This window comes from Pipistrellus hanaki, assembly GCF_964339955.1.
Source record: "Pipistrellus hanaki genome assembly, chromosome: 12".
Taxonomy (NCBI): domain Eukaryota; kingdom Metazoa; phylum Chordata; class Mammalia; order Chiroptera; family Vespertilionidae; genus Pipistrellus; species Pipistrellus hanaki.
This window is the reverse complement of record NC_140514.1, coordinates 47,895,778-47,960,587: the sequence shown is the minus strand read 5'-3', so window position 1 is coordinate 47,960,587 and position 64,810 is coordinate 47,895,778. Positions and strand designations below refer to the sequence as shown.

The 64,810-nt window shown below is 46.4% G+C and overlaps 2 pseudogenes across 2 annotated transcripts; both read left to right on the top strand.

The window, feature by feature from the left end:
* The first annotated feature begins 4,544 nt into the window (after positions 1-4,544).
* LOC311630836 (ubiquitin-conjugating enzyme E2 L3-like) lies at positions 4,545-9,292 on the top strand (annotated as a pseudogene). The gene is made up of 2 exons (XR_014797085.1): positions 4,545-5,409; positions 7,699-9,292. The product of XR_014797085.1 is annotated as a ubiquitin-conjugating enzyme E2 L3-like (transcript).
* Positions 9,293-9,790: 498 nt separating this feature from the next.
* LOC311631116 (large ribosomal subunit protein eL21-like) lies at positions 9,791-36,994 on the top strand (annotated as a pseudogene). Its single transcript has 4 exons — positions 9,791-9,948; positions 12,961-13,088; positions 13,363-13,769; positions 36,895-36,994. The product of its transcript is annotated as a large ribosomal subunit protein eL21-like (transcript).
* Positions 36,995-64,810: the final 27,816 nt, after the last annotated feature.

Here is a 64,810-nt window from a genome sequence, read left to right as displayed (position 1 = left end):
GAGAAACAGGCTTCAGACAAGGCTCGCTAACGTGACAGCATGCATCGCCGGCGCCAGCACCTTTCTAAGCTTTTTACAGTGTGGGTGTGTGTGGTCCTGGGTACCAAACACGAGTCTCAATGTCTCGGACTGTAAAAGTGAAGGTAACACCCAGTCTTGGGATGAGCAAATGATACTTGTAAATACGTTAAGTTACAGGCATTATTAATACCACAGGCAGATGTAAGGCTGAAGCAGGTGGGAGAACCAACAAAAGTACAGAACTCCAGGGAGCAATGAAAGTATAGTTTAGTTTGTTTTGGTTTTTGGGAGTTAGTTAATTCTGTTCGTGAGAGCCAATAGGTAAGGGTCTACATCTCAAGGAATATCAGGTCTTTGACAGTTATTTCATTGTTTCTGATCATGTAAAAATTAAGAAAATGAAAGTGACTGAAAAAATTTTTTTTTTCCTGTTTAAGAGTAAGCAGGAATATCATGACTGGAAGAAACATTTCCTCAATTCAGTCAAAGGTCGGGCCCTTCAACTTTCTAACAACCTGCTTGCTGTCCTGCCCTATAGGAGAGTTCATTTCCGAAAAAGGGATGAACTTAAATACTCATACGAATTGTTCATCAAATAATGCCTGTTCTCCAGGAATGTTTCCTTCAGTCCTCTCCTCTCCCTGCACCTCCTTGAGTTCTTCCATGACCTTGCTTCATCAGCCCAGCTTGCATATACGGCCCGATTATGTTCCTTAAAGTGAGCTGATGCATGTAAGCACTGGTGGAATCTGAAGTAGTTAGTATTGGAAGGAGCTGGAGCTTGTGTACATGGACCCTCTCTGCAACGTCCAATGAGTATAATTATTTCAAAGTAAAAATTAAAAACTGTTTGAACAGAAATCAGGCCAATCGTTGCCTGCAGCCAAAGGAGTGGAGGTTGAGGATTGGCCAAAGAGAACTTTTTGAGGTGATGAGAATATATTATGTCTTGATTGTGTCATTGTTTACTGTACGTATGTCATGACTTACAGAACTATACTACACCTAAAAAGGTAAAATATTTTCTGTGTAAATTAAACCTCAATGAACCTGGCAGAAAAGGGGAAAACAAGTTCCTTACCCCAGCCTCCTGCGGGTGAGATGTAACTTATCATCTGAGGCCCAACAACCTTTCCCCTCCTCTGGAAAAGGCTTCCTTCCTCTGCCAGTGTACCCTGGGCTTTCTTGTACCAGATTGATTTCTGCCGCTGGGCCTTTGCATAGTCTCTGGCAAGAAATACAGCCCAAATTCCAATTTCCTGGACTCTGTTCCACCTTCCTTGCCTCTCAGCAACTTCCTCCTGTGTTCACTTATGCTGTGCTGTCATTTTCATTAATTTTCATCTCTCCTCTTAACTAAATTCTTCCAGGACAGACAGCCATATGTTTTGTTTCTACCTCTGGGATAAAGTGGTGCTGAATGGATGAATGAATGAGTGCTTTAAAGCTGGAAGAAAACTTTAGAAAAAGTTCTCAAAGTGTGGTCCAGGGTCTTCCAGACCCTTTTAGAAGGTCAGTGAGGTGCTTGGATTTTCTTACATCCTTCAAACAGCACACCTCAGTATGCTGCATGTAGACGCTGAGAATCCAGCTGTCTTTAATTAAGCCAAACATTAAAGGTATTTGCACAATGTGTCACACTTTTATATATTTATTTTTTTTAAAAAGTTACGTTTCTTAAAAATACTTAGGTTACTAAGAAATAGTTTTAAGAGATTAAAAAATCAATAGGTAAACTACACATTTTTAAAAGTTCTTTGGCATCTTCAATCATTTTAAGCGTGTAAAGGTGTTCATAGGCCAAGACATTTGAGAATATCTGCTTTAGAGACTGTTACAGGCTCCCTCATTGTTCAAATGAGAAATGATGATGATGCTGAATTTAAGTGATGCTGCGGTCCATGTGGCAGGCTCTGTTCCAAGCACTTCAGGTGCAGGCGCTGTTACTTCTGATGGGTTAAAGGCACGTACTAAGAATGCTTACTAATTATTCACCTTACTAACTATAGATAAGAGGTTTTCTTTTTAAATATATTTTTATTTTTTAATATATTTTTTATTGATTTCAGAGAGGAGGGGAGAAATAACCTCAATGATGAGAATCACTGATAGGCTTACTCTACGCCCTCTACTGGGGATCAAGCCTGTAACCTGGGCATGTGCCTTGTCCAGGAATCGAACCGTGACTCCTGGTTCATAGGTAGATGCTCCACCACTGAGACATGCTGGCCAGGCAAGAGGTTTTCTTAAGACCCTGGGAAACTGGAGGATGAAACAAGGCTGGAAAAAGATAAAATGCCATGTCCTAGCCCCATGGTTGGCAAACTGCGGCTCACGAGCCACATGGCGGCTCTTTGACCCCTTAAGTGTGGCTCTTCCACAAAATATCACGGCCTGGGTGAGTCTATTTTGAAGAAGTGGCATTAGAAGAAGTTTAAGTTTAAAGAATTTGGCTCTCAAAAGAAATTTTAATTATACTGTTGATATTTGGCTCTGTTGACTAATGAGTTTACCAACCACTGTCCTAGCCGATTTTGCTCAGTGGATAGAGCCTGTGGACTGAAGGGTTGCGGGTTCAATTCAGGGCAAGAGCATGTGCCTCAATTTCAAACTCAGTCCTTGATATTGGTTGGGGCATGCACAGGAGGCAACCAGTCAAATGTGTCTCTTGCATGTTTGTCTCTTCCCCCTCCCTTCCATTCTCTCTAAAAAACAGTGGAGCCCGGCTAACATGGCTCAGTGGTTGTATATGGACCAATGAACCAGGAACTCACAGTTTGATTCCTAGTCAGCGCATATGCCCAGGTTGTGGGCTTGATTCTCAGAGGGGGCATGCAGGAAGCAGTCAATCAATGATTCTCATCATTAATGTTTCTATCTCTCCCTCTCTGAAATCAATAATAAAATAAAATATCAATGGAAAAAATATCCTAGGGTGAGGATTAACTACAACAACAAAAAGATAAGATGCCTCGGAGGGTCAGTTACTCAGAAGAGAAATTTATTTGGAGAACAGACCAAGCATAGGACATGCTTTGATTTGGTTGCTGTGCCCAGACCCTGCCCCTCTTTGGGAGTTTGCCTCAGGAATACTGACCATTCTCTGGTCCCAGAGATGGGCTGAGCTATTTGTAACATCACAGAAGATTAGCCACCTCGTTATCAGACTTTGAGCTCCTGAAGACAGGACTGCAGACCTTCCCCAGCCCTTCCCTCCCCTCTCCCTGTTTCCCTTGCAACCTGCAGCTGCATGCAGTTACCTTCTCACTCACTCACAACCAGCCAACTGGCAAGGGAGGTCAGCAGAATTTACGGGATGATTGACTGCTCTTCCATACTGCCAACAGTACTGGCATAAGTGCTCATACATGATTCAATCCTGTCTCCGCTTAATTTGGTTCAAGTAGTGATAGGTGGCCTCAGACCAGTTTAATGTCCAGTATTATATTCTAGAGTCACAGTGCATGAAATTCGTGCATGGGGGATGGGGGTGGTCTCAGCCTGGCCTGCATCCTCTAATCAGGGACCCCTTGGGGGTCCTGTCCGACTGCCAGTTTAGGCCTGATCTCAGTTCTCACAATCTGGGACCACTGGCTCCTAACTGCTTGCCTGCCTGCCTGGTCATCTCTCACTGCCCCCCACCCCCCGCAGGCCTGGTCACCCCACACAGCCTGTCCGGTCATCCGTTCGGTTGCAGTGGCTTTTATAGATATAGGTTTTACTTGTAAGACAGCGAGGCACGAAAGAGGCAACCTAGACACTAGGAGAGCCAGGATTTGACTGTTTTTCCAGCTTTCTTACTTTGTCACTAAATCTATTTTTTTACTTTTGGGTCCCAATCTCTTGATATTTCTACTTGACCTTTTATTTATTTATTTATTTATTTTTCTCTTTTAACTCCATTCTCTGCCTGACCCAGTGGGTACCCTATGATTAACTCAAACTTTTTTTTTTTTTAAGTCAATTTTTATTATCCCTCACATATTTCATAAAAAGGGGAATGTGGCAAACGGTTCGGGGTGGAATGGAAAGAAAATGCAGGTTTGAACACGCTCTATTTTCTGCTGGGAGCAGCTCTCCCCACATGCACATTGCCCACGCTCCTGCAGACAGGCTCCGGACGCAGCCCGCACAGCCCATGGGAGGTCATTTGCAGGCTTTGCATTGCAGGAGCCGGCACAGGTGCAGGATCCAGCAGTGAGACAGGAGCAGTTGGAGTCCATTTTGAGCAGAGGTGAGGCAAGAGGTCCAAAGCAGAGGCAGTCACTTGTGCCTTTGCAATGTGTGGTATCAAGCTATTCTCGTTCATAACACTCCATGCTTTAGAGCCCTTATTCTCAAGGTTTGCCTACTCTGCCAACTCCCAATCCTGAATCAATTGCATGACTTCATTTCCCACCTATGTCTTCTTGGGTTGCAGAACACTGTAAAAAAAACAACAAATAGGGAAGAGAGGGAGGGGGACAGTACGGAATGGAGAGGGTCATGGGGCAGGGGCGGAGGGGACATCTGTAATACTTTCAGAAAGATTAAAAAAAAAAAAAAAGATGGAATGTACAGATGATGGGGAGAGGGTGGTTATAAAATCTAGTTAAGTCAACAGTCCTGATCTTGGATCAGCAGCCTCTACCATTCTTCTCAGATTATTATAAACCTTTACTACTTTGCTTCAACTGCTTACTCATCCGCATCCCCAGTAGATAATCGCCTTCTAATGCACAGAAGTAGTAAAATTCCAAAAGCAAGAACTCCCCCTTCCCACTATGAGCCTCCAAAAGAGCCTGTATGTGTGGATCTTGCTGCCTCTGCCCCCAGTCCAAAGAGAACTGATGTCCTTTCTCTAGTGAAGTCCCACCTCTGCTTATGATCTCACTTTGTGACCATGCTCCTCAGCCGCCCCCTTAACATCTATACTTGCAACCACTGAGCCTCCACTGGTTCATTTCCCTTGGCTGAAACAACACTCCTTCAGCCCTACACTCTGTTACTGCCCTATTGTTTCTCTTTAGAGTCAAGCTTCTGGAAAGAATCGTCATTCCTCTTAGCTCTATAACCCGAGTCACCTGATTACTTGGCTTTTGGTGCTGTGGGCCACTCATTTTCTGTGATACTCCATTCACCTGCCCCCCCCCCCCCCCCCCCCCCCCCGTGTTTGTGCTCTTCCTGTGTCCCCTGTTGGGTTGAGAGGGGTCACTGTGAGCCAGTCACCCAAGATGGAACCCAACACTCATTTTAGACTTATCTCCCACTCAACCAGTCACTGGTGGATTTTACCCATAAAACATTGGTCAGGTTCTTGCCTTTCCATTTCCCTGTCCACCAAACCATTCTAGGGAGAGGGGCACCTGGGAAGGCCTCAGAATCCTTGAACACTTTCAGACTTACTGGGTCAGACTTTCTGAAGGGTGGGGCCCAAGGATCACCATCAATCATACTTCCTTTCGTTGTCCTTTGAACTGCTTTCCAGTTAGCCTTTTTGATTAAATTTTTTTTTTAATTTATTGATTTTTTACAGAGAGGAAGGGAGAAGGACAGAGAGCTAGAAATATCGATGAGAGAGAAACATTGATCAACTGCCTCCTGCAGTAAAATTAGTAAAAGTAGTAAAATTTTTACTACTGTGGATGTGCCCACAACCAAAGGTACATGCCCTCGACCCACACAGAACCCAGGACCGCCCAGTCCACAGGCCAATGCTCCATCCACTGAGCCAAACTGGTCAGGACTTGACTAAATTTCTTAAACCCAAATGTGATAAATGCACATTAGAGAAAATTTGAAAAATACAGAAAAGGATGAAGATATTAGAAATCACTCATAACCTTACCATCCAGAGATAAATATTATAATTTTGTTTTCTTGCTAGAGTTGTTCAGAATCATAAATCAGATCATATTCCACTGCTTAGAGTCCTTCAGTGGCTCACTTTCACTGCCGCCCCTCCCTTACAGACTTAACTCAAATTCCTGCCAGAGTCTGAAGTCCCGTGGGTCCGCCTCTACTCCCACGTGTCTCTTGCCCCCCACCGTGTGGCCAGTCTTAGGTGGCTGCCCTGGCTGCAGGGTGATCTCCTTTCCTGCCTCGGAGCCTCTGGAATGTTTATACCTGATTTGTCATGATATAATAATTTAAAATCATCTTGGAGAAGCCATTACTGAGCACTCTACCCAACATTATGGTGCTCTTCCCATTGGATGGATGGATGGATGGATGAATTGACTTTAGACACAGGGAAAGAGGGAGATGATTGATTTGTTGCTCCACTTATTTATACATTCATTTTTAATTCTTATATGTACCCTGATTAGGGATCTGAACCCTCAGCCTTGGTGTACAGGGATGATGCTCTAACCAACTGAGCTCTCCAGCCAGGGCCTGAGTTACTTCCTTTCTTTCTTTCTTTTTTTTTTTTTTTTCCCTCATCCCAGGATATGTTTTCATTGATTTTTTTTAGAGAGAGAGAAAAAAAAAATTGAATGGAGAAATAAAAATTGGTTGCCTCCTGTATGGCCAGGCCCCTCAAGGACTGAACCCACCACTTTTTGATGTATGGGATGTCACTCCAACTAACTTGCCCCCCCACACACACACACACTATATATAATATATATAGTATATTTATATTTTATAATGTAATATATTTTATTGATTTTTTTACAGAGAGAAAGAGAGAGGGAAGAGTTAGAAACAATCAATGAGAGAGAATCATTGATCAGCTGCCTCTTGCATACCCCCTACTGGGAATGTGCCCACAACCAAAGTACATGCCCTTGACCAGAATCAAACCTGGGATCTTTCAGTCTGCAGGCCAACGCTCTATCCACTGAGCCAAACCAGTTTCGGCCACACTATATTTTTTTAGTCCTGTTTTTTCTTAATTTATTCACGTAAATAATTACAACTATTTCAAAACAGGATTTCAAAAGCCATAGACTTGCCCATTCTTTGATACAGCAATCCAGCTTCAACTCATTTAGTCTTTTTAAATTATGATTGATAATACGCAAAGATTTTAGATACAGATGCTTACCACAATGTTCTTTTTAATATTTAAAATTGATGACAAATAAGTTATGGTTTGTTCAAACCCAAAGGAGCTAGAAATATATTTGTGGTATATTATCGAAAAAAAAAAAAAAAAAGCAAGTTTCAAACTTATACTGATCCTTTTCTAAGTGATATATAGCATCATGCCATTTTTAGTTTTTTGATAAAGCAAATACATAAAAGACTGGAGGATGGCAGACTCTTTTTTTGAAGGAGCTTAATCTATAGGGGCATTTTGCCAGGCTGGTGTGGCTCAGTGGTTGAGCATTGACCCATGAACCAGGAGGTCACTAGTTGAATTTTTGTCAGGGCATGTGCCTAAGTTGCTAGCTCAATCCCAGGCCCTGGTTGAGGCGCCTGCAGAGGCAACCAATTGATGTATCTCTTTCACCTTGATGCTTCTCTTGTCTCTCCCCCTCCCTTCCACTCTCTTTAAAAGTCTATGGAAAAAAATATTTTCTGGTGAGGTTACAAACAAGCAAACAAAGAACAAAAAATCAACAATAGGCCCCTGCCTTTGAGAACCATTTCCTGGCTCTTTCCTTGTCATGTGCTGGGGCCACTTCCAGTAGAATCACTTTTGTGGGGGGCTAGGGAGAGGGGCGCCTGCGAAGGCCTCAGACTTACTAGGTCAGACTTTTTGAAGGGTGGGGCCCAAGGATCTGTGTTTGAAAGACCACCCACGGGGATCCTGATGGTGCAATCATGTTGGAAAACCACCCCAGTAAGTGTCCCAATTCATTTTACAATTCTCCATTGTTGCAATTAAACTATTTCCTTTGCCCACCATGCTGCTCTTGGGAGGGAGAGTCTTCTCATTTACATACTCCCTGTGTTAGGTCTGGTCAAATAATTGAATCGATACCCCTCTCTTGGGAGCTGGCTTTTCAGGCCATTTCACAGTGGACATTCCCTTTGCTGAGACCCACAACTCACTTGCTCGGACCACACTCCATTCTCTCCCCTCCGGGTCTGCACAGAGAATTCTCCGCCCAGAAAGAAAAAGTCCTTTAAAAGCTGCCGACTCCCATCACTAGGGGCTGGACCATCTAGGTTCAGCCACCAGTGTGTAGATGGTTGAATTTCATAGTCCCTCACCATTCTGGCCTCCCTCTTTCTGCAACCTAACACCTTGCCCTTGGCTATCACAGTGGACTCAGGGTGCTCATTTGTGAAATGAGTGTTGTGCCCAAAAGAGGAGGGAGCCCAGGTGTTCTGATCCCCAGATCTACTGTTTTTGTTGTCACATGTTTATCTCCATAAGCCGCCTAATTCTTTTTATTTTATTTTATATATTTTATTGATTTTTACACAGAGAGGAATTGAGTTAGAAACGTCGATGAGAGAGAATCAGATCAGCTGCCTCCTGCACACCCCCACTGGGGATGTGCCTGCAACCAAGGTACGTGCCCTTGACTGGAATCGAACCCGGAACCTTTCAGTCCGCAGGCCAATGCTCTATCCACTGAGCCAAACCGGTTTCGGCAGCCGCATAATTCTTTGTGAAAGCATTTCCTGCTCCAACTATGCCTAAACATCACAAGCCAACTTAAAAAGCTCACAAATCAGAGCAGCACCAGATCCAAGATGGCGGCCAGCAGGAGGCTGAAGGAGCTTGAGGAAATCTGCAAATGTGGAGTTGAAAAACTTCCGTCACATCCAGGTTGATGAAGCTAACTTATTGACTTGGCAAGGGCTTATTGTTCCTGACAACCCTCCCTATGATAAGGGGCCTTCAGAATCGAAATCAGCTTTCCAGCAGAATACCCATTCAAACCACCGAAGATCACATTTAAAACAAAGATCTATCACCCCAACATCGATGAATAGGGGCAGGTCTGCCTGCCAGTAATTAGTGCTGAAAACTGGAAGCTAGCAACAAAAACCGACCAAGTAATCCAGTCTCTCATCGCACTGGTGGATGACCCCCAGCCTGAGCACCCGCTTCGGGCTGACCTAGCTGGAGAATACTCTAAGGACCGGAAAAAATTCTGTAAGAATGCGGAAGAGTTTACAAAGAAATATGGGGAAAAGTGACCCGTGGACTAGAATCTGCCACGATTGATTCCAGCAAATGTGAGCAGAGACCCCGAGCAGTGCCTTCAGACACCCCGCAAAGCAGGACTCTGCGGAAATGGACACGGGCCACCACCTGGCGTTTGCTTGTGGCAGTTACCAACTTTCTACAGTTTTCTTAATCAAAAGTGGTCTTAGGTAACCTGTAAAGAAAAGATTAAAAATTTAAGATGTTCTAAAAAAAATAAAATAAAAATAAAAAATAAAAACCTCACAAATCTCTCTTCCTCGGTGCTGCCTGTGGGCGTGGCAGCTGACTGGGCACCAAAGCTGCCCTCAGCTTGTCAAAAGAGAACCAAGAAGTTCATCAACACCAGCCAAACACAGATGTCAACATATCCAGAGGCATTGACAATAGAGCGTGCAGAAGGTTCAAGGCCAGGTCTTTTATATATATATATTTTTTTTTTTTTTTAATTTTTTTACAGAGAGGAAGGGAGAGGGACAGAGAGCCAGAAACATTGATGAGAGAGAAACATCAATCACGCCTCCTACACCTACCCTCCCCCCACTTACTGGGGATGTGCCCGAAACCAAGGCACATGCCCCTGACCAGATTCAAATCTGGGACCCTTCAGTCCGTAGGCTGACGCTCTATCCATTGAGTCAAACTGGTTTCGGCCAAGGCCAGGTCTTAATGCCCAATATGGGTTATGGGAGCAGCACAGAAACAAAGCACATGCTGCCCAGTGGCTTTCGGAAGTTCCTGGTCCACAGGGTCAAGGAGCTTGAAGTGCTGCTGATGTGCAACACATGTCACTGTGCTGAGATCGCTCACACGTCTCCTCAGAATCGCAAAGCCATGTGGGAAGGGCAGCCAGCTGGCCATCAGGTCACCAACCCCAGTGCCAGACTGCGCAGCGAAGGAGATGAATAGACTGTGTACACATTGTATTTGTGTTAATAAAACCGTAAAATTCTGCCAAAAAAGTAAACCAACAAAAAACAGCCCAAGTTCACGTGGCTCAGTGGTTGGGAGTTCATTTATGATCCAGGAGGTCATGGTTCCATTCCCGGTCAGGACACGTGCCTGGGTTGCAGGCTCAATGCCCCGTGTGGGGTTTGCAGGAGGCAGCCGATTAATGATTCTCTCTCATCATTGATGTTTCTATCTCTTTCCCTTCTTCTCTGAAATCAATAAAAATATATATTAAAAATAAAAAGAAACCCCCAAACCGCACAAATCCACATAGATTCTGGGAAGAATGGGGTTTTTGGAGGATTGATTGCTCTAAGGAAAATCAGAAAATGAGGCCTTCTGATAGTGAAGTGAATAGAATCACTACAAGACGGGGGAGCAAGCAAGCCCCTGCAGCCTGTATTGATTCTAAGTGTGTCATCCACGTCTCCCCCAAACCCAGCCAGGAGTTAAAACATCCTCTGGAAAAGAGCCCTGGGATGATACAACAAGGTGGGTGCTCGCAGGTAATGAGTCATGTAACAGAAGGCTTGCGTGTGGTTTGCCTGGAGAAATTACAGTGTATCTCTCACGCTATCCAAGGATAAAGATGCTCTGATGGTATTGGCTCATGCTACTAATTTAGAGAGAGCTAGTCCAAAAGACTGCCAGTACATCTTGGGAGAAAATAGGTATCTCTCACAAGAACAACTCCTCTTTTAACCACAGTCTTTATTGAGCATCTCCCATAGATCAAGGGCTGTACCAGCTGCCAGAGATGTGACAGTAGGCACAGCAGGTACAGTACCTGCCCTAAGGAGTCACATGTTCTCACTCACCCATGTAGCGTGGCATGCTTTGTGGATCCGCCTGGCAGATTTTGCCAGTGAGGCCTACTGTTCTCACACTAAGAACTTTCGAGTCTTGCCCTAACCGGTTTGGCTCAGTGGATAGAGCGTCCCAGGTTCCATTCTGGTTGAGGGCATATCCCCAGGAGGAGGTGTGCAGGAGACAGCTGATCGATGTTTCTCTCTCATCTATGTTTCAGATTATCTCTTTCCCTTCCTCTCTGTAAAAAATCAATAAAACATCACAAAAAAAAAAAACACACACAAAAAAAACCCACACACACACCTTTTTAGTCTTGAATCACTTATGACTTGGGTGAGTGTAAAACAGTTGTTAAACAAAATTCAACTGAATACATTTTTTTTAAGTGCAGGTTGGATCTCCCATACTTTATTTTATTATTTTAAAATGTTTTATTGATTTTTTTTTTTTTTTATAGAGAGGAAGGGAGAGGAATAGAGAGTTAGAAACATCGATGAGAGAAACATCCATCAGCCACCTCCTGCACACCCTACTGGGGATGTGCCCGAAACCAAGGTACATGCCCTTGACCGGAATTGAACCTGGGACCCTTCAGTCTGCAGACCTAAGCTCTATCCACTGAGCCAAACTGCTTAGGGCCAACTGAATATATTTTAAAGATCTTGTTGGCTTTATTCAACAATTCATGAATCAGTATCCAAACTAGCAGATAGAAAGGAGCTCCAAGGAGCTGTGGAAAATGAAATACTTTAATAGGGAGAAGGGAGAGGGAACGAGGAAGTTATACTAGACAAAAAAGTGACTGGTTCTTGCAAAGTCACTTTTTCCTTCAGAGGATGGCAGGAGTTGATCAGGCAGATCACCTACCTAGAGATGATTCGGTGGTTCTTGATCGATCGGTTTAAGATCCCATCTCTGGGAGAGCCCAAACGAATTAAGTTTCAATTTGTTGGTGAGGGGCTTAGCATAAAGACTCCATTTTGGGCCTGCTGTTTGTTTTTAACAGTCAAATTCTTCAGGGTTTGATTTTCTTTGGACAGATGGATAGAAAGCTTCCTACACGGGGAAGTCCTTTGACCACAAGTGACCTGCCTTCATTGCTCAGTTACAGCACTGCCTCAGTCCTACTTCTGGCCCCTTAAGATTGTGTGTGTCCTTTCCTGCCCACAGGGAGGTTGTTGAGAAGATTCTTGGAGCATTGAATCCCTGGGTGTCTTGGATTCTGGAACTTGAGGCAGCAGAAATCAAAGGCCTCAGAAGGCTTTGTTTCAGGAAACAAGGGACCCTGAAGCTTAAGCTTCAACGGTTTCACAGTAAATCCACCCCCCCCCCCCCAATTCGTTCAATGCTAGAGGGTAAAATATGGGTATATCTAATCCAAAAGATCAGAGGACTCTGGATGTTTAGAGGGAAGGAGAGGGATGAGAGCAACTTCAATGTTTTATTTCCTTGATCTTCTTCTTCTACTTCTTTTTTTTTTTTTTAAAGCAAAGATTGTGTTTAAATATATTTTTATTGATTTTTTACAGAGAGGAAGGGAGAGAGATAGAGAGCTAGAAACGTCGATGAGAGAGAAACATCGACCAGTTGCCTCTTGCACACCCCCTACTGGGGATGTGCCCGCAACCAATGTACATGCCCTTGACCGGAATCGAACCTGGGACCCTTCAGTCCGCAGACAGACGCTCTGCTGCTGAGCCAAACTGGTTTTGGTTCCTTGATCTTCTTAATAAATCATACTTCCTTTTCTTCATCGCCCCACATACAACAATAGGTTTAAATGCTAGACTCTGAGCTACTCAAGGACAAAAATCTTATCTCATTCATCTCTGAATCCCCTGTACTTCACACATAGTATAAGCAAAATATTCCTTGAATGAATGAATGGATGAGTGAATGATCTCAGGCACTGAGACTGACAACCCCTCTCTCTTCCTTCCTGCTTTCCGAGGTAGCATTAGAATAACAAAAGGACATGAGCTCCAGAATCAAACTGGAGCCTGAATCCCAACTTTGCCATACACCATCAGTATGACCCTGAGCAAGTTACTGACTATCTAGACCTCATTTCTTCTTTTTGGTATAAGAACATTTATTGCCTTCTGGCCGGAACTGCCATCTTCCAGTATTTCACCAAATGACAACACAAAGGAAAAGAGGAGAGGCCCCTGCTATATGTTTTCTAGGCCTTTTAGAAAACATGGAGCCCTAACAGGTTTGGCTCAGTGGATAGAGCGTCAGTCTGCGGACTCAAGGGTCCCGGGTTTGGTTCTGTTCAAGGGCATGTGCCTTGGTTGCAGGCACATACCACAGTGGCGAGTGTGCTGGGGGGGGGGCGGGGGTTTGAGGGGGGGTTGAGGGAGGGGGCAGCTGATCGATGTTTCTCTCTCATCGATGTTTCTGACTCTCTGTCCCTCTCCCTCTCTGTAAAAAATCAATAAAAATATATATTTAAAAAAAAAAAAGAGAGAGCAAGAAAAAACATGGAGTTGTTCCTTTGGCCACATGCATGCAAATCTACCAGGAAGGTGATATTGTGGGCATCAAGGGAATGGGCACTGCTCAAAAAGGAATGCCCCACACATGGTACCATGGCAGAACTGAAGAGTCTGAGCCACCCAGCATGCAGTGGGCATTGCTGTGAACAAACAAGGTAAGGGCAAGGTTCTTGCCAAGAGAGTTAATGTAGGTATTGAGCATATTAAGCTCTCTAAGAGCCGAGATAGCTTCCTGAAACATGTGAAGGAAAATGATCAGGAAAAGGAGGAAGCCAAGAGAAAGGTACCTGTGTTCAGCTGAAGTGCCAGCCTGCTCCACCCGGAGAAGCATGCTTTGTGAGAACCAATGGGAAGGAGCCTGAGCGGCCGGAACACATTCCCTATGAGTTCATGGCATGGTAAGTGTGTGGATGAAAGGGGCCACATGCTAACCTGACCAGCTCAGGGAAGGCCTGCATGGCGGTCTTGCAGACTCAAAGACCTAAAGTAACCACAAAGGATCGTCTGAAATTACACTTTAACTAAAAGCAGTGATGGTGGGTGGTCACATCCTGGGCCGGTATCTTCACTGCCAAGGTCAACCTTTACCTTAACTGAGCCTATCTGTCTTTTTGCATCTCTAATAGCATACCCTTGAAATGTCAGGGTAACTTATAACTTCCCTTTTTCTCTGGACCTCTCAGGGTACAACCAAATGCTCCTGGGTGCCCAGAATAGAGGCCATAAATTCCTTCATTGTTATTGTCATCATGTTAGTTGTTGACTGTTAACTATCCTGTACCCACCTAAGTAAAAGAAGTATGTGCCTATCAATTTACTTGTCAGCCAATCCCAGAGGTTTCCCCTGCTGTGCTTTCTTCTGACTTCTTAATCTATCATCAATGGATTTCAAAATAGTGTATAAAAATACCCTATTTTCCCATGTATTATATGCTATTTTTTTCTAAAAATCAGTAGACTGAAAATCGAGGGGCGCCTTATACATGGAAGCCAGGCAAGGAGGGAGCTGCCCATACTTGTCAAACAGGCTTCCTCCAATCACGAGCCTTATTGTTACTGAGGTCAGCTGATGCCATAATTGGAGGTGCAGGTGGAGAGTGTGCAGGGGCAACAGGGACCGGAGCATTCTGAGCCCATAAAGGTGTTAAAAAAAAAAAAAAAGAAGGTAAATACCGGTAAACAATTGTCTAACTGCAAAATTCAGCTGAATGTAATCAGCTATGCAAAAGAGCATAGATATAGAGCTGCAGAGAGACAATTTGGACCTCTTCCCACTGAGTATATGATCAGACAATAGAGAAAACAGGAGAAACAACTCCTTAAGATGCCAAAAAAGAAGAAGGCCTTAAGAGAAAAACATTTAAAATATTGATTTTTTAATTTTGGATTGGAAAAGTGTGGGGCGTCTTATACATGGAAAAATACGGTAGGTGAAAAACCACCATTCTCCGGACCATTATCCCAACTCATTGAGATTCTGCTTCCACGATTGTAGACAGTTTGGCTCAAATAAACTCACGAAAATTCTTTACAGGTTTGAATGTTTTTATGCTAACACTGTCTTTCCCTCTCTCTTCCACTCTTTCTAAAATCAATGGGAAAACGTACTTGGGTGAGGATTGTGAGAAATGCTCACCTGCCCAAGTTCAAATAACGGACTCAGAGACAGAAGGCTGGCAAAATACGAGAGTGTTAATACGTTCTCTCTCTCGAGAGCGGGTGTCCATTTGGTTGTGCAGGCACACCTGGGGCAGTGAACACAGCCCATTTATTCAGTTCCTTCTCTGGTTCCTCATTGGCTGAATACGATGGCATCACTGGTTTCCTCATAAGTCGCCTAGATCTTGCTGTCTCTCATTGGGCCATTTAAAAAAATTGGGCTGACTACCTGACTACAGTGGATAGAGCATTGGCCCGTGGACTGAAGGGTCCTGGGTTTGATTCCGGTCAAAGGCACATACCCAGGTTGTGGGCTCAATCTCCAGTGGGACCTGTGCAAGAGGCAGCCAATCAATGATTCTCTCTCATCATTGATGTTTCTATCTCTCTCTCCCTCTTCTTTTCTCTTTGAAATCAATAAGATAATATATAAAAATATTTTTAAAAAATAAAAAAATTGGGCTGAGGCCTTTTTTAGTTGTCTCTGCCTCCCACTGTCTAGCTGAGGCAGGCGCCTGGAGGGGGGGTGGGTTCCACCCTGATGCTGGCCCACGCCCACAGCTCCTTTTTACATCCTCTTCCCTCCTCCTTACATCCTGTTTGCCCTGAGGAAATTCGGCAAGGATTCCATCAAAAGCGGTCCTTGCTGAAGATGGGTCACAGAGGCCCATTTCCTTCAAGGACTAAAAAAAAAAGAAAAAGAAAAAGAGAAACACTGGCTCACAGCTGGGCCGCTGCCACTTTCTCTAACAAGTTCTAGAGCCAGTTCTTCCTGGGACACGCGTGTGGGAGCCGCCTGAGCCCGGTGGTGCAGTTGAGGGAGGAGGGAAGGACCCAGCTTCTGTCTGAACCGGCCGCCCGGCGGTGCTTTCACAGACCCTCCCCCGGGGGCATGGAACCACGTTTGACCACACTCCTAGTGGCTCCGGGGAGCTCTCTCAGGACTGTGTCCTATCCCCATTCTGACCACACTTTCTCACCCTGTGCATCTCATCCCAGGATGTCTGGTCCTGTCTTGCCCCCTGGTACTTCGTTTCCGCCCAGCCCCTCAAGACTGACATTTTGTAAACAGTCTGCTAGGCTCGCCCTTAGCTTTTCCCTGGGACTCTGTGGACCCCGAGAAGATCCCTTTAATATGAACCCGGAGAAGGAATTTATCTGCTGAGATGGACTCCCTATGACCATTCGAGAGCCCAAATTTTATAAATAAAAAAAGTCTAGTGGCTGAAACCGGTTTGGCTCAGAGGATAGAGCGTGGGCCTGCGGACTGAAGGGTCCCAGGTTCCATTCCGGTCAAGGGCATGTACCTTGGTTGCCGGTACATCCCCAGTGGGGGTGTGTGTTCAGGAGGCAGCTGATTGATGTTTCTCTCTCATCAATGTTTCTAATTCTCTCTCCCTCTCCTTTCCTCTCTGTAAAAAAATCAATTATATATATATATATATTTTTTTAAGAGTCTAGTGGCCATTTGCTGATGGAGGCTCCTCACGCACGCTATGTGCCAGGAAGAACGTCAGTCTGAACTCAGGATACCTGGCTCGCTTACACCTTCCGAGTCAACGACGGCAGGGAAACCCAGGCTTCATCCTTCCACCCACTGAGACCTGCCCCGTCCAATCCGACCTGCACACATTGTATCCTTATGCACCTACGCTAGCTAATCGGGACTGCGCAATTTGGGTTTTCACTTACATAAATGGGACCGAAGTGGGTGGGAACTTGCAGCGTAAAAGGCAGCCTGCCCTTCTTTCGTCTCAGTGGGACCTGATTTAGGTTGCTGCCCGAATCTCTGTCTCCTGGGCAGCAGCTCCTTTTGCTCAAATAAAAGCTTTTTATTCTTGATTACAGTCTAGAATTAATCCTGGTTTACAATGCTGTCCCGTTGTCTCCATCCGCGTCCTGTTTTGCAGCCCACCAGCCCACCTTCATTCCAGGGAGCACGTTGGGAACAGACTCCGCTCTGACAGCCGTGCTCGATCCCCGAGCTGCGTTTTGCTTCCCACGCCTTTGCTTTATGCGCCGGCTACTGGAGCCTACAGCCCAGGGACCCCCATGGAGCCTACATCGTGTTTCCGAAGCCATTGCTTGCCCTGCCCATGATCCCCCCCAGCCCCGGGCTTGGCCTTTTGTTGGGATCCTGCTGTTCTGTCTTACTCTCTTTCTTGCCCTCCCCATGGACTGGATCTTTGAACACCACTCCAAACATTTCAGCCTGCTCTTGTTCTCCTGGGCACTGCCTTGTCGGAACCCCTGGGGGAGCCAGGCCTGGGAATCTGCACCGGCATCACCCCTGCACGTCCTGTCCAGATCCGAGCCCCATCTTTCCGTGAGGAGCCCGGAGCTCTTGGTGGAGACCTGGGTTTGGGATCAGATGCTGCAGCACCAGCCCGTTCACGGGGTGCTGAGGGTTGTCCCCTTAGGAGCCCACCTCCCACTCTGACTGCTTTTCCAATCTCAGGCTGCAGCCTGGCTCCTGATTCTGAGCTTCACCTTGTTCCTTTGTTGCTGGGCACTGTCTCAGGCTACCCTCTGCCAGGGTTCTGAGTTTCCTTTGGACTCTTTGGGACACAGTACCCTGAGCTCTCTCTGCACCACTGCTGCCCACCATCCCCATGTGGAGGCCACCTCTTCAGGACTCTAATGGGGAGACCCCCAGGGGCCACTGACCAGGAGCATAAACAGTGGCCCCTCCCACCCAATAGAGCTGTTCACTCTGGTAAAGTACAGAGTGCAGTGTCTGGCCTAGAGTCAGCCTAGGGGAGTGTGTTACTTACTGTTTCTGTTGTTGCTATCGCCTTATGATTAAAGTAGGCAAGGTGTGGTCCACAAAGAGGAAGGCACACACAGCAGTTAAAAATAATAAGCCAGCCCTGCCCGGTGCTGCCCAGTGGTTAGAGCGTCAGTCGGTGGACGGAAGGGTTGTGGGTTTGATTCACGGTCAAGGGCGGGTACCTGGGCTGCGGATTCACTCCCCGCCCCCAATTGGGGCATGTGCAGGAAACAGCCAGTCAATGTTTCTCTCCTCTTTCTCTCTCTCTGTCTCTCTCCCTCTCTCTGTCTCTGTCTCTCTTTCTCTCTCTCCCTCTTCCTCCCTCCCCTCCAGTCCGCTATCTCTGCAAAGCAATGGAAAAAATAGTCTCTGGTGAGCATTAACAAAAAATAAAAAAATAATAATAACATTTGAGAGGTGGCTGTCCATGCCCTCACCCCTGCCACATTGCCTCAAACCGTGCTCCACGTACCTGGCACACGGGACTCACCTTGACCTTTCCTGTGCCGGGACTCCCTCCGGGTCTATTCCTGTGGCCTCCCTCTCAGCTGGTGACCCAGCGGCCCCTTCCATCCAGTCCGGTGTGGAGTTATTTCATCTACTCCTTGCCCGAGGGACCCTCCGCCAGAACGAAGACAGCGCTGTTAACTGTCCTTCCCTAAATCCCAATGGCAGCGTGGCACTTGGACAGCGCCCAGGACCCTCTGTCCTTTCATTATAAATAGACTGTGGGCAAGAGGCGTCTCTGAGTCCAGGACCTGGACTCCAGTGGACATGGGCTTTGAAATAGGAAGATGCAAGGTTGTCAGAAGCTGCGGAGGTGCTGCTGACGGGCCCCAGGAACAGAGGACCTCTGCCATCAGGGCCCCGCGGCCACAGAGGAAAGTCAGCCAGGAGGGCAGCTGGCGGAAATCAGGAAGGAGGAGGAGCCGGCCAGCATGCTCAGTGGTGGAACATTGACCTATGAATCAGAAGGAGAGGGTTCGATTCCCGATTGGGGCACGTGCCTAGGTTTTGGGCTCCGTCCCCATTGTGAGGTGTGTAGGAGGCAGCCGATCAATGAGTCTCCCTCATCATTGATGTTTCTCTCTGTAACTCTCTCCGCGCCCCCCTCCTCCCCCCCTTTCCTCTCTGAGCAAAAGTAAAGCAGAAAACATGTCTTCCTCAGGGCTTGGTTCTGTGCCTGGTACATAAGAATAATGTGTGAATGAAAGAGTGAATGGGTAAATTCATTCAAGGAATTAAGAAAGAAAGAAAAAAGCAGAATATCAAGCACTTCTTTTCATCTCCTCTCCTCTCCTCTCCTCTCCTCTCCTCTCCTCTCCTCTCCTCTCCTCTCCTGTCCTCTCTCTCTCTTTCTCTCTCTCTCTCTCTCTCTCTCCTCTATCTCTGCTCCTAAGAAGGCTATGCCCCATCCTGGAAGAGGTATGAAATCCTGTCCCCATCAGGGTGGCAGTGGACTGAGCAGGCAGGGCACCATGTGCAGGAAGGAAGCCCGACTGGCTCTGAGGCGTGGGGTGGGGCCAGCAGGCCTCGGGAAGCCCTCTGGCTGAAGCAGGCCCGTTGGTAGCAGCACCCGAAGAGGACTTGGTTTCAAAAAGGAACTAGCTGGATTTGCTGGAACAGGGCTTAGGTGAGATGCCAAATGAGTGTTCTCTCTTACGTATAAAGGCAGATCTTTGGGATGAAACTTCAAATCACCAATGAGTATGGTCGGTCCATTGGTGTAACAACATATACCTGTTGAAAGAATTTTATTCACATGCCCTGAGGTCCAGCCTTCTGAAAGGCGAATACAGGGGTTTTTAGCATATTCACAGAGTTCTATCTAATTCTAGAACATTTCATCACCCTGTAGCCACTGAATCACTCCCCACCCCCCTCCCCCCTCCTTCTAGCATCTGGCCACCACTTATCTACTTTCAGTCTCAATGAATTTGCATAATCTGAACATTTCATGTAAATGGAATCATACATACGCATTTGGCCTTTGTGTATGCTCTTTCACTTAGCATCAGGCTTTCTTTGCTGACCCATGTGGTAGCATATATCAAGATTTTGTTCCGTTTTTTAAAAATATTAAAAAAAAATGTATTTCAAAGAAAGAAAGGGTGAGGGAGAGAGAGAAACATCAGTGGTGAGAAAGAATCTGGTTTTCTGGTTAGTCAGCCAAGCTGGAGGCCTCAGAGGGTTGAGTCCAACATTTCCCAGCTGCCTGTGCTGCTGGAGCCCCATCGCATCTCAGTGAGTGCCCTTACAATGGCTGTTTAACATTCCTGTTCATCAATCATCTGGCTCACTCACCTGGCATACGGTTGGTAATTCTTAATTTCCTTCCTTTCCTTCTCTTTTGGGCTCTTTTATATCTTGCCATCCTTGAGAGGAGGCCATTGGTTGTTTTATATCCCTGAATTTTCACCTCAGCTGGACCCTGGAGTGTGCTTTGGTGTTCTTTGTTGGGTGTTCTGGTTCTTTATCATGAAAATAAAATCTTTCTATATAGCCCTTTGCCACAATGACTTTGGCCGTTGCTTATAATCCCAGAGTCCCTCATTGAGCCCCTGGATCTGTTAACTTGAAGAACCTTTTTAAAATATGTTTTCATTGATTTCAGAGAGAGAGGAAGAGATAGGGAGAGAGGGATGAAAATATCCTATATAATAAAAGTCTAATATGCAAATATACAGAACAGTGGAACAACTAGTTGCTATGACAAGCATTGACCATCAGGGAGCAGATGCTCAATGATGGAGCTGCCCCCTGCCTGCAGGCCCCAGACTAGCCATGGCAGGTATCAGTGGTGAGCCCCTGATCGCCCTGCCAATCTCCCCACATATCATTCCTGATTGCCAGCCAGGCCTAGGGATCCTACCTATGCATGAATTTCATGCACCGGGCCTGTAGTCAATGATGAGAGAGAATGATCCATCCGCTGCCTCCTGCATGCCCCCTGCTGGGGGCTGAGCCTGAAACCCAGGCATGTGCCCTGACTGTGAGTTGAAGCATGACCTCCTGGTTCATGGGTCAAGCTCAGCCACTGAGCAACACAGGCCAGGCTTGAAGAACCTTTTTAAAGGTAATCTTTCTGTGTGGACACACTGGGTTCGCATTCAGTTGTGTTCTCACTCACTGACACCCAGGTGACCATTGACTGGTATGGTGGGAAAAAAGGTGTTAATTGTTGTTTGTAATGCTGAACAAATGGAAATAATTTAAATATTATTTATAGGGTTAAATAAAGCATCGTACCGCCATTTCCTGCAAAGTTGCCACACTTTTTCTGTAAAAGACCAGAGAGTAATGTTTTAGACTTATGGGCCACAGAGTCTCTGATGTAACTATTCAACTCAGCTGTTGTGAAGCAGAAGCAGTGAAGACAAAATGAATGGGCTTGTCTGTGCTCCAGGAACATTGATTTAGGGCAGGGGTCTTCAAACTACGGCCCGCGGGCCACATGCAGCCCCCAGGGGAGTCTGATCCGGCCCGCCAGGTTTTTTGGGCAGTGAGCGCAGCCAAGGTGTTACAGTAGGAATTAGTAGTTCATATAGTCCGGCCCTCCAGCTCTCTGAGGGACCGTGATCTGGCCCCCACTTTAAAAAGTTTGAGGACCCCTGATTTAGGGGCTAGGTCACCTTCGACCCGCAGGCCATAATTTGCCGAACTCTTACAATTTGGCTATTAAAAGCATTAAAGTAAAATTATGTATATTGGCAGAGACACCCACCAAGCTGTTAAACAAACAAAAAATATTTTAGGAGGAAGGGTGAAAATTCCACACACATTTATATAGACACACACCTAACTGTTAACAGTAGTCACAGCAAGTGATTGGAACTGGGGAAGTGGGAGATGGGGGCAGAGGGGTACTCCTCCTTAACTTATTGTTTAAATGTAAATAAATAAAATTCACCTAGCCTTGGCCAGGTAGCTCAGTTGGTTAGAACATCATCTGATACACCAAGGTTTGGGGTTTGATCCCCAGTCAGCGCACAAACAAGAATCAACCAATGAATGCATAAATAAGTGGAACAACAAAGCAAAATTTCTCTCCCTCCCTTCCTCTCTCTAAAATAAATTTTAAAGAATTTAATTCAATTTGAATTAAAAAATATTTATTTTTTAATTGATTTCAGAGAGGAAGCAAGAGATAGAAACATCAATGATGAGAGAGAATCATTGATCAGCTTCCTCCTTCACACCTCACACTGGGGACTGAGCCCGTAACTCAGAGAATGTGCCCTGATTGGGAATTGAACCGTGACCTCCTGGTTCATAGGTCAACACTCAACCACTGAGCCACTGGGAATTTTTTTTTTTAAATTCAAAAGCGTTTACTAGTCAGGCATAATGTACCCTAAGCTTTATTCTACATAATTAACAGCTTCACAAGAATAATAGCCACAGACACCTTACATAGTGCCCTAAAGTACCCACCCGGGGTTGTACATGGGCTTCTAGCTGTTTCCATGGACCAAGGGGAGGCAGGTTGGATGGAGAAGCCAGGGCAGGGCCTTGGCTGGGAAGGGTCTGAGGCACCAGCCTTCCAGTCAGGAATCCTCACATCCAGCTCCTTCTAGGTCTAAAGGGTCTCAATGTTATAGCAGCTTCTACCTTCTGGGTCATGGGCTGCATTTTCACCCTTGTTTCCTCATTTTCGGAAGCTCCGCTGCAGGCCATGCCTGGGGCTGGTGCGGGGAGGTCCGTGTCCTCACCCCCTCACCCTGAGCAGGAGGGAGACTCGGAAACAGGCGAAGTTCACCGCCCTGGAATGCAGTGCGTGCACCACGGAGGCCGTGAAAGTGGGAGGGGTCCTTGTGCAATCAGTCACCTCTGAGTCACTCTGAGTATGAATCCACCAAGGCAGGGCCGGAAGTTCCAGGAAGACAGAAGAGGCTGAGAGGCCACGGATCAGGAAGGGGAACTAGTGAGGGTTCCGTGCAGGAGGGACAGGAAGTCAAATGGGAGCGTTAGAGAGGTTTTCCTGGGGGTAGCGGAGGGAACGGGGGCTGCTCTCTCGCCCCGGTGTGGAGTGATGAGAGCCTGCATTCAGCCGGCGGTGGAGTCGGACCACGCAGCCCCCTCCTCGGGGCCGTTCTCCACGCTGCCCGCCGTGCTTGCTGTGGCCTTCCCTCTCCTGTTGGCGTGGCCACTTCTCTTTCTGTCTTTAAACTTTTAAAACTCAGGTATCACTTCCAGGAAAAAAAGTTCACTGACTTCCTCTCCCATCCCCACCACTGCCAGCTGGTGCGGTGGAGAGGCTAGTGAGCCAGGACAAACGGACAGGGAAACTGAGACAGAGGGTTAAAGGGCCCAGCGGTTCACAGCCATCTAATAAATCACAAATCCTGTCTTCACTAGCCAAGGACACTTAAGAGTAAACGGTTTGCACTTCTCCTCCCTAATCAAAGTATTAATAGCCTAAATCACCCTATTCAGGGAGAGAGATAACAGAAATCCAACTTTTAAAAGAGTTCTGCCCTAGCCGGTTTGCCTCGGTGGATAGAACGTCGGCCTGCAGACTGAAAGGTCCCAGGTTCGATTCCGATCAAGGGCACATGCCGGGTTGTGGGCTCGATCCCCAGTGGGAGGCTTGCAGGAAGCAGCTGATCAATGATTCTCTCTCATCATTGATGTTTCTATCTCTCTCTCCCTCTTCCTTCCTCTCTGAAGTCAATAAAAATACATTTTTAAAAAAAGTTCCATTTGCCATCCACACCCAAGGACAGATGAAGTTAAGGGAGTAAATCGCCCTATCCAGTTTGGCTTCATGAACTGAAGGGCTAAGGGTCTGATTCCTAGTCAAGGGTATGTACCTTCCTTGCAGGCTCCATCCCTGGCCCCAGTCAGGGCGTGTGCGGGAGGCAACCAATCAGTGAATCTCTCTCACATGGATGTTTCTCTCTCTGTCTCTCCCCATCCTTTCCATTCTCTCTAAAAATCAATGGAGCCTGGCCAGTGTGGCCCAGTGGTTGAGTGTCTGGCTCAAACCCCAGTAGGGAGCATGCAGATTCTCTCTCATCATTGAGGTGTCTAGCTTTCTCTCCCTTTCCCTTCCTTCCTCTGAAATCAATAAAAACATATTAAAAACATTTTTTTAAAGGAGTAAATATTGTTTTGGTTCATTAGCATAAAGCTGATGAATATTCTATTGAGAGTCTCCCCTAAGATCTCCCCAAAACCCCAGCCCTTAAAACCCTGAAGACAAAGGATGGAGGGTATGCTCTCCCTCCCGGAAGCATGCCCTGGCCTTTCCCTTTCCCCTCTTCTTCCCCCCCCCGCCCCCAAGGCATCTCCTAAACTCTAAGGGTCCCCACCAGGCTTACAACCAGGGGAGCAATAGGCAGCAGCAGCTCATCGCCAGCCAATCCACTGAACCCGTCCCCAAGACCACCCCCCCCCCCTTTCCTCTAACTCTCCAGGGAGCTGACAGCAGCCCCACCTTGGCTCACTTCTTTCCCGTAACATTTCTTGAAAAACAAAGCAGCCCCGCCCAGGCTCTCTCCTGTTGCTTCTACCCTAAGCCCTTCCTTGTGTCACTGTCCCCAGCTTTAATAAACATACTCTCAACGTCACCTGGACTTGTATTGTGAAATCTTTCTTGCAGGAAGTCAGGAGTCCACTCACTACAGGCTGGCCGGAGGCAGACCCACACGGGCCCAGTCCTTTTCTGGTAACACGGGAACCCCTAATCTGGGCTCTGTGAGGCTCTGTGCATTTCTCTGTCTCTGCATGAATCCCATCGCTCTATGGTTGTATTTTGATTTCTGAATTAGATCGTGATTTTCCTAGGGCACAGGCAAGGTCTCATTGGTCTTTGGGTCTCCAATGCCTGGGACAAAACCTGACCTGAAAAGGTAATTCAATAAATATCTGTGACTGAATAAGGAAATGGATGAATGAAAGGTAAAGAGTGGCTGGGGTGATTCAGTTGGTTGGATTGAAGTGTCGTCCCACACACCAAAAGGTTGTGGGTTTGCATCCAGGTCAGGGCACGTATCTAAGTTGAGGGGTTCCCTCCCTGTTTGGGGCATTCCATCACTTTCCATCTCAGTCTGAGGCAAGCTATCGATGTTTCTTGTTGTGCCCAGATTTCGTGATTCCCGAAGACCACCAGGGAGCCGAGTCCGATGCAATAGCAGAAAGCCTGTATTCCATGCTAGCATGGGCTCTGTCCCACTTCCACCAACAGCGGCGTGGCGGAAGAGAGTGAGCTTCAACAGATCAAGGGGTTTTATAGGGGTGATGATGTCACTGCTTTGGCTGACCCTGATTGGTTGGGTGAGGGCTAGGGAGGATAGCTTCACCCTGCCCTATAGTGCAAAATGGAGTCAGGAGTTAGCCCCACCCCACCCTGCCCTCTCATTTCTCTCTCTCTCTCTCTCTCTCCTCTCTCCTCCCCTCTCTCCCCCCTCTCCCCCTTCTCCCTCTCCCCTCTTCCTCTCCCCTTTCCTCCTCTTCCTCCTCCTCCTTCTCTTCTTCTTCTTCTTCTTTTTCTTCTTCTTTTTCTTCTTCTTCTTCTTCTTCTTCTTCTTCTTCTTCTTCTTCTTCTTCTTCTCTCTCTCTCTTTTCCTCCCTCCCTCCTCCCCCCTTCCTCTCTCTAAAAATCAATGAAAACATCCTCAGATAAAGGCTTAAAGAAAATAAAAAATTAAAAGCAAAGAGGGAAAATGAGAGATATTTGGGAGGTTAAATCAGAATAACTTGTCAAGCGATTGGACAGGGCTGGTGGGCAGAGAGGATGACTCCATGTTGTCTGGATTGAGAAGAGGGAAGATCTGAACTGTTTTTACTCACAATACTTCTGACACCCAATGTGTGATTTCCCCCACTCACACCAACCAATTCTCCGGCTCTCTGGACACCAACTGAGTGTCCAACAATTCAATTCAATTCGCTACTGTCTACCTGGAGGTAGCGCCAGGTTCCACAGGTTAGGAGCTCAGTTCCACAACGGCCTCTACGTCAGATGCCCATTGCAAGTCAGAGGTTCCCACCCGTACTTCTGACCCACTGGCTGTACAGTGGGGGTTTCTACCAGCCGCTCTTCCATTTTCAGTGCTTAACAAATGGCTCACAGAAATCAAGGAAACACCTTACTTACATTTACCACATTATTATAAAGGAACAGCTGGATGGAAGGGACGCCTGGGGCCAAGTATCGGAGGCAGAGCGTCCATGCCCTCTCTGGGTGTGCCATCCTCCTAGCATCTAGCCCCTCACTGTGTCTACCAGCCCAGAAGCTCTTTGAACCCCATTGCATGTTAACCGAACACCTGGCATGCACAGGTTAAGCAAAGAAGGAATGTATTGGCTCACAAATCTGAAAATTCCAGGGGGCTCCATCTAACTTTAGCCAAGGTTGGATACAAACGTCAGGGGCTGATTTCACCCCTGATGATTTCATCTCACTTCCCATCTCTGAGATCCGTTCTCAGCACCTTGACCCTGGCTTGTGGCAACAAATGGCTACAGTCACTCCTGCCCTTGCTCTGCAGCTCAGTTCCAGCCAGAAGGGGAATGCTTCTTATTTAGTCCTAGGACCTGCAACAGCCCTGACAGCCACTCTAATGAGTGACTTGTTTGCTGGGCCCTGAAGCCATCTGAGGTCAGGGGCCAGCGGCAGGGTCTTGTGGCAGATAAGGAGGGATGGGTCCCTGAAGGGTGGGGAAGCAACAAACGTGCCCCATGAGGGGGGGGGGGCAATGCTCTGTGATCCTGCCACGGTGGAGCGCAGACACCTTGGCACAGTGCCCGGTACTTTTTTTTTTTTTTTTTAAATATATATTTTATTGATTTTTCACAGAGAGGAAGAGAGAGGGATAGAGAGTTAGAAACATCGATGAGAGAGAATCATTGATAAGCTGCCTCTTGCACACCCCCTACTGGGGATGTGCCCGCAACCAAGGTACATGTCCTTGACCGGAATCGAACCCGGGACCTTTCAGTCCCCAGGCCGACGCTCTATCCACTGAGCCAAACCGGTCCTGGCAGTGCCCGGTACTTTTGCAGCTCTCAGGAAATACTTCCATGTTGCATGAACATATGCAAGGCGGAGCCATGACCTGGCACTATGGGCAGAAGCTGCGGCCTGGCTTTATGCTCAGTGTGGGCCTGAAGGGTGAGGATGCCTGCTGGCTGAGTGAAGACACTCTAGAAGCCCTTTTTGTTTTTGACTGGAGGCCCGATGCACGGAGATTCGTGCAGGATAGGCCTTCTTTCCCCTGGCTGCCAGCACCGCCTTTGCCCCGGCCAGAGCTGCCTTTCTACCTCTTGTCTTGCTGTGTCAATTTGCATATTCCCTCCTTATTGTCTGTGGGCACCACCATCTTTGTCACAGAGTTACGGTCAATTTGCATATTCCATCCTTATTAGATCGGACCTAATTGCTAATTGTTCTCAGGCAAGAAGACAAAAGCCCCAAACATGGGAAAGTTGCAGAGTCAAGCAATCTTTTAGGTTATTATAGCCTTAATCCTTATTCTTTTTTTTTTTTCTTCTTTTTTTCTTTTTTTAATATATTTTATTGATTTTTTACAGAGAGGAAGGAAGAGGGATAGAGAGTTAGAATCATCGACCAGCTGCCTCTTGCACACCCCCTACTGGGGATGTGCCCGCAACCACGGTACATGCCCTTGACTGGAATCGAACCTGGGACCTTTCAGTCCGCAGGCCGACGCTCTATCCATTGAGCCAAAAGGGTTTCGGCCCTTAGTCCTTATTCTATAGTTCGTTAGATGGAACCTAGGAGCTCAATTTATTTGTTCACCCACCTAATAAGAATGTTCTGATCACCTACTCTGGGCCAGATCCTAGAGGTACAAAGGTGAATAAGGCCCTGTCTTAGCTGTTGAGGTGTGGGGAGACTAATAAACAAATGACCATTCTGAATTTAATAACTGAAAAATTACAGTATAATGGGAGAGCTTTGGAAGGAAAGAGCAGCCCTCCCCCTCCCTCCACGCATCCTCAGGGGCTGTTTCTCCTGTGCTCTCTGTGGGCGGTTACTCAGCACAGGAGGGTTGAAATCATCTAAATTCATGCCTGGAGCACTGCTCTATATTGCAAAGGGAGGGTAAAGTTGGCATGAGTTTTATGAAGGAAATAATAACTAGCTAAATTTTCCCTTCCAGGAATATACCTTTATTTTCACGTGTAAGAAAGCACATGTGAACAGGGTTGTACACTGCAGTGCTATTGATTATAACAAAGATTGGAAATAACCTTAACGCTCAACATTAATTCAAAAGATGGTCCTAGCCCTAACCGGTTTGGCTCAGTGGATAGAGTGTCGGCCTGCAGACTCAAGAGTCCCAGGTTTGATTCCAGTCAAGGGCATGTACACACGTTGGGGGCACATACCAAGTGGGGAGTGTGCAGGAAGCAGCTGATTGATGCTTCTCTCTCATCAATGTTTCAAACTCTCTATCCCTCTCCCTTCCTGTCTGTAAAAAAATCAATAAAATATATATTGAAAAAAAAAAAAAAAAGATGGTTCTAGCTGGTTTGGCTCAGAGTCCAAAACAGCAGAGTCCTGGGTTCGCCTAGTGCGGGGCAAGCAGGAGGCAGCCGATCTCATAATTGATGTTTCCATCTCTCTCAACCTTCCTCTCTGAAATCAATAAAAATATATTATATAAAAAGAAAAGCCCTAGCCGGTTTTGCTCAGTGGTTAGAGCATCGGCCTGTGGATTGAAGGGTCCCAGGTTCGATTCTGGTCAAAGGCATGTACCTTGGTTGCAGGCACATCCCCAGTGGGGGGTGTGCAGGAGGCAGCTGATTGATGTTTCTCTCATCGATGTTTCTAACTCTCTATTCCTCTCCCTTCCTTTCTGTAAAATATCAATTTAAAGAGAGAGAGAGAGAGAGAGAGAGAGAGAGAGAGAGAGAGAGAAGAGAAGAGAAGAGGAGAGGAGATGGTGCCACCACACAGAGAAATGCAGCCCTCCAACAGGTCCTCAACTAATGTTTCTGTCAATGTCATTTTCTAATAACAGGTGCCTATGTGCCATAGGAACTTAACTCTCTTGGATAGATGCCTGTTTATACCATTAGCCTATTGTAAAATTGGTTTCATTATATGTTGTTTCACTTAAAGTCACAGGACCGACCCACAACGTTAAATGAGCATTCATCGCATAAAATCAAAGAGGAAACTGTGTGTTGTCCTGAAACATTCTCCAAGATATACTGAGAAGTGAAAAAGCAAGTGCCTGAACTGTGTTATAATATGCTGCCTATTTTAGAAAATAGGAGAAAACATCTTGCTTGTGTATGTAAACTGAATATATACAGAAGCTAGTGTAAACCAGCTTTGGAAGATTAAAAAGAAATGAATAGTTCCTTTAGGGAGAGAAACTGGGTGTTTGAGGGATGATGAGAGGAAAACTTTACTGTTTTAATACATTTAAATATTTAATGTATTATCTATTTTTTTTAAAAAGCATTTCTCAAACAACAAGAAAGCCCACTGTGTGGGAGAACATATTTGCAAATGATACCACTGATAAAGGTTTAATCTCCAACATCTACAAACAGCTTATACAACTAAATAAAAGGAAGATGAATGATCCAATTAAAAAATGGGCAATGGACCTAAATAGAACATTTTCAAAAGAAGGCAGAAGGAAGGCCAAAAGGCACATGAAAACATGCTCAAAGTCACTAATTGTCCGAGAGATGCAAATCAAAATAACAATGCGGTAGCATCTCACACCTGTCAGAATGGCCAACATCAACAAATCAACAAACGACAAGTGTTGGCGAGGTTGCAGAGAAAAAGGAACCCTCGTGCACTGCTGGTGGGAATGCAGACTGGTGCAAGCACTGTGGAGAACAGTGTGGAGTTTCCTCAAAAAACTGAAAATGGAACTCCCATTTGACCCAGTAATCCCACTTCTAGGAATATATCCCAAGAAACTAGAAACACCAATCAGAAAGGATGAATTCACCCCTATGTTCATAGCAGCACAATCTACAATAGCCAGAATTTGGAAACAGCCTAAGTGCCCATCAGCAGATGATTGGATCAAAAAACCATGGTACATCTACACAATGGAATACTATGCTGCCATAAAAAAGAAGGAATTCTCATCATTTGCAGCAACCTGGATGGAATTGGAGAACATCATGCTGAGTGAAATAAGCCAATCAATGAAAGAGAAACACCACATGACCTCACTCATTTGTGGATAATAAAGAACATTATAAACTGATGAACCAAAAGATAGATATAGAGACAGTATATCAACAAGTAGACTGTCAAATTACAGCGGGGAGGGGAGGAAGATCTGGGGGAGATAATAGATCAACCGAAGGACTTTTATACATGCACATAAGTACAACCATTGGACACAAAACTCTGGGGAGGGAGGGTATGTATGGGAGGGGGGGGGCAATGTTTAAATATGTACACAGATAATAATTTAATAAAAAAAAAAAAGCATTTCTCTCGGCCTGGCCAGTGTGGCTCAATGGTTGAGCATCAACCTATGAGCCAGGAGGTCATGGTTTGATTCCCAGACAGGGCACATGCCTCTTGTGGTGGCCATGGTCGGTGTGTAGGAGTTAGCTGTTCAATGATTCTCATTATTGGTGTTTCTTTTTCTCTCTCCCTCCCCCTTCCTCTCTGAAATCAATAAAAATATATTTTAAAAAGCCCTAGCCAATTTGACTCAGTGGATAGAGCATTGGCCCGTGGACTGCAGGGTTCTGGGTTTGTCCCTGATCCAGGGCACATACCTCGGTTACAGGCTCTGTACCTGGCCCCTTTCCAGGCGTGTGCATGAGTCTCTCACATTGATGTTTCTTTCCCTCTTCTCCCTTCCACTGTAAGAATCAATGGAAAAATATCCTTGAATGAGGATTTAAAATAAAATTATATATATATCAGAGGCCCAGTGCATGACATTTGTCATTTATGCAGAGTCCCTAGGCCTGGCCTGTGATCAGGGTTGATCTGTGGGGTGACCGGTGGAATGATAAGGGTGGCCCTGTTGGCACCTGCCTTGGCTGGCCTGGCGCCTGCGGGCTGGAGGCAGCTCCCGCACTGAGCGACTGCCCCCTGGTGGTCAGTGTGCATCATAGCCACCGGTCATTCCACTGGTTGTTCCACTATTTGGTCTGTTTGCATATTAGGCTTTTATTATATAGGATATATAAAAGCATCCTCTCTACTCTCCTCAGCTTGGGGCTGGATGTGAGGTATACTTTTCATTTTGGGGGGCAGGGACGCCTGGCTGACCCCTTTATCTTCCATCAGAAAGCCCACCTTGGGCCACTTCTGTCTTCACACTGACTTGGCACAGACTTTTCGTCTTCCCCATAGCTATGCATGAACTTTCATTTCCTTTTTCCACCCTCTACGACAGGATCTGTGCTTTCACAAACCTGAGGGCTTTGTCTGTGAAAGGCCCTCAATCTCCTACTTGATGGTCACCTGGCTGGTTCCAGCTGCTGGCAGCTGTGTGGACACTCGGCATCTGGTCTTTATTGCTGCAGAGTTAAATTCACGCAGTTTGTGCCTTGCTCTAGGGCGTCTCCAGTTCTGGGCTCTTCCTGGTTTTGGTGGGGGAAGTCCCCTTTAAAGCCAGCACTTAAAACTGAAACCAAAGCGTAAACGGCCATGGCCACCACAGGGCGGGGTGCCACCACAGGGCGGGGTCCTGGGACCTCCTTCATCTTCCTTCATCTTCATCTTCTTAGGAAGTCAGGACCCACCCATCTCCTCATACTTTCTAAACCTGGGTTGGTTTTCCCTCCAGGAAGGGATCTTTGTCCCCTGCCTCTCCCTCCCCACCATGTCCTTGCCTTTAGGATTCCAATTTCAAATTTAGTCAAGAATTGCAGACATTTTTCTAAAGGTGAAAAGAAGCCACAGGGTAATTCCCTCTCTTTATCAAACTAAAGAGGAGGGTTCAGAAACTGACTCTCCCATTTTCCTTTGAAACTTTAAGCAGGGGGTGGAGGGGGGGGGGGTGGGGGGATAAGGGAGAAAGGAGGGTTGAGGGTTGGGTGTGCCTTAGGGACCAAGCAGATAAAGCAAATGAGAGTAGCCGCCCAGGAGTGAGGTAACGGGGGCTGGTGGTGAGGACGGTGGACGAGCTGCACGGTCCATGGTCCATTCCTTTCACAGGAAGCAGCTGCTACTCTGCTCCAGCCCCTATTGGTGTGCAGGATTTACTGTTATTTATTTGCTTGTTTATTTATTTTCAGAGAGGAAGGGAGAGGGAGAGAGAGAGATAGAAACAGCCTATATAATAAAGAGGTAATGTGCAAATTGACCATCACTCTAACACACAAGATGGCCACCCCCATGTGGTCAAAGATGGCTGCCCCATGTGGACACAAAACGGCTGCCACAAGATGGCTGGCAGGGAAGGGCAGTTGGGGGCAACCAGACCTGCAGGGGAGGGAAGTTAGGAGTGACCAGGCCAACAGAGGAGGGCAGTTAGGGGCAACCAGGCCTGCAGGGAAGGGCAATTAGGGGCAACCAGTCCAGCAGGGAAGGGAAGTTAGGGGCAACCAGGCCTGCAGGGAGGACAGTTAGGGGTGACCAGGCTGGCAGGGGAGGGAAGATAGGGGTGACCAGGCCAGCAGGGAAGGGCAGTTGGGGGCAATTGGGTTGGCAGGGAAGCAGTTAGGTGTCTATCAGGGTGGCAGGGGAGTGGTTAGGGGATAATCAGGCTGGCAGGCAGGCAAGCAGTTGGGAGCCAGCAGTCCTGGATTGTGAGAGGGATCCAAGATTTGAGAGGGTGCAGGCTGGGCTGAGGGACACATCCCCCCCCCCCCCCCCGCACTAATTTTGTGCACCGGGACTCTAGTCAATGATAAGAGAAAATCATTGGTTGGCTGCCTCCTGCACACCTCACATTGTGGATTGAGCCTGCAACTTGGCATGCCCTGACTGGAAATCAAAGCATGACCTCCTGGTTCATAGGTTGATGCTCAACCACTGAGCCACGCCGGCCGAGCAGGATTTATTTATTTATTTATTTATTTATTTATTTATATTTATTTATTTATTTTTTATTTTTTATATATTTTTATTGATTTTTTACAGAGAGGAAGAGAGAGGGACAGAGAGTTAGAAACATCGATGAGAGAAAATCACGACCAGCTGCCTCCTGCACGCCCCCCACTGGGGATGTGCACGCAATCCAGGCACATGCCCCCGACCGGAATCGAACCCGGGACCTTTCAGTCCGCAGGCTGACGCTCTATCCACTGAGCCACACGGGTTTCGGCGGATTTATTTATTTTTAAGTGGGGGAGGAACACGAGACTTTGATGGGAAATTGTGTGCATCTTTAAAACATGGTGCGTATTCCCAGTGCAGGGCAGGCCTGCAGTGTACATGCTCTTGTCTAGGAAGAAGGCTGCACTTCTGCTAGTTTCCCCAGCTGCCCCCCAGCGGGAAGCCTACCATCTGTTAGGACTGCATCAGGGTGGTTGCACAATACTTGGACTTTGTCTTCATCCTTTTGGGCTGCTATCACAAGATCTTGCCTCCCAGAAGTTAAAACCTGGTTCCTGCCTCTGCCCACATAGTAACTCCCTCCTTCATCCCCCCCTGGGACAGCCAGCAGCCAGAACAAAGCAGTTAGAACCTCCAGAGTGTCCTGTGGGAGCTGTATCCTGTCCTCCCTTCTTTCTCCCACCTCCCCCTCCCCCCAAAACACACACACACACACACACACACACACACACACACACACACAATTTTAAATTTATTTATTCCACGTCCTACTTGAGGAAAATTCATATTGGAGAGAAAGATGAATTTTCATCCGCCTTGTCCACATCCCGAATGGGAAATGGCTATCGGCAGATTATTGGTAACATAAGACCGGGAGCTCCTTCCAAGGTTTCCTCCCAGCCCTGCCCGCCCCGGATGACAGCCCATCCGGGGCAGGATGCCCAGAAGAATCCGCTCTGCACTCTTCCAACTGGAGAGGCGGAGGGAGGGAGCACTGAGCCAGGCCCTGGGAAGTGTGTGTCTGGCACTAAAGACCTCTTCCTTGTCTGTTTGAGGGAAATGCTGTGACCTTGCCATGTGCTCACTATTGGTGAAGGATCTTCAACTGACCTCACAGCAAGAGGCCAGCTTTGCTCAAGACACCAGTCCTCCGTCCCTTCCGTCCGCTCAGGGCTCAGTCACGGGAGGGGCTCCACCTACAGGCAGGACGCAGCCTGGCCCGGTGCTTCCAGTCCCGCTGCGGCCTTGAAGATTACTAAATGGCCCTCACCGGTGTGGCTCAGTGGGTGGAGTGTTGGCCAAGGACTGGAGGGTCGCAGGCTCAATTCTGCCCCAGGGCATGTACCTGGGTTTCAGGCTCCATCTCTGGTCCTGGTTCAGGTGCATGTGAGAGGCAACCAATCTATGTGTCTCTCTCACAACAAGGTATCTCTCTCTCTGTCTCTCACCCTCCATTCCACTCTCTAAAATTCAATGGAGAAATATCCTCAGGTGAGGATGAACAACAACAACAACACCCCCCCCCCAAAAAAAAAAAAAACATGGAAAAATTAGCATAAGTATAAATGTAATTGTAGATCAATGGAATTGTTAAAATACAAACATAACCAAAAAAAAAAAAAAAAGACAAAATGATGAACCAGGTGAGGAAATCCCTTGCTACACACAGCACAGTCAGAGGTCTGGCAGGTAAAAGGAAGATCGCAGGACTTGTCCATGTGAGATAATGCACAGAGTATGGGGAACATGACATGCATACCGTAAATCCGAATATGAAAATAAACTTCAAAATGGTACCCTTAGCCGAAACCGGTTTGGTTCAGTGGATAGAGCATCAGTCTTCAGACTGAAGGGTCCCAGGTTCGATTCCAGTGAAGGGCATGTACCTTGACTGCGGGCACATCCCCCAGTAGGGGATGTGCAAGAGGCGGCTGATGGATGACTCTCACTCATCGATGTTTCTAACTCTCTATCCCTCTCTCTTCCTCTCTGTAAGAAAAAATAAATAAAATAAATAAAATAAAATGGTACCCTTAATTCATCCAGCAACCACGGACCTGTGATTGCATTCGCTCCAAGCCAGTCGGCAGGAAGCCCAGACACTGCGCTGTGAGAGGCTCTGCCCGCGTGACCAAACGTCTCAGCATCCCACCCCGCAAGCCTAGGATCAATAAAGCAAAAACCACGAAAGGAAAAGGAATCAGTGAGGGTACCAGCAACACCAGGTGCAAAGACAGAAGTAGCCCGTGGCACCACTTTAAAGAGAAAACAAAAATACAGCTTAAATATCCTCACTTCAAAATGTTGATGTTTTTCTTTTCTTTAAAAAAAAATGTATTTTATTGATTTTTTTTACAGAGAGGAAGAGAGAGGGAGAGAGTCAGAAACATCAGTGAGAGAGAAACATCGATTAGCTGCCAGGTCCTGCATGCCCCCCACTGGGGATGTGCCCACAACCAAGGTACATGCCCTTGACTGGAATCAAATCTGGGACCTTTCAGTCTACAGGTGGATGCTCTATCCACTGAGCCAAACCGGCTAGGGCTGATGTTTTTCTTTTTGAAGACACTGTTACAGGCTCCACAGAGAGGCTGGGAACCCTGGGGACCGTGCCTTGGCCATGTCACATTCCACTCTGGGACCAGGGAGTGTGACAGGCGGCATCAGTCTGTGGCTGCCAGCTGCTCAATGGCACAGGGGACCTTCTTGCAGTTTCTTCAAATTCTTTCTATTTACTATTGGCTTTCTTTTTAAAAAATATATCTTTATTGATGTCAGAGAGGAAGCTGGAGGGAAAGAGAGAGAGAAACATCAATGATGAGAGACAAACACTGATACTGGTAGGCTGCCTCCTGCGTGCTCCCCTCCCCTGGCAGGGGCTCGAACCTGCAACCTGGGAGTGGCCCTGACTGGGAATCAAACCTGTGACCTCTGGGTGCATGGAACGACACTCATGTAACTGAGCCACACCTGCCAGGGCTCAAATTGCTTCGTGACAGAAAGACAAGCGGGACAGATGGATGCTTTTTATGTTCCTCTGAGGGGTCGTCCTCTGGCTCCCAGCCTTCTGGCTCCTTGAGGCAGAGGAAACGCTGGGCCAGCCGGGCTTGTTCTCAGTGGGGCACTGGATGAAGCCGGCCGTGGCCATCCAGCCTGCCACTTGCTTTATTAAGACCTTCAAGGTTAGAATGGTTTTTACATTTAAAAAATATATATTTTTATTAATTTCAGAGAGGATGGGAGAGGGAGAGAGAGAGAGAGAAACATCAATGATGAGAGAGAATCATGGATCAGCTGCCTCCTGCACACCCCCTACTGGGGCTCGTAACCCCGGCATGCGCCCTTGGCTGGAATGGAACCCTGGGACCCTTCAGTCTGCAGGCCGACGTTCTGTCCATTGAGCCTAACCAGCATGGCTTTCACATTTTTAAATGGTTGGGAAAACCAACAAAAGAAGAATAGTGTTGCAGGGCTTGTAAACATTATGTGTATTTTGTTTTTTGTTTTTTGTTTTTAAAAGGATGGTCCATCCATAATGTGCAATTCTACGAAGGAGGTTTTATTTTTTTATTTATTTTTTATTTTTTAAATATATTTTATTGATTTTTTTACAGAGAGGAAGGGAGAGAGATAGAGAGCTAGAAACGTCAATGAAAGAGAAACTCGACCAGCTGCCTCTTGCACACCCCCTACCGGGGCTGTGCCCGCAACCAACGTACATGCCCCTGACTGGAATCGAACCTGGGACTTTTCAGTCCGCAGACCGACGCTCTACCACTGAGCCAAACCGGTTTCGGCACATTATGTGTATTTTGAATATCAGTATTCATAAATAAAGTTTTATGGGAACTTAGCCACTTGCTGGCTTAGCACTGTCTGCAGCTGCTGCGCCCAGGACAGCAGAGCTGAGCAGCTGCGACAGAAGTGGCATGGCTGCAGAGCCTGTGTGCTGCCTGACCCGGTACAGAGAAAGGTTGCTGAGCCCCAACCTAAGCAATCAAGTCACCTTTCACGCCTTCCTGGAGCATTTTGCAAACACAGCGAGGGTGGAGAGGGACACTAGGAGGCAGCATTGGTCAAAGCTGAGCTTGTAGTAACTGAATGCGGTTTTTTGGCCCAGGCAGTTGTCAGACTTCAGCAGCTTTGGAGTGAATGATGTGGATGTGGCCAGCACTGTGAAGCCTCCTTTGCCTCTGCAGGAAGGTGGAACTGCCTCCTGAGGAGAACTGGCCCTTCCAGCAGCTGCTGCCTTGGAGAGCAGGTGGGTCACCTTTGTGCGTCTCCCGTGGCCGCTGCTCACTACCTGGAATTCCTAGGCTCAGTGTCCGTAATGGTGCGTGCTTCCTTCTACGCAGCTCAACTTCAGAGACACGTGGCAGCAGACTACATTCTTTAGCTTTACTGCTCAGCCCCTGTTTATACTCTACAAACCACCACCACCATCTCTTCCACCCCTGCCATCATTACCACCATCACCACCACCACCACCATCACTACCACCCCTGCCATCATCACCATCACCAACATTACCCCCACCATCCCCATCACCACTATCACCACCCTTACCACCACTACTGCCATCATTGCCTTCACTACCATCATCACTACTCCCACCATCACTACCAAGGTCACCTTGCACCATCGTATGTTTAAAAAGGCTTAGTCTCTGTAAGCCCTTAAGGACATTATAATCTGAAATCTGAAATTATAATGGCAATTATGAGGAATGTTCCACTTAGAGAAAAAAAATGAGATAAATAAAAAGACATCAATGGGGTTAAAACAAAGGGTTAGTTAGTACAGCACTACCAAAGGCTGGCTGGGCCAAATTGAGCCTCTGTCAGTTCCCCCCCAAATTTAAAGGACCCCACACAAGTCTGCTGTGTTTACCTCAGCATGGAGAATTTAGAAGACTGGAGGTGTGCTCTCCCTCCTAGGAGCAAGCCCCACGCCTTTCGGGCCTCTCAGGCGTGCATCTCCTAACTCTCAGGGACCCCACGAGACTTGCAACTAGGGGAGCAGTGGGCAGTGGCAGCTCATCCTGGGTCACCTCCTGAGCCTGTCTTCAAGGCCCCCTTTTTCCTCTGACTCCTTAGACTCACCTAGGCTCTCTCCTGTTGCTGCTCTGGTCTAAGCCCTTCCTGGTCTCACTGACCCCAGCTTTAAGAAATGTACTCTCAAAATAAAAAATAAATAAATAAGAGGCTGGAAAGAAGAAATTACAATAAGAAACCTGACTGGCAACTCCTTGGGGTAGCAGTCAGGCTGGTTAAAGCAAGCACAGACCGATAACAGGGCAGGGTCCTTGGCTCAACCTCTTGCTGGAAACTCAAAGCCTTTTCACTCCAGTGGGGAAATGATCAGGCGATAGAAAAGAGAAATTTCCCGAAATCCTTGGTATGGGAATTCATGAATTGGTAAAAGAGGATGAAAATGCAAGGATTGATAAAATTATGAAAAGTGGAATGTTTAAACAACCTTTACACTAAAAAAAACAAAACCCCCAATATATATCAACTCATTGATTGCATTTTACTTGATTGCATTTTGAAAGTAGAAGTTACCGTGTTTCCCTGAAAATAAGACATCCTCCGAAAATAAGACCTACTTACAGGTTTCCTTCTTAGTGAAATATAAAGCATACCCCCGAAAATAAGGCCCCCCCTAGGCTAAACATGAGAGATTTGGTCCACTGATTCTGAAAGAAATGGAGTCACAAGAAATTCACCAGGAAATTCAGGAATTGGATTGTTATGATGATGTTCCAGAAGATGATGACATGATTGTCACTGAATAAATGAGTAAATTCTTGATACTGTAGAATTCACAGTTTGTCTGGTTTGTGTTGACAACTACTGTACTACTGTACCGTATACAGGTAATAAATTTCCTTTATTTTCATTTAACAATAAATGTGTACCATATTCTTCTTCATGGAAAAATAAGACATCCTCTGAAAATAAGACCTAGCGCATCTTTGGGAGCAAAAATTAATATAAGTCACTGTCTTATTTTCGGGGAAACAGGGTATATCTCCTTGGGGAACTGGGACACCAAGGCTGTCAATCTTCCTTTTAACTATTAGCGGGAAGGACGCAAGAAGGTAGTAGCAACTTTGCACCCTCTTGGGTCCATGGGATTGTTTAATACCCACCAGAATGTTCTATATACCTCAACTCCCCTGTCTTAACTCACCTTACTCAGCCAGATAGGTAACAGAAATACAACTAGTAACATTTGTGCCAACCACACTCAAGCACAGATGAGGTCGGGAAATAAATCTCATTCTGACACATCAGCATAAAGTTGATGAATATTCTATTGATCCTCCCCTAAGACCTCCCCTAAAATTCCCGCCTTTAGAAAACAGATAAGAGCCCTCAAGACAAACACCCAGTGTGGGCTCTCTCTAGAGTCTGTCCATGCCTTTCTTCCCTCTCAGGGATGCATATTTTATTTTATTAATTAATTAACAAACTAGTTACCTAATATCTCCATTTATTTAGATCTTCTTTGATTTCTTTCATTAGTTTTTAAAAAAATATGTTTTATTGGTTTTTCACAGAGAGGAAGGGAGAGGGATAGAGAATCAGAAACATGGATGAAAGAGACACTGATTCAGCTGCCTCCTGCACACCTCCCACTGGGGATGTGCCTGCAACCAAGGTAGGTGTCCTTGATCAGAATCAAACTGAGCCAAACTGGCTAGAGCTCTTTTATTAGTTTTGTAGTTTTTTTTTTTGGTTTTTTTTTTTTTAATATAGATCCTGTACATATTTTGTTATACTTACTCCTGTTAGGGCAGAAATAGAATGTTGGGGACCAGCTATAATTATAAGAAATATGAATCCTGCTCTGGTACCCGTGATTGTGCTGCTCTGATTAGAGAAAGCACATTCTAACCTGGGTGAGAGTTGTACGCCCCGGGACATGGGACCTAACATCGGAATGCAGTCCCTCCTCCTTTTCTGAGAACCACCTATCATCAAGGAAAGATTAACAACCTCCTTGCTGAAATGATCCCAGAAGCGCCTGCCCTTTGCAACCCCCCTTTCCCCATCCTCAGCCTGCCTTGCCTGTAACCTGTGACCATTACACCTGGCCTACTTCCCCATGCCTGTAATTCCTACTTTCCCATGTAATCTTTGTCTCTCTACCCAATATAAGCAGCAGGCTTATGGGGAGGGGTAGAGCAGATTTTCATGCATGAGTTGCCGCTCTTCTATACTGCCGGCATTATTGGAATAAACACTCACATAGGATTCAACCCTGTCTCTGCTTACTTGGCTCCAGTGACAGGCAGCCCAGACCCATTGGTTGTCCAGTTTCATTCCTAAGTGCTTATCTTTTGGGGGCTGTTAAACTCTAAGGCCCCTATAAGATTTGCATCTAGGGGAGCAATGAGCAGCAGCAGCAGCTCATCCCAGGCTAAACCCTTGAACCTATCTCCAAGGCCCCCTTTCCTCTGACTTTTCATGAGTCAAAGCAGCCCCACCTTGGCTCATTCCTTTCCTATAACACTAGTGACCAGGTGCATGGATTCGTGCACATTGAAAGGAAATTAATTGGAAGGTGGCCAGTGGGGTGGGACTGGGAGAGACGGGCCAGACACACCCTGGAGCCGACTTCCTGAGGTCCCTCCCCAGGATCTGATTGGGCTGAAACCGGCTCTCTGACATCCCCCAAAGGATCCTGGAGTGCGAGAGAGCACTCTGCAAAGTCACTGTCATACAGGGTGTGGAACGCAAACACAAATGTGCAGTAAACCAGATTTGGGGCCAACAGTGCCCCAGCAACAACATAATCCATGGCCAAAAGGTGAAATTGCTCAGCCCCATGAGGAATTGGGCTCCCTCCTCTCTGGTTTTGGGGTGCATCACCTGAGAACCGTTGCTGCCAAATCACTACAGCTCAGCAGCTCCTGCATTGTGCATCTGCCCTCTGGTGGTCAGTGCGCCTCATAGAGACCGGTTGAATTGTCAGACACTTAGCATATTAGGCTTTTATATATACAGATTTCTAGAGAACTAAAGCAGAGCACCACCAGGCTCTCTCCTGATGCTTTTTCTATTTTAAGCCCTTCCTTGTTTCACTGTCCCCCGCTTTAATAAATGTACTCTCACCGTCACCTGGACTCATGTTGTGAAATCTTTTCTGTATGAAGTAAAAAACCCACACACTACTGACCAGTCTGAGGCAGACCTGTCCTGGGCCTGGTCCCTTTCCAGGGACATCTTATCGTATTGACTCTTCTTAGCTCTCCATTTATTTAGAACTTCTTTGATTTATTTCATTAGTTTTGTAATTTTTAAAAAATATATAGGTCCTGTACATATTTGGTATATTTATTCCTAAATACTTATCTTTTGGGGGCTGCTAATGCAAATTATATTGTGCTTTTACTTTCAAATTCCAGTGGTTCATGGTAGTATATAGGAAAGCAATTGGCTTTCATATATTAACTTTCTATCTTGCAATCTATACTAATAAAAGGGTAATGTACTAATTAGACTGAACAGACCAGATGTCTTTCATATGTCATTCTGATGTCCTTCCTGACAAAACAGGGAGCATGGCCAACCTACACACTATTCCTAGTTTGCTGATTGGGTGCTAATTTATTATGAATTGGCATTGAATTTTGTCAAGTGCATTTTTATGCATATGATTCGATCACATAATCTTTCTTCTTTATCTTGTTGATAGAGTACATGTCACCTAGTGACTTTGTAGCACAACACATTTTTACCAAACCCAAGTGCCCGATGCTTCAAAAGGCTAACCCTGAAAACGTCAGAGTTTGGTGTAAGAAAAAGTTTATTGATACAGGAGATGCAAACCAAGAATATGGGAGATTCAATAGTGTCTCAAATCTATCTTGCTCACTAGGGTAAGGGTTTTTAAGGGGCTAGAGGAAGCAGGCATATGGAAGCACTGGTGGAGCAAGTTTTTAATTTAATTTATTTATTTTTAATCCTCGCATGCGGATATTTTTCCATTGATTTTTAGAGTGGAAGGGAGAGGGAGAGACAGAGAGAAACATTGATGTGAGAGAGACACATAGATTGGTGGCCTTCTGCACACACCCCTACTAGGGCTGGGGAGCCTGCAATCAAAGTATAATATATGCCACTGACTGGAATGGAACCCGGGACCCTTCAGTCCATGGGCTGATGTTCTATCCACTGAACCAAACTGCCTAGGGCTGGTGGGGCAAGTTTTACTTGGAGGACCTTGGATCTTGGCTATTTATTGTATGGGGCATCAGCACCAGCTCTTCCTGGACAATGGACCCTTACTTCTGAAAGGATTCCAGTGTTCAAGTTCTGGTTATCTCCTGGTCCTTCAGTTTCCTCTCTCTCTCTCTCTCTCTCTCTCTCTCTCTCTCTCTCTCTCTCTCTCTCTGTAGAGACTGGTTCTGGGTGCAGCTGGAGGTCAAAGTTCTCTCCTCTCCATGTGCTCTGGCTGCATGACTTGATTTTGGTCTGTTGTCTCAAAGACAACTAAAAGCAACTTAGTATCTTCTTAAATAGGGCAGGACCATTTTGAGCTGGTTCTGCAGTTACAGCATCACACACACACACATGCGTAACCATTGTGCTACTATTGCCTACAACATTCAGGGTGGTAGCATGCTGCACAGTGTTGGAGCTCAGGAGCTGCAGGGGAACAGAACACGTCACACCAAAATGTGTATCTTTGGCATATGAATTATTTCAGACTGATTACTTTGAAGACACCAAGAAGAAAACCCTTTGTAAAAGAGACATGTGTAAGGGCAACCTCTTTTTGTGAGACTGTTTTCTTTGCTGTGCCAGGAGGAGGGTGATGGCCGTATCTCCAGAAATGTTTATGAATGCAGAGCAACTTAAATCTGCCCAACAACCTCACCTTTGTTTAGCGTGCGTTTCCTGGCAACCTCCCATAACTGACTGTCCCCACCCCTTACGTCTTCTTTTGGTTAATCTCTTTCCATCTCCCACCCAAAAGAAAATATTTTGTTTTCCCTCATTTATTCCTTCTCCAACACTCTGCTTTCCTTTATCTAGGTTTGATTGCAGATTTATATCATTTTTCTTCTCTCTGAAGAACTTTCTCTAACTTTTCTTGTTAAAAGGAGGAACAGGTATAGGAATAACAGATCCTCTCGGGTTTTATCTGAGAAGTCTTTATTTCTCTTTTACTTTTAAAGAATAATTTCATTGGATACTGTTGAAATACAAAATTCAACCTAGCAAATTTAAAGATCTAGTTGGTTTTATGAAGCAATTCACGAATCCAAACTAGCAGCTAGAGGGTACTCTGAGGTTTTATAGAAATAAGGCGCGCCCTGGCCGGTGTTGCTCAGTGGTTGGAGCATCAGCCCTCAGACTGAAGGATCCCAGTTTTGATTCTGGTCAAGGGCATGTATCTGGGTTGCAGGCTCAATCCTCGGCTCTGGTCGGGGCGTGTGTGAGAGGCAACCAATCTATGAGTCTCTCTCACATTGATTTTTCTCTCTCTCTGTCTGTCTCTCTCCCTCCCAATCTGTCTAAAAAATAAATGAAAAAAATATCCTCGGTTGAGGATTAATAAACAAAAAGAAAGAAAGGGAGAAGGGTGGGGCAAAGGACCTACTAACAAAAGTACAGCGGAACATTGGTTCTCGAACTTAATTCATTATGGAAGTGAATTGCTTGAAAACGGAATCCTTTTTTTCCCATTAGAAAGAATGTAAATTGAATCAATTTGTTCCAGACTCCCAAATGACTCCATTTTAACCTTTCTTATATACAGTGCATGTCCAATAACCGTTTAATCTATAAACAAACACTTCTTTTCCTGAATTTGTCAAACCACCCCCTCCTCTCCTGAACCGAACCACTTTCACACAGCCCTCCTTCCAGGGCGTCTTTCAGGTCAGCGTGTGGCATCTTTGGTTGCCGTCACTGGCTAACTGCTTTTCAGATATCCAAATCAACAGCAGTTTTTCTCCCTCTTCGATTGCCCGTGATCATTGTATCTTTCACACCATCATTGGCACTCTTTTTAAAAATATATATTTTATTGTTTTTTTTACAGAGAGGAAGGGAGAGGGATAGAAAGTTAGAAACATCGATGAGAGAGAAACATCGATCAGCTGCCTCCTGCACACTCCCTCCTGGGGATGTGCCTGCAACCAAGGTTCATGCCCTGGACCAGAATCGAACCTGGGACCTTTTAGTCCGCAGGCCGACGTTCTCTCCACTGAACCAAACTGGTTTTGGTGGCACTCTTTGATATATATATATATATTATTTCAGAGAGGAAGAGAGAGATAGAAATGTTAATGATGAGAGAGAATCATTGACTGGCTGCCTCCTGCCGGATTGCCCACTGCTGGGGATCTAGCCCACGACATGGATACGTGCCCTTGACCATAATCAAACCTGAGACCCTTCAGTCCACAGGCACACACTCTATTCACTGAGCCAAACCAGCTAGGATACTATTAGTACTCTTCTTTTTATTAAATAATTATTATTATTTAAAGTATTACATATGTCTCCTTTTTCTCCCATCGACCCCTCCCCGGCCACTTCCATCCCCCAGGACAAGCCCCCACCGTCCCAGTGTCCGTGTCCATTGGTTATGCTAACGTGCATGTATACAAGTTCTTTGATTGATCTCAACATTAGTACTCTTAAGATGGCCTCTTTTATGTTTAAAATGGTGCTCATTGTCCATTTTGCCAGCAATAAAAGCAGAGAAACCCTACAAAAACATTCACAGCACAATTTCCTGAAACAGCGGTCAGCTGGCTCATCCTGGTGAATTATCTCCTTTGTGGCCTGAGAGGCACTTTTGTCATGCGGATGCATCAGCATGGAAGGGTTGCCAGGCCAAAAACCAAAGCTTGTTCAACAACTGAGACATTTTTTCCGTGAACTTGGTCCAGAACCAAACTATGTGAGATGGCAGATGTGGGAGGTTTGACTATAGTATTACTTTGGGGTCAGGACATCTCCTTTTGGAGGGAAGGGACTGGCCAGATCGTCTCTTCTTTCTGTGGGGGATGGACCGGGCCCAGGAACGTTACTGGTGCTTGACCAGAGGTTCCAGCCTGGTTGATAATGTTTCTGGGAGAAATTGAAAAATATAGTTAGATCAGGCATAATATCTAGGTTTGGTATTATATTTCTCCTGCTTTAGGAGAAATAACATTTTGGGCCTGAGGTTTTCATTTTAACAACACAGACTTCTGATTTGGTATTTTTTCCCCACTCACAACACTAAATATTTCCTTTTTTTTAAAAAAAAGTTTTTATTTTAGAGAGAGAGAGCGAGAACAAGAGAGACATCTATTTGTTGTTCCGCTTATTTATGCATTCTTATTTGTGCCCTGACCGGATCCAACCAGCAATATTGGTAGATTGAGATGAAATTCTAACCAATTGAGCTATCCAGCCAGGGCCTCCAACACAAATATTTTACTCCATTTTCTTCCTTTTCACTTAGTTTCTGATGAGAAGTTAGACATACTTTTACCCTTGTTCTCCTATAGGTAGATGTTTTTCTCCTGTAGCTTCTTTCAGGGTTTTCTCTTTGCCTTTTGTTTTCTGCTTTTTGTTGTTTGTTTGTTTTGTTAATCCTCACCCCAGGATATTTTTTCCGGTTGATTTTAAAAATATATATATATTTTATTGATTTTTTTTTATAGAGAGAAAGAGAGAAGGATAGAGCGTTATAAGCATCAATGAGAGAGGAACATCGATCAGCTGCCTCCTGTATATCTCCCACGGGGGATGTGCCTGAAACCAAGGTATATGCCCTTGACTGGAATTAAACCTGGAACCTTTCAGTAAGCAGGCCGACACTCTATTGAACCAAACCGGTTAGGGCTCCATTGATTTTTAAGAGTGGAAGGCCAGGGAGGGGAGAGAGAGAAACATCAATGTTGAGAGAGACAAGTCAATTAGTTGTCTCCTGCATGCACACTGCCTGGGCCCAGGATTGAACCTGTCTCCCAGGTACGTGCTCTAGACCAGGGATGGAACCCTTAACCCTTCACTGTAGATTTATTTATTTATTTATTTATTTATTTATTTATTTATTTATTGGTATTATGATGGATGTTCTCAAAACTTCCTGGGTCTTTGGTTTTGTGCTGTCATTGATTTTAAAAAGTCCTTTAGATATTTCTCTACTCTGTTTTCGTGCTTCTTCTGGTGTTCCCATTATGTGTATTTTATCTGTTAAAATAGTCCCACATACCCTAGCTGGTTTGGCTCAGTGGATAGAGTGTTGGCCTGCGGACTGAAAGGTTCCTTCCAGGTTCGATTCTGGTCAAGGGCATGTACCTTGGTTGCAGGCACATCCCCAATAGGAGGTGTGCAGGAGGCAGCTGATCAATGTTTCTCTCTCATCGATGTTTCTAACTCTCAGTCCCTCTCCCTCTCCCTTCCTCTTTGTAAAAAAATCAATGAAATATATTTTAAAAAAAATAATAGTCCCACAGTCCTCACGTTATCAGAAAGGGGACCAAGTTCAGATCAGGTCAGCCTCAGACAGGCATACGGAATGGGTCCTTGACTTCCTGCAGGAAAGCTGTCACAACACGAGTCCCGGTGATGTTGAGAGCACGTTCATTAAAGCTGGGGACAGTGACACGAGGACGGGCTTAGGACAGAAGCAGCAGCTGAGGCTAGAGAAGCTGCAGTGGCTCCCTGGAAACATGGGAAGAAAGGAGCCCAGGGGGACTACCATGGCTCTCGGGAAAGTCGGAGGATGGAAGAAGCAGCAGGGGCGAGCGGGGGCGGTCCTGTGCTTTGGCTCTGTAAAAGCGATAGAAGAAAGAAGCGAGCCAAGGCGGGGCTGCTGTCAGCACAATAAAAAGTCAGAGAAAAGGGGGCCTGGAGACTCGTTCAGGACGTACGCCCAGGGTGAGCTGCTGCTGCCCCTTGCTCACGGTTGCAGGTCTCATGGGGACCCTTGGAGCTCAGGAGAGAAACGTGAAGGAAAGATGTGCTCCTGGGATGGAGAGCGAGCCCTGGGTCCTTCGTCTAGTGGCTTTTAAGCCTAACGGGTATGGCTCAGAGGATGAGCATCAGCCTGGGGACTGAAGGGTCCCCGTTCGATTCCAGTCAAGGGCACATGCTTGGATTTTGGGCTGGATCCCAGCATGGGGTGTGCAGGAGGCGGCCGAACAGTGATTCTTTATCACTGATGTTTCTATCTTTCCTCTCCCTTCCTCTCTGAAATCAATACAAATAAGTATTTTTTAAAAATAAAGGCTGGGGATTTAGGAGAGTTCTAAGGGGAGGATTGCAATAGAATATGCATCAGTTTTATGCTGATGGGCCAAAATGAGATTTATTCTCTTAACTTCCTGTATCCTTGGGTGTGGTTGGCACAAATGGCAGTAATTGAATTTCTGCTATTTATCTCCTGGAGTAGGGTGATTTAAGCTACTTACCATCTGGTTAGGGAGGAGTATAAACTACTTACTCTTTTTTTTTTTTTTTTTTTAACTATTTACTCTTTTTTTAAAAAAAAGATATTTTATTGATTTTTCACAGAGAGGAAGGGAGAAGGATAGAGAGTTAGAAACATCGATGAGAGAGACACATCGACCAGCTGCCTCCTGCACACCCCCCATCGGGGATGTGCCCGCAACCAATGTACATGTCCTTAACTGGAATCGATCCTGGGACCTTTCAGTCCACAGTCCACTGAGCCAAACTGGTTTCGGCAACTATTTACTCTTAAGTGTCCTTGGTGCCCTAGCTGATTTGGCTCAGTGGATGGAGTGTAGGCCTGTGGACTGAAGGGTCCCAGTTTGATTTTGGTCAAGGGCACTTACCTTGGTTGTAGGCTTCTCCCTGATCCTGATCAAGCAACCAGTCAGTGTGTCTCTCTCACATCCATGGTTTTTGCTCTCTCTCTTCTCCCTTCCTCTCTCTAAAAAAACCACACAAACAAAACCAATTAATGAAAAACGTTCTCAGGTGAGGATTAACCCCAAACAAACAAACAAACAACCTGTCTCAGTTTCCCTATTCTACTTGTCCTGGCTTATTAGCCTACCTTACTCAGATATTCTGTTTTTGTTTTTTATTCTTTTTTTCTTTACATTTCAGTTTGGGAAGTTTTGATGAGGGGAAGAGCACTTAATAAGAATAGAGCTGCCCTAGCTGGCATGGCTCAGTGGATAGAGTATCAGCCTGCAGACTGAAGGGTTCCAGGTTCGATTCTGGCCAAGGGCACATGTCTGGGTTTTGGGGTTGATCCCCAGTAGGGTGTGCAAAAGGCAGCTGATCAAGGATTCTCTCTCATCATTGATGTTTCTATTTCTCTCTCCTTCTCCCTTCCTCTCTGAAATCAATAATGAAGAAGAAGAAGAAGAAGAAGAAGAAGAAGAAGAAGAAGAAGAAAATGATGCTCCAACCAACTAGTTGGTTTGGCTCTGTGGCTAGAGCAGGTTTGCAGACTGAAAGGTTCTGGGTTCAATTCCTGGTCAGGGCACATGTCCAGGTTGCAGGCTCCATCCCCAGTGTGGATGTGCAGGAGGCAGCCAATCCATGATTCTCTCTCATCACTGATGTTTCTCTCTCCCTCTCCCTTCTTTTCTGAAACCAATAAAAACATATTTTAAAAAAGAATAGAGACACAGTTATTTAATGATTATTCACCTTACTATTAAGTTTAATCAAATAATCGAATCATACCCCTCACCCCTGGGAACTGACCTTTAGACCAGTGGTCACCAACCGGTGGTCTGTGGACCACTGGTGGTCCGTGAAGTCTGAAAGGCTGGCGACTGCTGCTCTAGACCGCTTCATACTGGACATTCCCTTTCGCCGAGACCACATTCCATTTCCTACGACCATTATCCTCCCGCTCCCAACCTTCCCAGGATCCGGACCCGCCCAGAGAGTTCTCCACCCAAAAAAAGCCCGCCTGGAGTCCTTTAAAAACCTCTGACCCCATCCCTGGGTGCTGGCACCATTTTGGGGCTCAGCCCATCTGGTACCAGAGGACCTAAAACATCTATAACCCTTACTGCTTTGGCTTCGTGCATCCCTCCTTCGGCAACCTGAACACTTACTGACTACAGATAAGAGGTTTTCTTGCAGACCCTGGGCTATGAGAATGTGCTGCAAGAAGAACATGCATTTGAAAAGCAGACCAAGAACAGGACCCTCTTTTTGCTGTGCCTGGACCCTGACCCCCCTCGGGGAGTTCTGCCTCGAAAATGCTGACCATTCTGCAGTCCCAGGAACGGCTGAGCTATTTGTAACATCGCAGATTAGCCACCTTGTTATCGGACTTGCAGCACCCTCTCCCTGTCACCCTGGCAGCTCGCAGCTGCAGGCAGCTATCTTCTCCCTCACTCGTACACAATCAGCAAGCCGACGGAAAAGGGGAGAGCAGAATTTCCAGGGCGACTGCCTGCTGTCCCCACACAGCTGGCAGTATTGGAATAAACACTCATACGTGATTCAACCCTGTCTCTACTTGATTTGGCTCAAGTATTGACAGGCAGTCCTGTTGTGTCCGGTATCCGTCTCTATTGCTATATCTTGAAGCTCATTGATTTGGCCATGTCCAATCTACTGCTATGGCTATCAAAGGCATTCTTTTATATATATATTATATGTAGTAGTGGCCTGGTGCACAAAATTCATGCATGGGCGTGAGGTTGTCCCTCAGCCCGGCCTGCATCTTTTCCAATCTGGGACCCCTCAGGGGATTGGGTCTAAACTGGCAGTCGGACATCCCTCTCTCAATCTGGGCCTGATGGCTCCTAACTGCTCACCTGCCTGCCTGCCTGATTGCCCCTAACCACTCTGCTTGCCTGCCTGATCGCTCCCAACTGCCCCCCCCCTTCAGGCCTGATCACCCCAACTGCCTCCTCTACTGGTCTGATCGCCCCCAACTGCCCACCCCCCACGACCTGCTTGCCCAAACTGCCACCCCCTGCCAGCCTGATTTTTCCCAACTGTCCCTTCCTTCAGGCCTGATCACCCCTAACTTGCCCCCACGCTGGCCTGCTCGCCCCCAACTGCCCCCCTTGCCAGCCTGCTTGCCCACAACTGCCCCTACCAGCCTGCTCGGTCACAAATGCCACCCCTTCAGGCCTGATCATCTCTAACTGGCCCCTACCCCCCCACCCTCAATATATACAGTAGTATATATTGCCCACAACTGTCCCCCCTCACTGACCTGCTCATTCCCAACTGCCCCACCCCCCCGGCCTGCGCATCCACAACTGCACCTCCTGCTGACCTGCTCACCCCCAACTGCCCCCCTCCCAATATATACACTAGTGGCCTGCTGCATGAAATTTGTGCAGGGGGGGGGGGCGGTGTCCCCACCCTCTCCAATATGGGACCCTGCAGGGAATGTCTGACTGCTGGCAGTTAGACATCCCTCTTGCAATCCGGGACTGCTGGCTCCTAACTGCTCACCTGCCTGCTTGTCTGATCATTCCTAACCACTCTGAATGCTGGCCTGCTCACTCCCCAACTGTCCTCCCCTGTCAGCCTGATTGTCCCAACTGTCCCCCTCCCCATGCTGGTCTGCTTACCCCTAACCACCTCTGCCTCGGTCCTGCCACCATGGCTTTGTCTGGAAGGACATCCGAAAGGTCTCCCAAAATATTGCCCTTTTATCAGTATAGATAGAGGCCTGGTGTGTGAGTGGGGCCAGCTGGTCTGCTTGGAAGGGTGTCCCGAATCGGGGTGGGGATCTCTTTGGGGGGGCGGGGCCGGCCTGGACAAGGGGCCACTGGTTGTTTGCAGGCTGGCCACACCCCCATTGGGGTGAGGGTCCCTGCTGCAGGGTGTGGCCAGCCTGGGTGAGGGGCTGAGGGCTGTTTGGGGGTAGTTTGCAGGCCAGCCTCTGGCTTTGTCCAGAAGGACGTCTGGAAGGTCTCCAGAAGGTCTCGTGGTCTAATGAGCATATTACTCTTTTATTAGTGTCCTAGAGGCCCAGTGCACTGGGGAGGTGGTCCCTCAGCCCAGCTGCCCCCTCTCACAGTCTGGGAGCCCTCAGGGGATGTCCTATGACGGTTTAGGCCTGCTTCCCCTGGGGAGCGGGCCTAAACCACAGCCTGGCCTCCCTCTGCGGGCTGATCAGGGAGAGATGCCACCCCCATCACCCTGCTGCTGCCGCCACTGCTGGCTGCCAAGGTGTTTTCATCAACACGGACTCCAGTCCCTTCACCACAAAAAAATGACAACTTTCTTTAGGCATTTTCAAGATGTGTCTTTCATAGGATATGACCTTCCTTCCTTCCTTCCTTCCTTCCTTCCTTCCTTCCTTCCTTCCTTCCTTCCTTTCTTTCTTTCTTTCTTTCTTTCTTTCTTCCTTTCTTCCTTTCTTCCTTTCTTTCTGAGGATATGTTTCCATTGATTTTTTGAGAGTGTGGAAGAGAGAGGGAAAGACAGAGAAACATCAATGTGAGAGGGACACTTCGATTGGTTGCCTCCTGCATGAACCCTGACCTGGGCCCTGGCCAGGGAGGAGCTTACAACCTAGGTACATGCCCTTGATTAGAATCAAATCCGGACCCTGCAGTCCACAGGCTGAGGCTCTATCCACTGAGCCAAACTGGCGAGGGCAGGATATGACATTTCTTAGCCCCTCCAGCAGTGGACCTTTATTTTTTCCCTCCAGGAGTGAGGTGGAAAACCCTAGATCACTTTCTTGGATTCTTATTACCCAAGTTACCAAGAACACTGCCAGTGTGGAGCTTAGCCAATGAACAGTCAGAAAAGGTGTTTCCTCTGCAGCTCTCTCGCAGAGGCCGGCCAGCTGGGGCGCTGTCTCCAGGTGGAGGCAGCCTGGGTACACCCCCTCCCCCCATCCCCTTGCCCTGCTTTTCCACTCCTGTTCCCAGCTGGGGGTGCGGTGGTGGGGGCCTGGGCACGTCCCCCAGCCTCTCCACTCCCTCTCCAGGGCCTGCTGGGGCCAGCGGGCGGGGTCGGAGACCTGAGCACGCCCCCCTGCGTGTTGTTCTCTCAGGCTCTGGGCTGTATCTGGCTCCTCCTCTTGAGCTGGTAGTGACTCTTACAGAGTCCCAGCCTAATGTATGTATAGTTCAGAGAGGGAGGGAGAGGAAGAGAGAGAGATGGAAGCATCGGTGATAAGAGAGAATCATTGATTGGCTGCCTTCTGCAAGCTCTCCACTGGGGATCGACCACAGTCTGGACATGTGCCCTTGACCAGAATTGAACCCGAGACCCTTGAGTCCGTAGGCCGATGCTCTATCCACTGAGTAAACCGGCTAGGGTTCAAAGGCATTCTTCATTTCTGTTACAGTGTTTTTTTATTTCCAGCATTTGCTTTTTTATTCTTTCTCAGAGTTTCCATCTCTCTGCTTACAGTATCCCTCTGTTCTCGCCTGTTGTCTGCTTTTCCCTTAACATATTACTGATAGTTATTTTAAATTCCCTATTTGATAATTTCAAAAATCTGTCCTATCTGAATCTGGTTCTTGCTTTATCTCCTTAGACTGTATATAAATATTTTTTTTTTTTTTTAGCATGCTTTAGATGAAAAAGGGCCACAGACTCGAACTGACAAGCTTAGGGGAGGCCTGCCTGGTGGGATTTACAGGCTTAGAGACCCAAAGTGACCACATAGGGTGATCTGAAATGAAAACTTCCTAAAAGTAAGTCATGGCAGACAGTCACATCCCCGGCTTCCTGGACAAAAGGCAATTTTTACCTTAACTGACCCTGTCTATTGTCTGTTTGCATCTAAAATAACAAACCTTTGGAATGCCAGGGCACGCTCACTGTACCGGAGCAGAGACCACAGAACCCCTCATTGTTATTGTGTTAACTGTTGACTGTTCACTATCCTATACCCACCAATGTAAAAAAAAGTGTCTGTTTTATGCACTCCCAGAGATTTTCTTGCTTTGCTTTCTCCCGCCTCCCTAATCTATCACTGGTGGGTTTTATGTAACCCCCTTAAGTCTTCCCCTTTAATTCTAATGTATAAAATAAGGTGCCGAACTGCCATTCTCTGGAGCATTTTTTTTTTTTTTTTTAAATCTGCTGAGGTTTTGCTTCCTGGAAATTGCCTGGTAGTAACAATCTGGCTCAGATAAATTTATGAAAATTCTTACAGGTTTGTGTTGGCAGCAATGAGAGCAGCACAAGGTGTTAGACTGGGCTTGGATCAGCCACCTCAGCACTTGAGTTCTGGCTAGGAAAGAATTCAGAGCCAAGACTCAACTGAAAGAGCAAGTTTAATGTGAAAGTCGCAGAGGTAGAAGAAATGGGCGTAAGAAACAAGTTACAGCCGAAACTTGTTTGGCTCAGTGGATAGAGCATCTGCCTGCGGACTGAAGGGTCCTAGGCTCGATTCTGGTCAAGGGCATGTACTGTGGCTGCGGGCACATCCCCAGTAGAGGGTGTGCAAGAGGCAGCTGATCGATGACTCTCTCATCGATGTTTCTAACTCTCTCTCCCTCTCCCTTCCTCTCTGTAAAAAATCAATAATATATATATTTTTAATTTTTTAATTAAATTATTATCTCTGTACATATACCATTGCCCCCTCCCCCCCCAAAATCAATAAAATATATTTAAAAAAAAGAAACAAGTTACAGAGGCAAAAGAAGGATCTTTGAAGTTTAGGAGTGAGGAAGGTCAAGGTAACCTGCCTGGGGGGGAAGGGAGGGGGAGAAGGGGGAGGGGGGAGGGGGGAAGGGGGAGGGGGGAGGGGGGAAGGGGGAGGGGGGAGGGGGGAAGGGGGAGGGGGGAGGGGGAAGGCATGGGTGTGCTCCTGGGGAGGGTGCGCTGAGTCCTCTACCTTAAGGGCTTTTAAGGGCAGGGGCTTTAGGAGAGGGCCCAGGGGAGGATCTCAGTAGCAGAGGCATCAGCTTTCCAGGTGTGTCCTTTCAGGGTCATGCTCTCCACCGATTGGTCGGTGCTAGGAGGGTCATTAGGTGATGCAGCTGGTCCTGGGGTCAGGCGGGGTGTCACTTGTCTGGTTTTGCTGCTTTTCTGGGCCCGGAGCTGAAACACAACTGAGGCCCAGTAAATTGTATTGCGTGGGAGTCAGAACGTCCTTGTCCTGGGGCTTTAATGCTTTAGGGCTATCCTCCGGCCCCCTTGTTCCTCCTCTCAGGGGGTCTGCCACGTGACTGGTGACATTTCAGGTGAAAAATGGTCAGGGGAGGGTCCAAACCGCGTGATCAGCAGTATGAAAGCTCAGGGGTCTAAACAGCGTGGCCAGCGATACGCTAGGGGAGGAAAGATGACCTGGGGCCAGGTCCTTGTTTTCCCAGTTTTGCCTGTTTCTAGGCAACTGGGGCTTCCCGCCCCCCGTGACCCCCTGTACCTGGCCTATTGTTCTTGCTCCGATCTTGTCTGTCTAACTGCCTGCCACATTTGTACGTCTCTTAGGTGACAGTGCCTTATAATTTTGTTGAAAGTTGGACATGATGCATTGGTGATAGGAACTGATGTAATTATGTTGTTAGTGAAAGGTTTCATATTATTCTGGCTAGATGTAGCTGGGCTGTGGGTTTTCTTTTATAATACATTTTTATTGATTTCAGAGAGGAAGGGAGAGGGAGAGAGAGACAGAAACATCAATGGTGGGAGAGAATCATTCGTTGGCTGCCTCCTGCACAACCCCAATGGGGATCTAGCCTGCAACCCAGTCATGTGCCCCGACCAGGAATCAAACGGTGGACCTCCTGGTTCATAAGTTGACGCTCAGCCACTGAGCCGCACCGTTTGGGCTGGGCTGTGTTTAACGTATTAACTCTAGCTTCTGGGCCTGAGGCTCCAATTGTTTCTAGTTTTCTCATTTCCCCCTTCTCTCTTGTCTGTAGGTTTCTTCCAGTGAAAGGATTTTCAGAGACAGGAAAGGCAGCTTTAGGGAAGAGGGCCGGGAGACCCATGGGAGAGGAAGGCATACGTGAGGGGCAGAGACAGCTCCAAGCCGCCAGATTGTTTATGTTACACACACAGAGGACAGCAGGCTGAAAGATAAAGGAAGAAGAAGGGGGTGGGGGGCACTGGGTGAGCTTTAAAACTTGGAAACTGATACCATCCAGGGGTGAAAGGGAAAATAGCCAATTACGAAAGCACAGGGGACATAAAATACGGAAAGGTCCAATTAGAACAGACAAAGAGCTTCCGGCATTTATAAACCTGCAGACAGAGAGACTCAGGATTAGGTTTTCCCCATGTGGGGCCCCTCCCCAGGGGGAGTTTGTATACGCTTGCAGTACACGTCCAGACTTTTGCTTAAAAATCTTTTAGGCCACAAAGTATCCCTCAAACTTCGTGAGACAAGAACCTACATGGAGAATCCGAGCTTGCCATTCCGTGTCTCACAAGGACTCGTTTAAAAAAAAAATTGTGGCACAAAACCACATAATGTAAAATTCACTCTCCCAACAGTTTGCAAGTTACAGTACAATTTGCAAGTGTGCTGTACAATATTGTCAACTGTTCCCAGGATCTCCCATCCTGACGGACCGAAACTCTACCTGAACACCAGACCCCACCGCACTCTGTAATCTGTAGGGTTCAGAACAACTTCCTCCCATCCCCTCCAGTCCCTGGCAACCACCATTTCTCCTTGTGTCCCTATGAGTTTAGATACTGCATATAAGTCAAATCATACAGTATTTGTCATTTTGTGATGGACTTTTATCATTTAACATGACGTCCCCGAGGTCTACCCATGTTGTATGTAGCATGTGGCAGAATTCCTTCTTTTTAAAGGACAGATAGATAATATCCCATTGCATGTATATATATCTTTGTCCAGTCATCTGTTGATGGACATTTAAGCTGCTTCTACCTCCAAGAATTTCTTTTTTTTGTTTTGTTTCTAAAATATATTTTATTGTTTTGTTTTTTTTAAGAGAGGGAGGAAGGGAGAGAGAGAGAGAGAGCAAGAGAAACATCGATGTAAGAAAGATACATCAATTGGTTGCTTCCTCTACTAGCCCAACCAGAGATGGAACCTGCAACTTAGGTATGTGCCTTGACCTGTAATTGAACCTGTCACCTTCAATGCACCAGGCAACATTCCAACCAACTAAGCCACACTGGCCAAGGCCAAGACTTTCTTCTTCAATAGAGCCTGTTTATTGCACCCATCTCTATTGTAATCCACTGTTATTATTCTGGATCCCCGTTGAAGTGGTAGCAAGGTATCGAGGTGTCTATAATCTTTTGATGAAATCTCAATTTTTAAAATTGGACCTGAGTCCATGGCCTAAACCAAGTTTCTATACAAAAAAATATTTATAAAAATGTTTATTCATAAAACACTATTATTAGGCTGGCAATTACTTCAGCATTTAGACTTTTTAATACCTGTGAGTTGAAGAGATGATTGACCTTGGACTTTGGACCAACTGGCATATTTCCTTTTCTTTTTCTCTCCTTCCCTCTTATTATTATTATTATTCACCCCCTTTCCACTGGTGCCTCCTCAATGCCTGTCTACCTTGCCATCAGCTCCTGGCTAAAGTGAGTTTTGAAGGCCTGCACCTGCCTTGTGTCATGACTGTGCGGATTCTGCCTGTGCACCTCAGTGACCTGAACTCTACTCTCCTTGCTCACCCGCCCCTCTCTCCTGTTTCATTCCTTCCCTGATCGATCATTCATGAATTACACAGACCTCTTATTTGCCAGCCTCTGAGTACACATACATAGGCTTGCATAATACCCACCTTGTACCATATGAGATTTAAGGCAACTTTAAAAAATATCTGCAATGCGACAAGGTAAAAAAGAATGAAAGAAAAAGAATGTCTGTCAAGGAAGAATTGCAAGGACCAGCAAACACAAATATTCTAGATGAACTTTATAATCCTTACATAGGATTCCTTTGTTAAGAAAATGTCTGAGGCCTTGGCAGCTTTCCTCTTAAAACAGCACGAGAGTGCTCACAGGGCCCAGACCTGCTTGCCACCGTGCCTTCAGTCCGTCCTCCTGTCTTTCTCCTCGTGGTGCTCAGCAGTAAAGGTGATAGAATGGACCCACGTGCCTGTGCTTAGGACACATACTAACTCTTGTCTGACTCAAATCAGGGGTGTGTTGAGGTGCCCAATGGGCATATGTGAGGTGGGTGGGAAGGCAGTTTGGAAAAGAACAACAGACCCACAGGAGACCCAGCTGAGGCCCTGGGGCCTCTCTGACAGCCTCCTCTGAGAGTCCTCTTAACATCTTGTCTGGGAACATTGTATATCCTCAAGCTCCAAGCGCAGTTCTTTTCTAAGCTAGCTGTGGAGCGCTGAACAAAAACTATTAGAACAGAGTGCAGGGATTTGCTGGTAGGGAAACTCTCTGGAAAACAAGGACCCTTCTGAGAGCCCAGAGCCTAACACTGAGGCGGAGTCAAAGCAGGAGGAAGCTTTGCGAGAGCTGTGAACAGATCATCTTCAAGAATTCTTAAAAGGTCTTCCACTCCCAGGCCTCAAACCGCAGGTGGGTTTGCAGGACTCAGGAACAAGACCAGATCCCAGAATTCCTGGGCCCTCTCTGTCCCCTAGTGGTTACATCGAGAAGGACACAACCAAGAAAACTTGGAATCTCATTCCTCCTATTGTCTTTCGTGGCACTTGACCCATAGGGGTCACGCCGATATCAAATGAAGGAAGGAAGTGATTCCTCAGGCAGCACACACCTGGTGTGGGAGACAGTAACGGGAATAAAGCGTGCTCTGTGTAGCCAGGACTGCAGGACTAGATGGGCCCAGGTAGGGAGAGCACAGGAAGAAGGCATTAGCTATCTCGAACACAGAAGAGATTGCCTTTGAGCATCTGCAGGGAGGGAGGGAGGGAGGGAGGGGGATTCAGACAGAGGACTAACATTCGAGGGCAATGTGCCCCCTGTTTGGGGAGCAGGGGGGAATGAGGTTGTGGGCAGAGAAGAGGAAATGTCTTGAATTTGTTCCAGGTCTGGTGTGGCCCTTGGGTACTGCACTACTCTACTACAGATTTTTGTGTGCTGTGCTCAAGGTCATGGAACAGAGAGAGTCAGAGCCAAACATAAAATGTGATCCAGGTCTCTCCTGCCACTCCAATCATGGCCACTAGATGGCGCGTTCCCGCTTCCTGAGGTCTGGTCTTTGGCACAGTACGCACCACCTGCGCCCTGGTGTGCCTAGAACGTGCTTATGGCTGGCTGCAGGCCGGTGGTTTGTTTCCTGGTGTGCCTGTAAACGCCGCACGAGAAAAGACTGCTCTCCCTAAAACATCCAGTGCTTCTCTGAGAGAGGACAGACGTACAGAGAACGGAGTCCCGGGCGAGGGAGGAAAAGGCAGTCCTCGACATAGGAGCAGCCCAGACAGTGTTGATCAGAAGCAAGAACCAGAAAGCGGACCCTGCAGTGCCATGCCCGGGGCCATGGAAGGAGCGTCTCCTTGGGAGCCTGGGCACCTCATGCCATTGCACAGGTGATGATCATGGGGATGGGGAATCTCCCTTCCGGGGAGAGGGAACAGAGGCTGATGTCACATGCCTCCTGCCGCTGGCAGGCGTGCCTCTATTTTCTGCCGGGTCCTGGGTGTGCTATCCGGAACAGCACCCCACGACCTTGCAGGGTCATAGCTTTGGGGGCCGGGGAAGTGATGCCGATGGGTGAAGCTGGGGGTAACTGCAGACCACAGAGAGTGGGAGGGTCTGGTGTGAGCCAGTCTCCTCTGGAAGGCCTCCCAACTCAGGATTTTTTTTCCTTTCCTTTTCTTTTCTTTCTTTCTTTCTTTCTTTCTTTCTTTCTTTCTTTCTTTCTTTCTTTCTTTCTTTTTTTAAATATATTTTATTGATTTTTTTACAGAGAGGAAGAGAGAGGGATAGAGAGCTAGAAATGTCGATGAGAGAGAATCATCCATCAGCTGCCTTCTGCACACCCCCTAGTGGGGATGTGCCCACAACCAATGTACATGCCCTTGATCAGAATCGAACCTGGGACCTTTCAGTCCACAGACCGACGCTCTACCACTGAGCCAAACCGGTTTTGGCCCAAATCAGGATTTCTTAAAACACTGTGCTGGCCTAACAGTGGCCTTCATTTAAAATGGCTTACATTTAAAATGCCTGATCCATGCTAAGTGAAATAAGCCAGTCAATGAAAGAAAAATGCCACATGATCTCACTCATTTGTGGATAATAAAGAACGTTCTAAACGGATGAACAAAAAGATAGATACAGAGGCAGTAAAACGTCAAACAGACTGGAAATTACAGCGGGAAGGTTAGGGAGAGGTGGGGGAGATAAGAGATCAACTGAAGGACTTGTGTGCATGCATATAAGCATGACCAATGAAGGCAAGACACTGGGGCGGGGGTGAGGGATTGTGGGAGTGGGGTGAGGGGAGGCAATGGTAAAATATGTACACATATAATACCTTAATAAAAAAATGGGAAGAAAAAAAAAAGCCTGGTCCAGGGTGAAGCCCAAAGTTCCTGGCATGGCGCCCCTTCCCAGCTATTCCAGCCCCCACCCCCCTTTTCATCCCTATCTCCCCCTCTCCCCATGCACTCCTGCCCTCCCTACGTTCCAAGCCCCTCCACAACCTTTGACCAGGGCGCATGTCCTTTGTCCAGAGGCTCTTTCTCCCTCCCCCACATCATTCAAATGTGGCCCCCTCCTGCACTGGGGCAGGTACCTCAAAAGCTGAGACAGGACCAACACACCGCTTAACTCCAAGGGGCAGCTTCACTTTGGATTCCTGTGGTCCTGGGAGTTGTGGAACCTTGTCCCCAGGGCACAGAGTGGACACTGAAAGTGATGTTACTAGGGTCACTCTTCTCTGTGGACATCCCCATGGTGGGCCACCAGATGACGAGCCCCCACCCTTCTGGAGATCCGCTTCTACAGGCGGGCTGGTTGTGGCACTCTCAAGCTTCTTAAAACACTGTGCTGGCCTAACAGAGCCCTTCTGCCAGTGGCTTACATTTAAAATGCCTGGTCCATGCCGGACCGGTTTGGCTCAGTGGATAGAGCGTCGGCCTGCGTACTGAAAGGCCCAGGGTTCGATTCCGGGCAAGGGCATGTACCTTGGTTGTGGGCACTTCCCCAGTAGGGGGTGTGCAAAAGGCAGCTGATCAATGATTCTCTCTCATCGATGTTTCTAACTCTCTATCCCTCTCTCTTCATCTCTGTGAAAAATCAATAAAATATATTTTAAAAAAATAAAAAAAATAAAAAAAATAAAATGCCTGGTCCATGCTAAGTGAAATAAGCCAGTCAATGAAAGAAAAATGCCACATGATCTCACTCATTTGTGGATAATAATCTTCTAGAATCTCAAGCTTCTCTTTATTCCACATGCCTCTGGATCCCTCCAGCCCAGAGGCAGAGGCCGGCCTTGAGATGCATTCTGTCCCATTCTGCCCACAGCTGATCCTGGCCACCCTCAGCCACAAATTCTTCCGACGTGGACTGTGTTGGCTCAAGAAATTGCTACCTGAGTCATCAGACCCTTTCACGATGCTTAAGCTGTAAAATAACAGTCCTGTACATCCCATTTGCCAAGACCTGCCCTGGATCCGCCTGTGCCCTCCTGGATTGGGGAGGTAATGCACTAGGCCTGGCATCCGTGTGGGCAGGCTGACAGCCTTCACAGCGTGTGACCAGGAGGTTCTGCAAAGACCCCTTCAGCACCCTGAGCCAGTGGGCATAAGCAACGGGACAGTCATGGCTAAAGGGCCAGTCACCTGCCTTGTTTCTGTTGCCCGGTGGGCTTCTAGGACTCTGAAAAGAAAGGGCTGGAAGAGGGTGTTTTGTGGGGTGTTTTGTGGGGTGTGGGGATAGGAAGGCACTTACAGATTTGACTTGAAGTTTTGTGTGCTTAGTAAGGACACTTTTATTATTATTATTGTTTTGAGAAACGAGGGGGGGGGAGAGAGAGAGAGAGAGAGAGAGAGAGAGAGAGAGAGAGAGAGTGAGAGAGAGAGAGAGAGAGAGACATCGATGTGAGAGAGAAACATTGACTGGGAATTGAACCCACAGCCTTTTGGTACACAGGTTGACCCTCAACCAACTGAGCCACATGGGCCAGGGCTGAGGCTACTGCTTTTGCAGCTTAATCAAAACATCAACATTTTCTAGAGATGCATTTGTTCTTATTTCCATGAGGATATTATAGTAGGTGTTTATTTAGGAACCTGATGAAGATGGTGGTGGGGAAAGTGTCCCTCGGTACAAATCATGTCCTGGTGACAGGTGTGATGTGGGCAGTGCTGGTGGGAAGCAGACTCTGGCGGGTTGTATCGCCCTGCTGGGCCGCCCCAGGAAGGAGTGGCCAGCACCGGGTTTGTAAAGACCAATGGAGGAGAGACCCCAAAGGAAGAGAACGGGGAGGAGCTTCTTCCCTGCCATATGCTTAGGAGCAAGTACTCAAGGGGACCCAGGCAGGAGCTGCATGACTGAGCCTCATGAGTCAGCCAAATCCTATTGGTTCCAGGCAAGTCACAAGTCATTGGTTCCAAGCAAATCATAAGTCCCAGGATTCAGGGACTTGGCCTCTTGTGAGAGTGGCAAGGACACACTGAGGAAGAGCATATGGGGATCTACTGTTGCTGAGAATTTGAAAAATACAGTTTGCCAGAGTTTATTGGAAATAAAATCTGCTAGGCTTTCCGTATTTATTTTATGAATGACATATTTTTTTCCTTTATATATTCTGATTATTGCTGCAATTGATTTATGTTTATTTTGTGATCTAAATAAACAAGTAAAACTCAATAATTTTAACACTTATTATACCTTATTGTTATACCTTATATTGTTACACCTTATTTTAATGATTATTATATTATTTATAATAATGACATTTTCTCTTTTCCTTTGCAATAATAATAATGTCTCTTATTTCCTTTTAAAAATATGTTTTTATTGATTTCAGAGAGATAAAGAGAGAGAGATAGAAACATCAATGATGAGAGATAATCATTGATTGGCTTCCCCATGCATGCCCCTTACTGGGGATCGAACCTGCAATTGGGCATGTGCCCTGATTGGGAATCGTACTGTGATCTGGTTCATAGGTCCATGCTCAACCACGGAGTCACACAGGCTGGGCTCCTTGCAGTGGAGCTAATTCACAACCTTACCTCTTTCCTGCTTTTAATAGGGGTCACTCCAGTGTCTCATCATTAAGTATATGGGCTGTTAGTAGGAACCAGATATTTTTATATTCTATTAAGAAAGAATTCAAATATCATTAGTTTACCAATAAATTTTATTTATTATTATTATTATTATTTATTTATTTTTAAAATATATTTTATTGATTTTTTACAGAGAGGAAGAGAGAGGGACAGAGAGTTAGAAACATCGATGAGGATGAGAGAGAATCGTCGATCAACTGCCTCCTGCACCACCCCTACTGGGGATGTGCCCGCAACCACGGTACATGCCCTTGACTGGAATTGAACCTGGAACCTTTTAGTCCGCAGGCTGATGCTCTATCCACTGAGCCAAACCGGTCTCGGCTTTTTTTTTTTTTTAAATAAATCTTTATTGTTCAGATTATTACAAATGTGTTCCTCCCCCCTGCCCCCAACCAATTGCTCCCCTCAAGCAGGTTCCCACTCCACCCTCTATCCTTTCCCCACCCCCCATTGTCTTCATCCACAGGTGCACAGTTTTTGTTCAGTCTCTTTCTGCACCCCCACTCCCCTTTTCCCCGAGAATCCTCAGTCCACTCCCATTCCATACCTCTGATTCTATTATATTCACCAGTTAATATTGTTCATCAGATTTTTTAATTCCCTTGGTTTTTAGTTTCACTTGTTGATAGTTATGTATTTGTTGTTCATAATTTTTATCTTTATCTTTTCCTCTTCCTAAATAACCCCCTTCAGCAATTCATATAATTCTGTTTTGGCAGTGATGAACTCCTTTAGCTTTTTTTAATTTGTGAAACTCTTTATTTGGCCTTTGATTCTGAGTGATAGCTTTGCTGGGTAGAGTACTTTTGGCTGTAGGTTCTTGCTATTCATCACCTTGAATATTTCTTGCCATTCCTGTCTGGCCTGCATGGTTTCTGTTAAGAAATCAGCTGACAATCGTATGGGTACTCCTTTTTAGGTAACTACCTGCTTTTCCCTTGCTGCTTTTAATATTCTCTCTTTGTCTTTTGCTCTTGGAATTTTAATTATGATGTGTCTTGGTGTGGTCCTCTTTGGATTCCTTTTGTTTGGGGTTCTGCGGGCTTCCTGGACTTGTAAGTCTAATTCTTTCCCCAGGTGGGGGAAGTTTTCTGTCACTATTTCTTCCAGTATGTTTTCGGTATCTTGCTCTCTCTCATCTTCTGGGACCCCCATAATTCTGATGTTGGTTCGCTTGAAGTTGTCCCAGAGGTTTGTTACATTATCTTCAACTTTTTGGATTCTCTTGTCTTCTTGCTTCTACAAAGGAGAGTCTTCTGCCTCTTTATGTTCCAAATCTTTGACTTGATTCTTGCTATTTTCCGTTCTGTTTTTAGGACTCTGTATAATATTTTTTATTTCAGACAATGTATTCTTTATTTCTAGTTGATCCCTTTTTATTTCTAGTTGATCACTTATCATATCCTCATAGGTCTCATTTATTTTATTGGCCTTTTCTAGGAAATTCTTGTAAAAACTTATAAGCATGGTTTTGAACTCTATATCCAGTCGTTTTTTGTCCTCCATTTCTTTCGTTTGTGATCTGTTTCCCTGTCTCGGCATTTTCACTGCTTCCCTGAGTTGGTAGGGTGGCTTTGTGTGCTAAGGTGTCTTATATGGTTCAGTGGGCCAGTCTCCCAGTTACCTGAAGTGGACACCCTTGGTGCCCCCTTTTGTGGACTGTGTGTACAGCCTTGTTGTAGTTAAGTTTTATTGTTGTTGGTATCACTGGGAGGAACTGACCTCCAGGTCAATTGGCTGTGAGGATCAGCTGTGTCTATGCCAGGAGACAGCCTTATTTGACTAGACTTGAAAACTTGTAAAAGCCTTTGTGCTTGGATGGGGCGGAGTTTCAGGGTGGAGCCTACAGCCTTGGCTTACAGTCAACCCCACCCTATGAAGTTCCTGAGTCTCAGTGTTCCTCAGTGTCCTTTGGTACTTGCTGCAAGCACCTCTGAGAGAAAGGTGCCCTCGAGTTTTGCTCGCTACCAAACAGTCTAGGCTCTCCCCCAATGAGCCTGGAACTGGGGTTCAGTGCAGTTGGAAGTGTGATTGGAAGTGGAGTTCAGAGCAGTCCAGAGCTTTGGTCTCCTTCCTGCTAGGGCAATCCAGCAGCACAGTCAACCGTCCATCCTCTGTGCGAAATATGCACGCCTCCGGGACTGTCTTTCGCCGCTCCCATGAGTTTCCACCTTACAGCCCAGACTCCCTCTGTATGAACCTGGGTCCCCAGGGTTTCTCCCAGAACTGGGGTTCAGTGCTGTCGGAACTGGGGTTCAGCACAGTTCGGAGCTTTTATCTCCTTCCTGTTAGAGAACGCCAGCCAGGCACTCAGCCTCCCCCTCTTCTCCGGCTCCGTCCTCTCCCCACGGGCGCACTGTGTCTCCGTACCTTAGGCTTTTGCAGCACCTCTGAGTTTCCTTCTGGTTTTCTCTTTCCTTCTCGTTGTAGAATTTCCAGTCAGTCAACTTTCCTGTAGTTCTGGATAATGTCCATTTTGTATTTTAGTTGTATTTTTTTGAAATTGTTGTGTGAGGCTGCAGTTAGGTGTTTACCTATGCCACCATCTTGGTTTCTCCCCAACAATGAAGTTTTTATAAGGAAACTCAGTTTTTATTTGGTTTCAATGTCTCACATTTGTCTAGAAACAGTTCCTTGTTGCATCGTAAGAATGAATATATCTATTGTGTATTCTAGAAAAGCTACTGGCTGGTTTTTTTTTTAATTTTTATTTTAAGATAAGCTAGTCAAATTTAATGATTCTCTGATAAATTATCAGAATCCAATGATTTCCATCAATTATATTTATTTTTGGTGGTAACTGCAGCTTTGAATTGCATTTAAACCATTTAGATTTCTCTTGTCAACAAATACTTCCACAGCCACGTTGTCTTCCTTTTTTATGTTAAGTTATATTTATAGTACAGAAAAC